The sequence below is a fragment of the Bos indicus x Bos taurus genome, chromosome X, assembly GCF_003369695.1.
Source record: "Bos indicus x Bos taurus breed Angus x Brahman F1 hybrid chromosome X, Bos_hybrid_MaternalHap_v2.0, whole genome shotgun sequence".
In the NCBI taxonomy this organism is placed as follows: Eukaryota; Metazoa; Chordata; class Mammalia; order Artiodactyla; family Bovidae; genus Bos; species Bos indicus x Bos taurus.
The window spans coordinates 133895917-133968005 of NC_040105.1; the positions used below are offsets into that span (position 1 = coordinate 133895917).

Sequence of the window (72089 nt, forward strand, 5' to 3'; positions counted from 1 at the left end):
GGGTTCTAACTGTTGCTTCTTGACCTGCATATGGGTTTCTCAAGAGACAGGTAATATGGTCTGGTATTTCCATCTCTTTCAGAGCTTTCCACAGTTTATTATGATACACACAGTCAAAGGCTTTGGCATAGTAGATGAAAGAGAAGTGGATGTTTTCCTGAAATTCCCTAGCTTTCTGTATGATACAGCGAATGTTGGCAATTTGATCTCTGGTTCCTCTTCCTTTTATAAACTGAGCTTGGACATCTGGAAGTTCTTGGTTTGCATAATGCTGAAGCCTAGCATGCAAGATTTTAAGCATGACCTTACTAGCATGGGAGATGTGTGCAACTGTCCAATAGTTAGTACATTCTTTAGTACTACCCTTCTTGGGAATTGGGATAAGGATTGATCTTTTCCAGTCCTGTGGCCACTGCTAGGCCTTTCAGATTTGCTAACATATTGAATCCAACACCTTGATGGCATCATGCTTTACGGTTTTGAATATTTCCACTGGAATTCCATCACATCCACTAGCTTTATTAACAGCAATGTTTCCTAAGGCCCACTTGAATTTGCTCTCTGGAATGTCGGGCTCTGGGTGGCTGACCACACCATTGAAGTAATCGGGTTCTTTAAGATCTTTTTATTTATACCTGATTTATATTCTCACTAGACTTTCTTTCATATGATAACTTCCCCATTATTTTGTTTTATCTCTCAGTTTATATTTATGTCTTCAATTTTTTTTCAAGATAAGTAGATAGTTTATTTTCAAATTTCTTACATATTACAACTTCATTTCTGTTGTCGTCATTCATTAAAGCAACTTGGTTGGTAGAACTGCTTGTGCTCCAAATTTTATCGGCTCACATTCTCTGAATATTTCTTTGTCTTGCCCAGAATGTTTCAAGAGAATAAATCTGATGACAGCTTGATTCTTATTTTTTTTGGTTTGAACCAATTTGCTTTTCAGGTCTTAATGCATAAACAATTGTTTTGTAAATATTTGAAATATTTTATTTTTCCCATATGTGTCCATATGTGGGCCATTTTCTCTTGAATCCATGGGTGTATGGTGATTGTGGCTTATTGATTGTAAAGTATTTTTGAGCACTGTTGAAGTAATTCTTGTATGAAAACAAATAAATTAGGATGTAGCCTTTAGCCACTGAACGATGATCATTTTTTCTGGGAAGGATTGATGCAAGGTTAGAACCCTATTTTTATCAGTTGCATGTGTGAGTCATCAACTCATTACATGTGCCTAGTGACAAAGGATAGTGAGGAAAAATGTTTATTTTTAGTTTTTATTCATGTAAAGCTCAAACTGGGAGTTTCTTCTCACATTATCTTCATTATTACTACCATATATCATCTCCACTGCATCAGAAAATATTTTCTCTTAGGCATTTTTAGCTTTTGAAGTTTAAAGATTGACTTTGGAAAGAAGGTGCTGTACTGAGGCTCTGTAAATATTTAGAGTTTACTGTTTTAGGTTGAGACTAATTCAGTGATTTGATGTTGCAGGTATGAATCTGTCTGATATCCAGTTAGTGTCTGTCTGTCTTATAATGTGTCAGGGTAGATAAGTAGGCCCATTATAAAGACTGAAACATTAAAAATGTCAATATTAATAAAGTCCAGAAACTGAACATATGTCATTATTATGTGTATTCTATATACCTTAATTTGTATGAGTCTGATAGAAGATGGATGATGGGAACTGGTTGCAAAAATCTACAAGTTAATGAAATTAAACTGTATTGTTTGTGATGGATGAAGTCTCAGTTACCAGGTGTTTAATAATAATATAGATAATGCAAACACTGAAAAGGGATTCTGGTTTAATTATGTATTTTCTGTGTAGCTTTACTAATGAATTTAATTGGTCTCTGGGAGATAGCACAACTGAAATGTCAAAAAGCATTTTTTAGCCTCCCAATCCAAAGTAGAATGGCACTTTAAATAACAATCCTGAGTAATAGTAAAAGAAATAATATTAGAAAGATTTATTGAGATAAATATATGCAATTGTAACTGAAGCATCATATCATATAATTCTGTACATCATCTGTGTATATAAACTATGAGAATTAATTATTTGTATTTACTTTTCTTGATAATTCCCTGTTTTGAGTTTGATATATTAACACTTAAAAAAATATCAGGAGTATGCTGTTTGCTGTCCTCTAAGCCATATGCTTTTTAAACATCCCTATTAATAATTTTTACTTTTTTAAGTTTGATATATGCCAGCTATCTTGGTTGTTTTGGGTTGCTGTAACAAAAATTCTGTGGAAACACTTATTTCTTTTTTTTTTTTTCTTGTTCCTGATTTTATTTTATTTTTTAACTTTACAATATTGTATTGGTTTTGCCATATATCAAAATGAATCCGCCACAGGTATACATGTGTTCCCCATCCTGAACCCTCCTCCTTCCTCCCTCCCCATACCATCCTTCTTATAGTTCCAGGTTAATTGTCTGGTGACGGTTAACTTCCTGGTTCACAGATGGCCGTCTTCTTGCTATATCCTTACATGTTGAAGAGGGAGAACTCTGGTCTTTTCAGTCTCTTATAAGGGAGCACTGTTCCCATTTTTGAGGGTTCCGCCCTCATGACTTAATTACCTCCCAAATGTTCCAGCTCCAAATACAAGCACACTGGGGACTTAGGCTTAAACATATGAATATTGGGTGAAAACAAACATTCAGAGCATAGCACCAGCAAACTAAGGTATTTCATAAATTATGATTGCTATATTATTATTTTCTAAAATTTATACATAAATGTTGGGACAAATGTAGAGGTTTTTCTCTACTTACATGCCAATATTGGAAATTTTATCCATATTTTCACCATGATTTGGGCAATAGAGGATTTTTCCCCTACCTTCTTAAATGTTGTCTGTGCATGAGGCTTGAAGGAATATTGATGCTTTCTGGGTTAGACTTTGTATGAGAGATGATTACTGAAAATCTGACAGACTGATTTTTAAAAATTCAGCAGATACATCAACATGAATCCACCACAGGTGTACATGTGTTCCCCCAAAAAAAATAAATTAAAAAAAAATAAAATAAAATAAATTAAATAAAGAGAGTTGGAACTGGAAAAAAAAAATTCAGCAGATAGAAACACCAAGCAAAAATCAGTGGTATATATATATTTTTTTTATTCATTTTTGGTTGTGCTGGGTCTTCGTTGCTGTGTGGGCTTTTCTCTAGTGGTGAGCTGGAGTTACTATCTAATTGTAGTGAATGAGTTTCTCATTGCAGTGGCTTCTCTTGTTGCGGAGTGGGGACTCTATGGTGTGTGGGCTCAGTAGTTGCAGCTCCTAGGCTCTAGAGCATAGGCTCAGTAGTTGTGGCACACAGGCTTAGCTGCTCAGCAACACGTGGGATCCTCCCGATACAAGGATCGAACCCATATCTCCTTCCTTAGCAGGCAGACTCTCCACCACTGAGCCACCAGGGAAGCCCCAAGTCAGTGATCTTTTACATGCAATAAAATATTGCCACATTTGTGCTATAGAAGGCTTTCCTGGTGGCTCAGCTGGTAAAGAACCTGCCTGCAGTGTGGGAGACCTGGGTTCGATCCCTGGGTTGGGAAGATCCCCTGGAGCAGGGAAAGGCTACCCACTTCAGTATTCTGGCCTGGAGAATTCCATGGACTGTACAGTCCATGGGGTTGCAAAGAGCCAGACACGATTGAGCGACTTTTACTTTCACTTTGAGCTATAGAAAGGACCTGCCTGATATAGAGAACAGACTTGTGGACACAGGCGAGGAAGGAGAGGGTGGGACAAATTCAGAGAGTAGCATTGAAACATATACATTATCATATGTAAAATTAGATAACTAGTGAAAATTTACTGTATGATGCAGAGAGCTCAAACCCAGTGTTTCCTGGTGGGATAGGGTGAGAGGTATGAGGAAGGTTCAAGAGGGATGGGACACACATATACCTATGGCCTGATTCATGCTGATATATGGCAGAAACCAACACAATATTGTAAAGCCATTATCCTCCAATTGCAGAGGAAGGTGAACTTCCAAACTCATTCTATGAGGCCACCATCACCCTAATACCAAAACCTGACAAAGATCCCACAAAAAAAGAAAACTACAGGCCAATATCACTGATGAACATAGATGCAAAAATCCTTAACAAAATTCTAGCAATCAGAATCCAACAACACATTAAAAAGATCATACACCATGACCAAGTGGGCTTTATCCCAGGGATGCTAGGATTCTTCAATATCCGCAAATCAATCAATGTAATACACCACATTAACAAATTGAAAAATAAAAACCATATGATTATCTCAATAGATGCAGAGAAAGCCTTTGACAAAATTCAACATCCAAAAATAAACAAAATTTTTTAAAAGTAAGTGTCTGCCTTACTGAGACACCGATATCTGAGTTGAAAGGGAATGGACAGATCTGCTTTCATGGGATACAAATACATTCCAACACACGTTACTCAGAAATGCAGTTATTAAAACACTGAGCCAATTTTGTATCAGGACAATAGTCCAGTTTTTTACAAAGCAAGTCCACTCATTCTGTGATAGAAAAGGTTGAGAATGAAAATCTGGCTTGGCTAAGACTTGTCTAATGCCGCCTTCCTTAGTATGCACATCACATCCTGCCAGCTGTAGCAGGGAGCAAACAGTTATCACACAAACGAGCATCCTTGAAGCCAGAATAAAAACGCTGCTACTCTCCATCTAAACTAGTTTTATAAACGGAAGATAAAATAAATAGGGACAAGAAAAAAGACAGACGGAGAATGAGGAAAGGGGAGAATGAAATAACCCTTTTCTAAGAAGGCAACAACCAATAGAATCTTTTTTTTTTTTTTTTTTTTACCATTTTCTACTAGAAAAAATAAAATAAGTGTTATCTCAACCACTAAACAGAAGAGCCAATGACTAGGGTTCCAAGCTGTGAAAGGAAGTAGCAACTTATACCAGGTACAAATTCCTTTCTGTCTCCTCTTTAATTTTTCTAAACCATGATTTCTCTATTAAAATCCTAGTACTGACTTCTAGAGATCTGGTGTCTGTCCTCTACCTGTTCCTGAGTGAAAAAGCCCTTGGGGAAACTTCATTACTAATGACCTTCAGGATATTTATTGGAAAGGAGAGGAGGCAGTGCAATAAAAGGAGGCAGTCTCTACTTCTATTTTCTTGAGCAGAGGTCTGTGGAACATTAGAATGCAGCTGACAAAACTGCAGCTGTTGCCTATCTATGAACTCGTGTCCCAAATTAGTAAAAATTAGCTGTTTTGCAATTATAGAAACAGCTGTTCTGCTTATTTAGGAATACTGTTGCAATAGCTTTTATAAAACCTATCACCATATGTTTTGTTCTGTACAATAGGTGAAAGTGGCTGAGGGTACTCAGACATGCTACAACTTAACATATTGTTTTTGTTTTCTGAATACGTTACATGTATTTCATTCACAGTTTTTCAGCACTGAGTTTCTTTAGTGGCAGTTGTTTTTCTTACCAAAAAATCGATGTCTTTCCCTTTTTCTTCTGTATATATTTAACAATGTATGCTTTTTCCATTTCCTGTACCTATTGGGATTTGAATGTGGAAGGCATTCTTGAATTTATTCATTTTACTGTGCTTCATTTATAAAATTCTTAGATAGTGAATAATTTATTAAAATTCTTAATTTGAGAGAGATTTTTTTTTTTTTGAAAAAACCCATCTTTCGGTTTATTGAAGGAGGAAAAGGGGGTAAGATGGGGGGGCAATAAAATGCTTTTGCTTCATTTATAAAGAGCTAGATTTCAGGAGGCCCCTTCTCAAGGAGGGGGGGGGCCACCTCTCCCTCAACTACAAGCAGCAGCAAAGCCAAGCCAAGGAGGGGAGAGGGAAACCAGAGGGGTCAGGGGACCCCAAACACCCCCTCGGACAGAAGGTTTCTCCCCCCACCCTCAATGCATCTACCCCAGGGGACCCATCTGGGATAAGGAAGTGGGTATGTACACAGGTGAGGGAGGCACAGGCCTGGGTAGGGGAGGGAATAATTTATCCGCAGCAGCGGTGGGTGGCAAGGGGTGGAGGGGGGCGGGGGTGGATGGGCAGTAGACTGGTGGCAGTGGTGGCCTAGGGGTCCCGTTCTTTCTTAACCTTGATGTCTCCAGCAAGGATGGTGGCGATCTCTCCCTGCATGAAGGCCCAGGGGACAGAGGAGCCCACTAGCGGGCACTTGTCTCCACTGGGGCAGTAAACCTCTCCAGCAGGGCCCTGAGCCTTGATGAATTCGCGGGAGCAGGGAAAACAAAACTTATGTCCCGGCACTGAGGGGCACTGGACAAAGTGGGTGTCTTCCAGACGCTCCCGGCAGAGAGTGCAGCACAGGGGGGCCCCAGGGGTTGCCCGGGCGCCACTACCACCCCCGCTAACAGCTTCCGCCCCTGCTGTGGGGCTCACTTCTGCCTCACCATTGCGGGCCACTAGACGATGCTGGGCTGGAGGCGGGGCCGTGGAGGAGGCGGCGGGGCTGGCACCCCCGGCGCGCACAGGGCCCCCACTCCCGGCAGGGTCCTTGGGGGAGTGGCCCAGGGCCTCGGCCACGTTCTTCAGGGCAGCAATGGGGGAGGGCACACCAGGGGTATCAGCGGAGAATGGGCCACCGGGTGCCACCCAGTGCTGCTGCTGCTGCTCCTCTGTGGTCATCTTCCCAGCTGCCTCGCCCTCGGGCTCAGGGGAGGCCTTGCGACGGCGTGGAGTGGGAGCCAGATTCCGGGATGGGGCTCGTGGGGGAGGGCCGCAGAGGGCTGCAGGGGCCGGCTCTGGATACTGCTGGGGCAGGGCCTCCGCGGGAGCTGGCTCGCGGAAGCTGCGGACCCCATCCGTTAGCAGCTCCCCCAGCTGGCGCCATTCCCCAGAGCCGTGCCGGCGTTCATATTCGAGGTACTTGAAGCCTGATGAGGCCAGCGCCTTGCCCGGCTCGCGCAGAGCATCATGAAACCTCTGGCGAGCGACGGCCAGGACTCCCGCGTACACGTTGCCAGAACCACAGGGGTATTCGGTGAAGAGCTTCAGCTCGAACTCGTAGCCTGGCGGGCGGGCAGTAGCATCGAAGGCGAACACACGTCCCACCAGCCCATGATCCTTCTTGAAACGGACATTGAAAGGGGCGCAGGCGGACAGCGCCAGCAGTTGTTCCCGGACGGCTTTGGGGCGCCCGTGCCATTCCTCTGCCCGGCCCCTCATAGCCTCGTTCAGTTCTGCAAGACAGTCCGCATTCCTCTGTTGCTTCTCCTTCTCGAAATCGGAGCCGAAAGCTGGACGGGCAGGACTCAAGCCGGGTGCCAGCGTCAGGCCTCGGCTTCCCAGGCCAGACACTGCAGCTGCTAGCAGCCCGGGGGGCACCAAGCCGGGCATGGAGCCAAGCAGGGCCCTTCGCGCCCCCTCCGCCACAGCCTCTTCACGGCCCAGCCCATTGGCCAGGCGGGACCCCAGGGTGTACTCCAGGGCGGGCGAGGGCAGGGGGAGGCGGCCCGACGATGTGGCCCTGTCATAGCGGTCCTGGCGGGAGACAGCGCCGCCTGTCCCTGACGGCTGGGGCTGGGCCTGTGGAGGCCGCAACTGAGGGCCCTGTGCGGCAGCGGCAGCCAGGTCCTTAGTGGCCGGGTGCTTGAGGGCCGGGGGCCCAGGCGAACGGCCCTCGGGGAGCACGTGGCTGTGCTTGAGCTGGCGGGCGGCATCAATGAGCAGCTCGATGCGATCCGCGCCCTCAAAGTTCACGCATCCGCGGCACTAATTTGATAATTTGATATTTGATATTCATTTTTTTCTTAGCTCTCTTCTTATTTCTCATATTTAACTTGATTTGTATACTTAATTTCGCTCAAGCCTTCACTTTCTGTATTAGATTTAGGTTTAGATTTAGTAAATTTAGATTTAGATTTAGTAAATCTGCATTTACTAAAATGGAATCTAAAAAAAAAATGATACAAATGAACTTATTTACAAAACAGGAACAGACTTAGAGAACAAAGAACTTATCATCACCAGAGGGGAATGGTGGCGTAGAGGGATAGATAGGGAGTTTGGGACTGACAAGAAAAGAATTGTAAATTACTATATTGTGCACTTGTAACGTATATGATGTTGTATACTACACATCAATAAAAAAGAAAGTGAAAAAAATTAATAAAGTTATGCTTCCTCTCACAATGAGTGGCTATTTTATGTTAAAATGTCTTTGAATTGAGCTTAATAAGATCCCTGTTTTCAAAAGTGGGATTTCAAACACAGTCATGATAGCTCACCCAAGTACTAATATAAAAAATTTATAGTAATTTAATGCATTATTATGAATGATCCATCTTAAAGAGTCTAACATCATGTTTGCAGTGTAACTGTTTTGATTCATATGACTGTAGAGAGATTTATACCATATATAAAGGAGGGCAATCCATTTAATGTGTGAATAAAATTAAGAATAAAATTCTATGTGAGGGAAATTCTCTAGTGGACCAGTGGGTAGGACTCTTGTGCTTTTACTACCATGGCCCAGGTTAGATCCCTGGTCAGGGAACTAAGATGCTACAAACCACGGGGCACAGCCACACAAAAAATTATGTGTGTTTTGTGATAGGACTATGAAGTGAGGTTTTTGTTTTTATATTTGTCTTTGTAACTCAAGAATGAAAGTCAATATTCATTTTGCTACAAATTTTGTGCATACATAGGGCTTATTTAGATGCATACAACTTTTAAAATACACTTAGGCTATTATCACCAAGAAACCAGTCAGTACAAGCAGTGCAGCATTAGTTTTTTTTTAGTTCATTGTGATCAATTAATGTTTTCAACACAATGATTGCTACATGGAAGCAACCTAGATGTCCATCAGCAGATGAATGGATAAGAAAGCTGTGGTACATATACACAATGGAGTATTACTCAGCCATTAAAAAGAATACATTTGAATCAGTTCTAATGAGATGGATGAAACTGGAGCCTATTATACAGAGTGAAGTAAGCCAGAAGGAAAAACATAAATACAGTATTCTAACGCATATATATGGAATTTAGAAAGATGGTAACAATAACCCTGTGTATGAGACAGCAAAAGAGACACTGATGTATAGAACAGTCTTATGGACTCTGTGGGAGAGGGAGAGGGTGGGAAGATTTGGGAGAATGACATTGTAACATGTAAAATATCATGTAAGGAACGAGTTGCCAGTCCAGGTTCGATCCACGATACTGGATGCTTGGGGCTGGTGCACTGGGACGACCCAGAGGGATGGTATGGGGAGGGAGGAGGGAGGAGGGTTCAGGATGGGGAACACATGTATACCTGTGGTGGATTCATTTTGATATTTGTCAAAACTAATACAATTATGTAAAGTTTAAAAATAAAATAAAAAAAAAAAAAAAAAAAGAAAAAAAAAAATAAAAAAAAATAAAATAGCAGTATCCCCATAGAGGTGGCTTTTACAATTGAATTATGCATGTGCTATAGTCCTTTCTCCCAATAAGAAACAGAGAATTTATAATTTTAAATGTAAAACATAATTTGATAAATAAACATCTCATATTTGGTGTATTTAAAGGAAGCAGCACCTAGCATATGTGTGTAATAGAAAGATATAGCATTCCACGTGACTGTTTTATTGTTCTTGGACTGTTCATTTATTCTTGCACTGTTCATTTATTTATTTTTGAATTATCTGCCTTAATGAAAGATAGTGATGGCTCATATAAAATTGGATGATGGATGTTGTTCATTCACATTGTATTTGGTGCTGGAAGGGCCTTTTATTCTTCTGTTCAAATATGGATTCTGGGGATTCCTGACAATGCAGTCCAAAAACCAATCTCACAGAGAAAAAAAAAAAAATCAGTAGATAGCTTCTGCATCTTTTGTTTTTCACTCAGCCTCTTCTCTTGCCCTTTCCTTTATGCAGGACCTGATTTCATGTCCAGTACAAGAGAATCTCACAATTTGTACAATACCACATATACTGCTCTAATTGCCATTACATTTCTGTCAACTAGTCAGGAAACCTCAGTTGTAACATTTCAGGTAATAAGGATCATTATCTCCCTTTGGACTCCTTTGAACCTTTCTGACTACAAGTCAATTGTTCTATGTTGAGAAAAGTCAGATTGCATAGCATATTAAAGTGCTTTGGTTCTAAAATCAGAAAAACCTAGTTATGAGTATTAACTCTCAAAGATACACAAGTTGCTTACTTTCTGTGAGCTGAGTTTCTTCTACACAAAATGGGAGTAAAAATAGCATTACCTCCTACAGTTGTGGCAATTCAGTGAGCTAATGTACCCACAAAAGCTAAGCTCAAGTGACTTAAAAATAGTTCAGTTCAGTCGCTCAGTCATGTCTGACTCTTTGCGACCCCATGAACTGCAGCACGCCAGACCTCCCTGTCCATCACCAACTCCCGGAGTTCACTCAAACTCATGTGCATCAAGTCGGTGATGCCATCCAGCCATCTGATCCTCTGTTGTCCCCTTCTCCTCCTGCCCCCAATCCCTCCCAGCATCAGGGTCTTTTCCAATGAGTCAACTCTTCACATGAGGTGGCTAAAGTATTGGAGTTTCAGCCTCAGCATCAGTCCTTCCAGTGAACACCCAGGACTGGTCTCCTTTAGGATGGACTGGTTGGATCTCCTTGCAGTGCAAGGTACTCACAAGAGTCTTCTCCAACACCACAGTTCAAAAGCATCAATTCTTCAGCACTCGGCTTTCTACACAGTCCAGCTCTCACATCTGTACATGATCACTGGAAAAACCATAGCCTTGACTATACAGACCTTTGTTGGCAAAGTAATATCTCTGCTTTTTAATATGCTATCTAGATTGGTCATAACTTTCCCTTCAAGGAGTAAGCGTCTTTTAATTTCATGGCTGCAATCACCATCTGCAGTGATTTTGGAGCCCAGAAAAATAAACTCTGACACCATTTCCACTGTTTCCCCATCTATTTGGCATGAAGTGATGAGACCAGATGCCATGATCTTCGTTTTCTGAATGTTGAGCTTTAAGCCAACTTTTTCATTCTCTTCTTTCACTTTCATCAAGAGGCTATTTAGTTCCTCTTCACTTTCTGCCTTAAGGGTGGTGTCATCTGCATATCTGAGATTATTGATATTTCTCCCGGCAATCTTGATTCCAGCTTGTGCTTCTTCCAGCCCAGTGTTTCTCATGATGTACTCTGCATATAAGTTAAATAAGAAGGGTGACAATATACAGCTTTGACGTACTCCTTTTCCTATTTGGAACCAGTCTGTTGTTCCATGTCCAGTTCTAACAGCTCCTTCCCGACCTGCATACATGTTTCTCAAGAGGCAGGTCAGGTGGTCTGGTATTCCCATCTCTTTCAGATTTTTCCAGTTTATTGTGATCCACACAGTCAAAGGCTTTGGCATAGTCAGTAAAGCAGAAATAGATGTTTTTCTGAAATTCTCTTGCTTTTTCCATGATCCAGCAGATGTTGGCAATTTGATCTCTGGTTCCTCTGCCTTTTCTAAAACCAGCTTGAACATCTGGAAGTTCATGGTTCATGTACTGCTGAAGCCTGGCTTGGAGAATTTTGAGCATTACTTTACTAGCGTGTGAGATGAGTGCAATTGTGTGGTAGTTTGAGAATTCTTTGGCATTACCTTTCTTTGGGAATGGAATGAAAACTGACCTTTTCTAGTCCTGTGGCCACTGCTGAGTTTTCCAAATTTGCTGGCATATTGAGTGCAACACTTTCACAGCATCATCTTTCAGGATTTATAATAGCTGAACTGGAATTCCATCACCTCCACTAGCTTTGTTGGTAGTGACGCTTTCTAAGGCCCACTTGACTTCACATTCCAGGATATCTGGCTCTAGGTGAGTGATCACACCATTGTGATTATCTGGGTCATGAAGATCTTTTTTGTATAGTTCTTCTGTGTATTCTTGCCACCTCTTCTTAATATCTTCTGCTTCTTTTAGGTCCATACCATTTCTGTCCTTTATCGAGTCCATCTTTGCATGAAATGTTCCCTAGGTATCTCTAATTTTCTTGAAGAGATCACTAGTCTTTCCCATTCTGTTGTTTTCCTCTTTTTTTTTTTTTTGCATTGATCACTGAGGAAGGCTTTCTTATCTCTCCTTGCTATTCTTTGGAACTCTGCATTCAAATGGGAATATTTTTCCTTTTCTCCTTTGTTTTTCACATCTCTTCTTTTCACAGCTATTTGTAAGGCCTCCTCAACAGCCATTTTGCTTTTTTGCATTTCTTTTTCTTGGGGATGGTCTTGATCCCTGTCTCCTGTACAATGTCATGAACCTTCATCCATAGTTCATCAGGCACTCTATCAGATCTAGTCCCTTAAATCTATTTCTCACGTTCACTGTATAGTCATAACGGATTTGATTTAGGTCATATCTGAATGGTGCAGTGGTTTTCCCCACTTTCTTCAATTTAAGTTTGAATTTGACAATAAGAAGTTCATGATCTGAGCTACAGTCAGCTCCCAGTCTTGTTTTTGCTGACTGTATAGAGCTTCTCCATCTTTGGTTGCAAAGAATATAATCAATCTGGTTTCGGTGTTGACAATGAAAATAGTTACAACCCAATAAATGTTAGCTATTTTTATTATTATTAACTCTCACCTACAAATCCTAATTCTAGCTTTCATATTGTGGCAAAGTTAACAAAATCCTGAATGAAATCATGTATAAACGTGTTGATAAAAATTTGCAATTAAGGTTGGTCTTCAGAGCGTTCATAATGGAGATAATCTAAATTTTCTGCATGCAATCAAAAAGTCATCTACAGGATATATATTTGCATATCTATATACATATGCCCATATATACAAAGGTACTTACAAATACCAGAACGAGAGGATATAATAAAGTGGAAAAGTCAAGAGAATATATTGTTGGGGGACAGAGTGAGGCACTCCACCCATGGCAAAGGTCATGAGGAAGGAGGCTCGACATACGCAAAGGTGGGATCGAGCCTCAGGAGTCCCCCTGGAAATCCTTGAGCATCTACCCCCATAACCAGAGCCTGCCTGCTTTACTACATTGTGCTCCCACCTACACCTCTGACTTTACAGGGGCTGTCCCCCACCACCTCTTTCAGAGAAGGAGTTAACCTAGAGCTCCAGTTAATAAAAACTCGTGGGCGTGACAAGAGTGTTTTAACCTATAAACTCCTCTGAAGTTTCTCTAGCCTGCCTGACAGGCTTGTCTGGCCACATGTGATTGCTCACAGCCTCCCAACCGTGAGAGGCACGAGATGCTTTAAACCCTCTAAAAACAGGTTCTTTAGAGAAGTTAGAAAACTATTAGTATAAGTATAGTGGGCTGATTAGAAATTGTATTGATGAAGGGTTTTTCATTTGTTGAGCCAATGTTTGTTCTAAGTCTCCACATCCCCTGCCCTTACACACATTAATGAATATATAGAAGAAATAAGTATTAACCTTTGATATTAATCACGTTAGACCTTAGGCTAAGTAAATTCTTTCCTTAACTAAAACCCACTACACCCTCACCCTATAGGAATGTAACTTTATTTGGGTGGCGTCTGTTTTGAGAATAATCACCCCTGGAGAAATAAGTGTCCTGGTTGACTGACTGCTGTCACAAGGAGAGGGTCATAAATTGTCAGCAGGCCCCCTGGCCAGAAGATGATGTAACACCCCTAAGACCTCTGTATACATTTGTATGAAGCACCTGACTTTGATAAAAGTCAGGACTGCTGACCCTGCGTGACTTTTGCATAACATCTCAATGTATAAAAGTAGACCATGGAAAATAAAGAATTGGGATCAGTTCCTCGAAATACTGGTCTCCCCATGTCGTTCTCTCTCTCACTCTGGCTGAGTCTCCATCTGGAGCGCGGAACCTGCCATGCTTACTAATTATGCCTGGGCTTCTAAGATCCGACCAGGGAGGCCTCAGTGTCTCCTCTCCTTCGGGAGAACAGAAGAACGCCTGCGGCCTACGTAAGTGGTGCAAACTTCTTGTCTTGAAGTTTTATTGGTCTCCCGCATAAACCAAGCTACTCAGCCTCTTTTCTCCGCTGAATTTTCCTACTGAGCTATCCTCATTCTATTACTCTTTACATCTCTAATTAATATCTAATTGAAGCTATTGTATCCTGATCCTCGCCGACGCTGTCCCCGCTTCAAATACCCTGGATCAGCCGGGGCTGGACCCTGGCAATATACCATCCCGTATCTATGAATTTTAGTCTTCTTTGACATTAATTTATTGAGAAATAGCTAAATATCTGTGAAGTTTTCCTGTACCTTGACTTCATTTGCTTGAAATTTAGGTTCTCTTGGCTACTGATCAATTTGTGCTCTTTATTACTAATTTGATGTATACATTCCAACTGAAGTTTAACTGAATAATAAAGCATATATACTAGTTGCACTTTTAACAGTTGTTTTTAATGAATTGGTCACAGTATGTTAATAATCAGGACAATTGCAGACCTCCAGGTAGGGTGATGGAGGAGCTTTGTGAGATCTGTAAGAAGTTTTTCAATTAATATCATGTAAGTCATTGGAAGGACTGATGCTAAAGCTGAAACTCCAATACTTTGGCCACCTCATGCAAGGAGTTGACTCATTGGTAAAGACTCTGATGCTGGGAGGGATTGAGGGCAGAAGGAGAAGGGGATGACAGAGGATGAGATGGCTGGATGGCATCATGGACTCAATGCACATGGGTTTGAGTGAACTCCGCGAGTTGGTGATGGACAGGGAGGCCTGGCACGCTGCAATTCATGGGATCGCAAAGAATGGGACATGACTGAGAGACTGAACTGAAACAATGGACCAATACACTTATATACATGGTCACATATACCTATTTTATCTGTAGGTGTGCCATCTTAATATGTTAAATTGCTTAAATAACATATAGTAAGGTAGAAGTAATGCTAGTATATTTCTTATCAAACAATTGGAAATATTCAAAAGAAGATCATCAATTTTTTATTTTTATTTTTACTGTTTCAGATGACAAAAATTTTGGAATATTGAGGAATGGTATAAAATAGAGAGATTTAATAGCTTCATGTTTTGGTAACTATGTCTGATAGATGCTCTTCTGTTCTCTGTTTTAATGCCATAAAAAATAGGCAGGAAAGCTGAATTATGACATTTGGGGGACCCATTTTATTCTTTAAAAAACTTGCAATATCAGGTAAAATATTTCGTCCGATAGCTCATGCAAGTTTAGCTAATAAAAGTGTAATGAAGAACTCACTAGGCTGAATGGACTTTCACAGTCTATATTATTGACCAATAGGAAGTAAAATAGTGAAATTAGTTTTATCTTTGAGGAAGCCAAAGTTGAAAACATGGGACATATTTCACTTCCTTGAAAGGAAAAAAGTGATGTAAGAATAAAGAAGAATTTAGATATTGAGAATATTATTGTTTAACTTATATGTTACCTGATTCTTTTGAAAAAATAAATAGATGCAATGGAAGTGCTTATGCATCCTGAAAATGAACAAGTATGATGTTTTTTCAATATTGTTTCATGCACATTTATGAAAAAGGCATTGTATCTCTTGAATGGAAATTGTTTTTTCAGATTTGCTTTTGGAAAGAACTTGAAAGTTCTTCTGGTAGATTTTCTTCCATGACTTAAGTGATCCATTGCTCTACATGCAGTATATATATTGGTTAATTTTCCTAAGCATGTACTGCTTTTCATAATGAAGTCACTCAGTTTATCTACCAAATTCAGTGTAACTTTTTAATCCATTATAATTGTAAAAATTCCAATTAACTTGTAGATAACTTAAAATATTCTCTAAAATTCAATTGCCTAGAATTTTGCAAGATATATTACCTGTATACTGAGGTGATATGTCTTCTAGTAAATAATCATATTGTGGTGCAGAAATTTGGCAATAGAGATTGTCCTGCTAGGTTCCCCATGTTTGAAGAATTATATTCTTTCCTTTACATATATTGGACAATCCCTTTGATGCAGACACAAACTACTTGTGCAGTATAAGGGGAAAGCATAGCCCTCACAAAGTTGAGTATTTTGGACAAATTTATTGAAGCAAATGTTCCCATTTCCATGTTCCACCTCTTCATCATTTAAGTATGAATTAAGTTTAAGTACAAAGTATGTTTGTACTTAAAACATAAAGTAAGTTTGCCCCATATGGGCTGAAAGATTACATTATCTATTTGTTAAACGTGAAGCTGGGCTTAAAATAGGGTACATTGCTGAGAATCATGAATCAACTTCTGACTGGTCTACTTTCTCACACTGAAAATTAACATTCTATTTCACTACTCTAACGGTAATATTTATGTTAATAAAAACAACAACTGGCTTTTCCCCGTGATCACAATTCTTATTCAAGAAGGATTAAAGAAGAGTTCCCTTAATTTTCATATTGCTTGTATCTATTTTGTATAATAGAGGAGAGTCCTATAATACAGCTTAAATAAGACCTAGGAGAGAAATTAATTGGGCTTGCTGAGTACCTTGTAAAACATAGATAGAAATCTAAGACTCAAAGATCCATATCAATGACATATTTCCATGTAGAAGGCTCCAGGTTATAAGTTTTGCCAGTCAAAGAAAGAAATGACATTGGAATAATTTTTAAATGACTAATAAATTTATTAGTAATCATTTCTCAATCACTCGATATAATTATACTATTGTGAAAGTAAATAAGTGTAGGGCTATTTTTCTGCACACCAATCTACATATAGGAAAATCTGAAAAGCATTGATGTTCAAAGAAGAATGCAGTATTCATCACTGGTTTTTAAGTATTTCCACTGTTGATGATAATATACGAACCCTATCATTTGTCTGAGTATTTGAAAATAATTCTGTATATAATGTTATAAAAGTGACAGAGATAGAATTGCTATAGTTTTTGAAAAAGGAAAGTAATGATGCTGGCAAAGACATGGAGAACCTGGAACCTTCATATATTGCCAGTGAATCCTCAATAAGTTCAACACAGAATTTACATATGACTCAGCAGTTTCACTTCTTCTTTCTTATGTTGGAGTCTTAACCACCATTACCTCCAAATGTGATCTTATTTCAAGAAACAGTCTACACAGGTAACCAAGTTAAAAATGAGGCCATTAGGGTGGACCTGAATTCAGTATGACTGGTGCCCTTATGAGAAGGAGAAACATGGACATGGACATGCACATAGGGAAAATGACATGTGAAGATGAAGGCAGAGATAGGAGTGATGCTTCTATAAGCTAAGGAATGCCACAGATTACCAGAAAGCCACCAGAAACTAAAGTAGAGTCATGGAATAGATGTTTCTATTTTTCAAAAGAAAACAACTCTGGTAACATCTTGATCTCTGACTTCTAGCCTTCAAAACTGACAACACATTTTTTTTATTTGCTGGAGCCATACAATTTTTAATACTTTTTTACAGTACAGCAACCCTAGAAAACTCACACAGCACCCAAGAATTTAAAACATATATTCAAACAAAAGCTTGCATGGAATGTTCAGAGCAGCAGTATCTACCATAACCAAAAGGTAGTAAGTGTCAGTAAACCAATGAATGGCTTAAAAAGATGTGGTATATCTACACAATGGAATTTTATTCAGTCATAGAAAGAAATTAAATACTGATACATGCTAGAATATGGATGAACTTTCAAAGTGTTATTATGTTAAGTAAAGGAAGCCAGGCACAAAAGGTCACATGTATGATTCCATTTGTGTGAAATATCCAGAATAAGCAAATCCATAGAGACAGAAAGCAAATTAGTGACCACCAAGGTTGGAGGGAGGAATGAATGCAAAATGTCTGCTTAATGAGTATAGTTTTTGTTTTTGTTTTTTTTTGGGGGGGCGGATAAAATTATTCTGGAATGTGATAATAGTTGCATAACATTGGAAAATACTAAAAGTCACTTGGATTGTACACTTTAATATTGTGAATCTTATGTGAATTTTACCTCAATTAAATAGTGAGAGCTATATTTCAGGCATGGGAATCTGAATTTTATTGTTTTTCTGAGGCAGAAAATAATATAGATATTGCAATTCAAAAATCAAGGTTTTAGCACTGCAATTTAGGGAGACAATCATCCTTTTACTAGTAAACTGAGATAATTTTATATGAAAGTCGTTGAAGAAAAACATTGAATCCCCTAGTGTCATTTTTATTATCATTTTTCTCATCTTAAGAGCAATTATAAAATAGAAGTATGAAAAATTATGTTTATGGGTTTCTCATTTCAGTTGACTTAGTATTATTTATGACTTTTTTGTGAGATGACCTTTGTTTTCTATGTAATATGTATGACAGAATATTTATTTTATAGCTCAGATGAGTCATAAGAAAGTGAACAACAGGAATTTATTACATTTAATTGCTGGGCCCTTAGCTATTCTTGCCTAAAAATCACTCTATTCAAAATCCAAGTTTTGTCAGTGGTATGGATTGTCAGTAAGTTTCTTGAGTTAGTCAACTCCTACTATGTATCTAATTCATGATTGAATTAAGTCATCCCTGAACTAAAGTGTGTGTATGAAAAACTACCACACACTATCACACCTTATTATTCATCTTTAGCTTGAATACTTCCAGTGAAGGGAAACTCATTAGCTCTTGAAAAAAATCCTTATTATTTTTGATAGTTTAGGCTATCAGAAAGTTTTCCCCCTTCAAATTCTATTAATTTGTCATAGTTCTGTTATGTAAGATAATATGGAATGCATGTAATCTTTATTTCATACATAATTAGGAGTGAGAAGCAGTCTGAATGTTTTACTAACTTCTTACCTACTTCATTACTCCATTACATCCTAGAAATATATTCAGAAAGGCTGCACGCCACCCTACTTGCTGCATTTCCCTTCAAGTATTCCTCTATGCCACTTGACAAGGAGATGCCTACCTCCTTCATAGATTTTCTCTGTACTTGCTAAGACATATGCTGCATCCTTACTGTTCCGTGTAAAGTGAGATGTGTACTTTGAGTCCATTTCTATGCAAAAGTCTGAGGAGTTTTCTCAGTTATCTTCAAAATGAATTGGACCCTTTGATAGCAGGGAGGGAGGAATACTAAATTATTCAAAAATTAAATGTGTGATATTACACAACCAGATAAATAATTATAAGAAAAGAATTGGGGCTCGTGAAATTGTTTTTAGTCATTAAATACCAAGCATTGCTTTATAGCATTCTGTTTCAATTATTTAATAAATCTATTGGGAAAATTTTTAAATAGTATATAAAGACTGGATTTGAAATAATATTATTGTATCATGAGTGTAGAGTAGATGGTGATATAAATGATAGAAATGCTGTTTATAGTTTATTGTGACAGCAAATTTCCTAATAGACCTCAGCAACTTCTCAGAGTTGTTCTAGCAATCATTCCGATTTTACAAAACCTTTTCCTAGCGCTTGATGAATTCCAAAATTGGTTTTATCATTGTCATTGTCATTGGCTTGTTGGTTGCTAACTAATATGAGACATATGCATTTGGATTTATATGCTATTGAATCATGGCATTAGAAGAAACCCTAAAATGCCACCTTGTACTTTTGCTTGCTCCTAGACATCAGATAGAACAAAAGTAATCTTCAGAAACAGAGGATTCAAGGAAAAAGATTTAGTGAAAAATCACAAACATACATTGGTTTTGATTTTTAATAGATTCATACATTGTTAACTCTGTTTTATCCACAGGCATTTATCCAATTACATAGAAATTCTCTTCTCCACAGATAATCCAAAGCAAGGACAGTTCATTAATGGTAGCCAAATTTGGTTGTAAAAAAGCAGGAGGTAGTTTTCAATGTAGATTTAATTGACTAAAGTCTCCTTTGTGACAGCTTGATACAAAATTTAATAATATTTCATACACTTTTCTTGTTATTCATTGTTGGCATTTTAATAATGTCTTTTGTTTCCTGTCTCTCCCATGTACCTTTAGACTCAATTAAATGCATTCATCAGCCTATTCACCTTAGGGTTTACTCTTTCAGTTTCATGCTTTTTTAGCTGGGAGCTTATGAACTATCATTTATAATTTTGTTTGTATTCTCTTCACTATGCTGCTGAGCTTTGTTTACAGCTTTCCGTAGTTTCTACACCTACTCAACGCTTCATGCTCTTACTGTTTCTTTTCACCATCTTTATCAGTAATTTACCATAAGTGTCATCACTTTCAAATGAGACATGTATTAGGATAAGTGTAATTTCTATCTTGTTGTTTCTATAGTTACTCAATAATTTTTATCAATAATCACAATAATCAATGCCATAACTATAACTTATAATTTTTGATCATGCTAAAAAATCTACATAGTTCCTCATGTTCTATAAGCTAGTTGATGACTTTAAAAGAAATCAAACTCTGTATCCAAAATTCTTTAAACTTTTTATTTGAAACTAAACATGGGATTTCTTACTCAGCAGAAAGGCATTACAATACTCATTTGTTTCTTTCATTATTCCATTAAAATTTATTTAGTGTCTTCTATAGTTCAGATACTGTACAATACAATAAAGATTTATTGTGAGCAAAACAGACATAGTCCCTGTAATCACACATGTCATCGTTTGCTTGGAAATAAACAAGAAATATATGTGGGATATAATAAATATTAAGATTCAAATATGCTGATGGTAGTATATAGGAGGACTATCTAAGTTTTAGGTTATAGAATGAATTTACAGTCATGAGTGTATAATTTGTATACAGTAGTAGGCTAAAAATTAGCCATGTAAATATGTGTGTATGTGTGGATTTGTGTTGCCTTGCATTTATCAAATTGCTCCTTCTAAACCAAAAAACCATAAACTAAAAACTCACCAGTAATAGCTAAAGCACACTACAGCTAATCCAGAAAGTTTCCAAATTTTCATGAACTGAGTATGATTGTACTATGTAGTTTTGCATCAGTGAAGCTTCATTTTATTGCATTCTATTTGCATTGTTTTCCCCTCTGTACAAACCTTCACTGATTCTAGTAGTAGTAGTATCTTACATTTATATAATGCTTTCAAGAATTTCAGAATATTTTAATATCTCTGATCTCATTTTACTCTTAAAGTAACCTTCGTATATGGTAGATTGTGTTATCTCCATTTGATAAATGAGGAAATAGCAACTCAGGAGACTTACAGGGAGGACCAAATAAATTGATGGTGGAATTGAGATTTGGTTACTCACATGCATTGAGTATTCATGTACCTAGGGTAGCTTTAGATGTATGCTTTCCATAATGTGTAAAGCCCATAACTCTTCCCCTTGGAGAGTTCTTATTAGAAGAGTTAGATTTTTTCCTTTTTTTGAAATGAGAATCTTCCATGACCTGGAGCTCATAGTACTTCTGTGGCCAGAGAGTGAAGATGATCCTTAATCTCATCACAGCTAAGATACAAGTATATTAGCAGCTGCTGATATCCTCATCATTGTACATACGTGCATGATTTTCTGTGTTCTCTTTTTTGATTTGGGCTTCCCAGGTGGCTCAGTGATAAAGAATCTGCCTGCCAATAAAGGAGATGTGGATTTGATCCCTGGGTAGGCAAGATTCCGTGGAGAAGGAAATGGCAACTGACTCCAGTATTCTTCCCTGGGAAATCCCATGGACAGAGGAGCTTGGTGGGCTACAGTCCATGGGGTCGCAAAAGAGTCAGATGCAACTTAGCAACTAAACAACAACAGCAACAATATCCTTTCCTTCATTAAACTATCTGGATCAGGGTTTACAGTCAAACAATAAATGTTACCAAAGCATGAGTATACTACTGATTGATAGAAAGCTAAGGATAGCTTTTTAAAAAAATGAGAACTGACAGTAGAGGACAATGCCCCTTTTAGAAGCTGCAATAAAACAAAGAGGATGAGAAGAAACCCATATCAACAGAGAGAGTTAATGCTTTTACATTTAAGAAGAGACCCCTTCTGTACCCATGTTACTAGCAATACTAAGTTTGTGCTTAAGCAGAAACAGTCTACCAGTGTTAACACCTTGGACTGTGAAGGTAAAGCTGAAGGCCAAGGCAAAGTGAAGGTTAACAAAATTAAATCCTGATGAATCAAATATCTTCTTACTATTTTTAATGCAAATAAAATAAATTAACAATAAATATTAAAATGTTTGTAATAAGAGAAAATTCTGCATCATAAGGTGGAACAACCCCAAATACATAGAATTTGTCAGCATTCAACATGAATGACATACATTTACTATGGTTGATAATTCTAGTTGCCGTGAAGGTCATTTAGTGTGTCTATTCTCAAGAAAATGTAATGCATAACAATTTTGAGGCTACTCCTTTCATTCTTAAGGGAGAATCCTTAGATAATTTATGTTGATTTAATTACCACTTATATGTGCCCTAGAATTGGAATTATCCAGGGTTACCTAACACCAGTGACATATTCCATCACCATTTGTAATTTTAAGTAACAACTTTATAGGAAATTACTCTGCCCAAAAGGAACTTAGATGGGATATGATACAACAGGCTTTCTTTCTTCTGCTACAATGACCTTTCAGCCTATATAAGACTAATGCACTTGTTTCAATTTCTTTAGTATAGAAATAGAAATAGGAAAATTTAATATCAAAATTATGATGGGATGGGGAAAAAAAGAAAGTACGCATTTTTACTTCCCCTTCAGTTCAATGTCATTGTTCAGTCGCTCAGTCATGTCCAACTCTTTGCAATCCCATGGACTGCAGTATGTCAGGCTTCCCTGTCCAAGTTCCCTAAGTTCATAAGGGAAGATATCTAATAATTTATGCTTTCTCAGTGAAAGCCTTTCCCATGAATACTTTCTCCGCTCCAACTGTGGCTCTCCTCCTTTCAGTGTTGTACTCATATCTTCAAAGCATTCTTTTATTCAAGTATTTCAGTCATAAACACTATCCCTATCCTTGAGAAAATCCTGCCCCTTTCCAGAGGCAGAAAAGAATGTCTCTGATCCTGACCAAATCCTACAGTTTGAGGTTTTAATCGTGTCTTACTCTGTTCCAGCTACTGTAACAAAATAACACAGACTGGGTGGCTTATAAACAACAGAAATTCTTTGCTCACAGCTCTAAAGGCTGAAAGTCTGAGGTCAAGGTGCCAGAGTAATTGGGTGAGGGCCTTTTTCCAGGTTCCAGACCTGTCATTGTGTCCTTGCATAGCTGAAGGAGCTAGAGAGCTCAGAGGGTCCCCTTTTATAGAAGCACAAATCCCATTTATAAGGACTCTACTCTCATGACCTAATCACCTCCCAAAGACCCCGCTTCCAAATACCATCATATTGGGCATTAAGATTTCAGTATATAAATTTTGTAGGGACACGGACATCCAAACCATAGCAAGCAGTAATCCCATATTCCTCAGATGGCTTTAGCTGGATGGGAATTAGTAGTTCTTTCTGAGATTCTCAGTGATTATTTTATTTTCAGTACCTCAAGCAGTGAAAATTCTTAGCCGGATAGTTATTTTATTATTTGGCCTATTAAATGTGTGCATCTCCGAAGGTAAACATTTTTTTCTTTCTTTTTGTAAGAAATAGCCCAATCTTATACCATGTTGAAGAAAAAAATATCCTATAAGCAAGATTTTGGTTCTGTCATGAAGTAAATGTCTCTCTTACAGAGCTAGGAAATAACTTTTTTTGCCTGAAGTAATCAGAAAAGTGTCATACAAGTTTCTTTATTTCCTCGGGGAATGCTGCTAGCCTCAACTCAGTGTTTTTCATAAAACTGAGGAGTGGCAAGTAGAGTTCTTGCGATCGTTCTTACCACACATCATCTCTAAAACTCAAGTATCTATAACAATAAAGAAGAATCAGCAAATCTATGTTATGCCTAATTTTACAGATCAGTTCAGTTCAGTTGCTCAGTCGTGTCCTACTCTTTGTGACCCTATGAATCACAACAGACCAGGCCTCCCTGTCCATCACCAACCCCCAGAGTCCACCCAAACCCATGTCCATTGAGTAGGTGATGCCATCCAACATCTCATCCTCTGTCATCCCCTTCTCCTCCCACCCTCAATCTTTCCCAGCATCAGGGTCTTTTCCAATGAGTCAGCTCTTCGCATCAGGTGGCCAAAGTATTGGAGTTTCAGCTTCAGCATCAGTCCTTCCAATGAACACCCAGGACTGATCTCGTTTAGGATGGATTGGTTGGATCTCCTTGCAGTCCAAGGGACTCTCAAGAGTCTTCTCCAACACCACAGTTCAAAAGCATCAACTCTTCGGTGCTCAGCTTTCTTTGTAGCCCAACTCTCACACCCATACATGACCACTGGAAAAGCCATAGCCTTGACCAGACGGACCTTTGTTGGCAAAGTAATGTCTCTGCGATGGCACACGAGCACACATGGCTGCGACAGCGCATGAGCATGGCCGAGAGGAGCTACCCCACGCCTGAGGTCAGGGGTGGCTGCCAGGAAGAGCTACCCCACCTCCAAGGTAAGGAGCAGCAGCTGCAGTTTGCTGGAGCAGCCGTGAAGAGATACCCCACATTGAAGGTAAGAGAAAACCAAGTAAGACGGTAGGCACTGAGAGAGGGCATCAGAGGACAGACAGACTGAAACCACAATCACAGACAACTAGCCAGTCTGATCACATGGACCACAGCCTTGTCTAACTCAATGAAACTAAGCCATGCCATGTGGGGCCACCCAAGAGGGAGGGGTCATGGTGGGGAGGTCTGACAGAATGTGGTCCACTGGAGAAGGGAATGGCAAACCACTTCAATATTCTTGCCTTAGGAACCATTTTACAGATAGACTCACCTAATTAAGTCCTTAGATTAACTCTAAGGACTGTTAGGGCTAGAAAGTTTTTCAAGAGATAATCAAGTCCCAAATTATCTTTAGATATAAAAATGCTGAGGCTTAATGAAGAAGTGACTTGTCCAGTTGTCTCAGCCAGAAAATTTTATATTTCACAAGCATATGCTAAATTGTAAGTCCTGAATTTACTACCAGGAGCCCATTTCATCCAAACTATATTCTCACCTCTGTTAGCTAACTGTAGAAGTGTGCTTAAATTTCTTATTTAATCAGTAAGTTGTGACTGCAACTATTTTGCAACCCCATGGACTATAGTCCGCCAGGTTCCTCTGTCCATGGGATTTCCTAGGCAAGAATACTGGAGTGGGTTGCATTTCCTTCTCCAGGGGATCTTCCCAACCCATTGATCAAAGCTATGTCTCCTGCATTGGCAGGCAGTTTCTTTACCATTGAGCCACCAGGGAAGCCCCAGTGTGCTTAAATAAACAGTTTTAAATGAATGGTCCCACAGCACTACCATAAATTACTTGACACTTAATATTTTATAGCTAAACACACATTTTCCATATTCCACATATACTTAAGGGTAAAAATGTTGAGAAGTTTTCAAGATGGACATTAAGTGAATTAAAGATATACTGATGAGCAATGATTTTAAAAATCATCTAGAGAATGGGAAAATAATGGGAACATTTGAATTTATTACGTATTTTCATTCTATAGAATAGCGATTACCAGAAGAAAGTACAAATTTATTTCTTCCATTGTATGTGATTTAAATTTAGTTTACAGAAATTTATGCTTTAAATCTGACCTATCTGGAAACAAATACAAAATTAACCCATGAATTATATAATTATAATGAGTGCTCATTTAATACCCATGGTGACTGTGATGAAACTTAAAAATATTTAGAAAAAATAGAATTTTTATGTTTAGAATGTGATCTCAGAGCCTTGATCAATGATCAAGATAGAGAATAAAGAGGGAATAAAAGACATTCTATTCTTTAGAACAAAAGAGAACCATATGGCTATATGTTAGGAAGGTAGTCAGTTTGCCAAAGAGCTGTATTATTTGCTGAAGGAAATACCTTTTTAAGTTCATTCTTCACAACTTAAATTAATGGAGTTTATATACAAGAGCTCATAATAAATTCCATTTTGGAAGAGCAATAATTTCATGTGGCCATTTTCTTAGTATTTTTGTTATGGTAAAATATTGTTCTAAAAATATAAGCCAGGCTTAGGTGACTAAAAAGAAAAAAAAGTAGAGTAATCTTGTAAGTAGTAGGACATATCCATTGCAAATTTGAAACTGGACTTTAAAACAAACATTAAAGAAATTCATGAAATTCTAAAAAGATTAAACTCATGCAAAGGTGGTAGCTGTAAAAAATAATTTTAATATACTACCTTATGAATATGTATCTTGCACTACAATCTCTCAGTCTCTCATCCTTTCTGTCTCTGTCTCTCTCCACTCTCCTTTTTTTTCTCTTTTTTGAATATTCACTAGGTTAAACTGGGTTTTTTAAAGGGTTTTGGCATATCTTTTTAATATCTTCACTGCTGCATGTAGGCTTCCTCTAGTTGCAGAGAGCAGCGGCTACTCTCTAGTTGCAATGCATGGGCTTCTTATTGTGGTGGCTTCTCTTGTTACAAGAACACAGATTCTAGGGCACACTGGCTTCAGTAGTTAGTGCACATGGGCTCAGAGGTTGTGGTACACAGGCTTAGTTATCCCGTGGCGTGTAGGATCTTACCAGAAAAGGGATCAAACCAGTGTCCTCTGCATTGCAAGGTGGATTCTTAACCACTGGGCCACCAGGAAAGGCTTTTATATATCTTTTTAAACTTGAAATCATTAGGGAAATTTGGTGTTTTCATGCAGTGCATTTAAACCTCAAAAAAAATATTAGAGCTGCAAATCTATAAAGGAAAAAGAGACAAATATATGCAGTATGTAAAAAAAGTTATAAGAAAATTTGAACTTGGAAGGCATGATAGAAATAGGAAACCAATAAAAAGAAAAAGATTGGTTGATTAGAGTTAGTTCCTGAAGATTAAATGCTGTATTAGAATTATTTCATTTACATCCTTCCAACATGGTTATGTGTGCCCAGAAAAAGTAACATAGTTTGGTTTCCATGTAAGATGTATAAGGCAGAAGGACTACTGCTATCATAATTAACAAATAAGAAAATTCAGATAATCTAAAATATCATTTATTTTCTTGATCTCATCAAAAAGTTGATGACACAGGGCAAACATGGAAAATAGGGCAGAGGTCTGAATTCCAAAGAGACACAAACCTTTCCCAAAAAAAGGGACCCAGGACAGAAAGTCTATCCCCTGAGGGAGAGCAATCCTGCTCAGGGGCTGGAAATGTAGGTTGTAGGTAGAAGAGAGGGCTGACTACAAAGTAGCAGAGAGACCAGCTTGTGATTATGAAAGTGTTCTAAATCTTGACTATGTTAGAGGTTGCATTATTATATGTGCTTGTCAAGATTCATAGAATTGTATCTAAGAAGAGTGAGCTTTAGTACATGTAAATTATACTTCAATAAACTGAGTTTTGATAAAATGTACTAAAATAATTTTAATACTATTATAATATGAGTTGTAAAATGTTATAATAGTATTAATAATTATTTATTATTAAAATAAGAATTAAGAGGCTGAAGAGTGAAGAAAAATAAGAATGAAAAGTGAAAAGCTGGCTTAAACTAAACATTCAGAAAACTAAAGTCATGGCATCCAGTCCCATCACTTCATGGCACATAGACAAGGAAACAATGGAAACAGTGAGAGACTTTATTTGGGGGGCTCAAAAACCACTGCAGATGGTGACTGCAGCCATGAAATTAAAAGACACTTGCTCCTTGGAAGAAAAGCTATGACCAACCTAGACAGCATATTAAAAAGCAGAGACATTATTTTGCCAACAAACGTCCGTCTAGTCAAAGCTATGGTTTTTCCAGTAGTCACGTATGGATGTCAGGGTTGGACTGTAAAGAAAGCTGGGCAGCAAAGAATTGATGCTTTTGAACTATGGTGTTGGAGAAGACTCATAAGAGTTCCTTGGATTGCAAGGAGATCCAACAAGTCAATCCTAAAGGAAGTAAGTTCTGAATATTCATTGGAAGGACTGATGCTAAAGCCGAAATTCCAATATTTTGGCCACCTGACGTGAAGAACTGACTCATTGGAAAAGACCCTGATGCTGGGAAACATTGAAGGCAGGAGGAGAAAGGGATGACAGAGGATGAGATGGTTGGATGGTATCGCCGACTCTATGGACATGAGTTTGAGTAAACTCCAGGAGTTGATGATGGACAGGGAAGCCTGGCATGCTGCAGTCCATGGGGTTGCAAAGAGTTGGACATGACTGAGCAACTGAACTGAACTGAAAGCTCACTCTTTTTAGATATAATTCAATGAATTTTGGCAAACACATATAATAATGCAACTTCTAACAAACTTTGAAGAGGTTTCAGCAAATACCGTGTGTGTGTGTATAAAATGAGTTAATTCTTAGAAATCATAAATTTTAATTTTGTTTTATATAGTAAAGAGATTGGAATATACATTCTTGATTGGGAAATTAGTTCAACTGATGTTTGATAAGCAACTTACATTAACAAAGCTGTTTACCATTTATCAAGTGCTTCCATCTCTCATTAAATACACAACTGGGATATGTTTACAATAGAGGATATTGTATTGTACCAGGATCTTAATTTTAAAAAGTGACTGAATGATGGCATAAGCTAATTCCATTGAAAGAAAAATTTAAAAACAGTTTCCTAAGAAATGACAGACACAGCGGACCATGCAGGAGCACACAAGACTTATCATATGAAGGAGTCAGTAAGTAGAGGAATTGGGATTCTGCCGTATGACTATGACGTGACTCATGATGTGACCTTATGATGTGACTAGGTGGAGACATCTCTTATTGCAGCAGTCCCCATATTTTTTGGCATTGGGGACCGATTTTGTAGAAGACAATTTTCCATGGACTGGTGTGGGAGGGGTGGTTTCGGGGTGATTCAAACACATCCCATTTGTTGTGCACTTTATTTCTGTTGGAGAAGGAATGGGCAACCCACTCCAGTCAGTATTCTTGCCTGGAAAATCCCATGGACAGAGGAGCCTGGCGAGCTATAGTCCATGAAGTCACAAAGAATTGGACATGACTGATTGACTAACACACTTATTTCTATTATCATTACATCAGCTCCACCTCAAAGTGAAGATATTAACAATTTTGGTCATTAAATCTGGCACTGTGACCTAGTGAACTTATGGAGAGGTTGGGAATAATTGATGTCAAATAGCCAATACAGAATTTAGAAACATGTTTAATACAGACAGCTGTTATTTCTACTTAAACTGAGGCTTACACACATTAAACCATTTGCTTAGAAACAGACACAAAACCAAGAGCAGAGCCACTTTTGAGACCTCTTCAACAAGTTTCAAGTTATCCGCCCCAGAGACACACATACAAATCTACATGTAATAAGAACAAGCATTTTGATAACATTAATTTAAAAAATGCAAGTATACTAGGCACTATTTGAGATCCTGGAAATGAAATACTGAAAAAAATCTCATTTTGCATTGCAGGCAATAGCTAAATTGACAATAAAGGACTCAGTTTCAGGGAACATGTAATCTTTACATTACCAACACTATGTTTGCCCCAACCAGTCTAAGAAGCTCAGATAAAAATATTCATTGTTTAAAATGCATCTAGGGACTTCCCTGGCAGTCTAGTGGGTGAAACTCAGTGCTTCCATTATGGGGTGCATGGGTTTGAATACTGGGTGGGGAACTGTGATCTCACATGCCATACAGTCAAATAAATAAAAATAAAATCCATCTATTTCAAAATCATATAGGTATCTTCTTTTTTCTATAAGAAGAGGAAATAACTTTTAGATCATTTATAATAATGACAATGACTAGTTTTTTAGTTTTTATATGCCTGGGCCAACAGGCACGCTTATAAATACTATAGTTATAATACCTCCCTTAATCCTCACAAAAATTCTCTGAGTTATATACTGTTATTTTAGGCTTTTTATAGATGTGAACCAAGAGGGATAAAATATTATTTAAATAGATATAGAGTTGAGATTTGAACCCAGGAACTCTGTATCAGTCCTTATTCTTAACTATTACATTAAATGGCAGTTATAGAATTCTCAAACAATATAAACTTGGGGTCACTGAGAATCAATACAATGAAACTTGAAAAGTAATGTCCCAAGGCAACTTAAATCTATTGTTTATTTTAGAGAAGATGAAGACATTAAGCCCCACAAAAATCTCTCAATGGGATGATAGGTTGAGCACTAACAAATAGTGTGCATGCTTTGAGAGGTAATATGGCTTGGTGGAAAGAAAACAGGGCTTTGGGTAACATAAATTGTATTCCAGGTTCTCATTTATTAGGTCTATGGTTTTACAAGCTACTCTAGTCAAGTGGGCCTTAGGAAGCATCACAACGAACAAAGCTAGTGGAGGTGATGGAATTGCAGTTGAGCTATTTCAAATCCTGAAAGATGATGCTGTGAAAGTGCTACACTTAATATGTCAGCAAATTTGGAACACTCAGCAGTGGCCACAGGACTGGAAAAAGTCAGTTTTCATTCCAATCCCAAAGAAAGGCAATGCCAAAGAATGCTCAAACTACCGCGCAATTGCACTCATCTCACACGCTAGTAAAGTAATGCTGACAATTCTCCAAGCCAGGCTTCAGCAATATGTGAACCGTGAACTTCCAGGTGTTCAAGCTGGTTTTAGAAAAGACAGAGGAACCAGAGATCAAATTGCCAACATCCACTGGATCATCGAAAAAAGCAAGAAAGTTCCAGAAAAACATCTATTTCTGCTTTATTGACTATACCAAAGCCTTTGACTGTGTGGGTCACAGTAAACTGTGGAAAATTCTGAAAGAGATGGGAATACCAGACCACCTGACCTGCCTCTTGAGAAACCTGTATGCAGGTCAGGAAGCAACAGTTAGAACTGGACATGGAACAACAGACTGGTTCCAAATAGGAAAAGGAGTACATCAAGGCTGTTTATTGTCACCCTGCTTATTTAACTTATATGCAGAGTACATCATGAGAAACGCTGGCCTGGAAGAAGCACAAGCTGAAATCAAGATTGCCAGGAGAAATATCAATAACCTCAGATATGCAGATGACACCACCCTTATGGCAGAAAGTGAAGAAGAACTAAAGAGCCTCTTGATGAAAGTGAAAGAGGAGAGTGAAAAAGTTGGCTTAAAACTCAACATTCAGAAATCTAAGATCATGGCATTTGGTCACGTCACTTCATGGCAAATAGATGGGGAAACTGAGGGAACAGTGGCTGACTTTACTTTTTGGGGCTCCAAAATCACTGCAGATGGTGACTGCAGCCATGAAATTTAAAGACACTTACTCCTTGAAAGCAAAGTTATGACCAACCTAGACAGCACATTAAAAAGCAGAGACATTACTTTGCCAACAAAGGTCCATCTAGTCAAGGCTATGGTTTTCCAGTGGTCATGTATTGGTGTGAGAGTTGGACTACAAAGAAAGCTGAGCGCCAAAGAATTGATGCTTTTGAACTGTGGTGTTGGAGAAGACTCTTGAGAGTCCCTTGGACTGCAAGGAGATCCAACCAGTCCATCCTAAACGAGATCAGTCCTGGGTGTTCATTGGAAGGACTGGTGTTGAGGCTGAAACTCCAATACTTTGGCCACCTGATGTGAAGAGCTGACTCACTGGAAAAGACCCTGATGCTGGGAAAGATTGAGGGCAGGAGGAGAAGGGGATGACAGAGGATGAGATGTTGGATGGCATCACCGACTCAATGGACATAGGTTTGGGTGGTCTCCAAGAGTTGGTGATGGAGAGGAAGGCCTGGCGTGCTGCGTTTCATGGGGTCACAAAGAGTTGGACACGACTGAGCAACTGAAATGAATTGAACAGATGTCTGAGAGAGTTATATCCTCTGCTTTGCTCTTTTTTCTCAAGATTGCTTTGGCATTTGGGTTCTTTGTGGTTCGAAATAAATTTTAGTATTATTTGTCCTAGTTTTGTAAAAAATGTTCTGAATATTTTGATAAGAATTACATTAAATCTGTAGATTGCTTGGGTAGTATGGCCATGTTGCTGCTACTGCTGCTAAGTCGTTTCAGTCATGTCCAACTCTGTGCGACCCCAGAGATGGCAGCCCACCAGGCTCCCCCGTTCCTGGGATTCTCCAGGCAAGAACACTGCAGTGGGTTGCCATTTCCTTCTCCAGTATGGCCATATTAATACTATTACTTCTTCCAGTCTAAGAGCATGAGATATATTTTCCCTTATCACTTTTAGTTTCCTTCATCAATGTTTTATAGTTTTCAGTATATGGTTTTTTCACCTCGGTTAAGTTTATTCTTAGAGTCTTTTTTGGATGCATGTATAAATAAGATTTTTTTTACTTCCTCTTCCTGATATTTCATTACTAGTTCAGAGAAATGCAAAAGGTTTCTCTAAATTAATCTTGTATTGTGCAGCCTTGATGAATTTATTTATTCATTCTCATATTTTCTGGCTTCTTCATGGCTTCTAGATGGCCACCTTTTTGCTGTGTTCTCACATGCTCTTTTCTCATTGTGTGTGTGTGTGTGTGTGTGTGTGTATGTGTGTGCACATGTATGCACTGGAATTGTAAGAGAAAAGGAGAAAGGAGAGGAGAGGAGAAGAGACAGGGAGACACACACACACACACACACAGAGGAAGCTAGGTCTTTGATGTTTCTTCTTATAAGGACACTAATCCTCTCATGAGTGTCCCAGACTTATGATCTTGTCTAATCTTACCTAACATTACCTCCCTAAATTCCCATCTCCAAATACCAAAAATTGTGAGTTAATGATTCAAAATATGAATTTTGAAGGGAAATATTCCACCCATAAAAAACCAAAAGCCAAAATCTTTTCATCACTTTTTTCTTACTTGTGTGTTAAAACATAGAGCTTTTGACATAAATATTTCAGTTGATGAACTATGACAGGATATTTTGAAGCTTGAATTATTTTAAATATATTTTTATTTACATATTTTACTTTGTGTATTGACTTCTAAAATAATTTTATTAGAATGAATCATCACTTTGAAAATCAGGATGACTCTTCAGCAGAAAACTACTTAAATGCTGTGTCTGTAGAGATCTTGGAGCTCAAAATACATCAATATGGATTTTAAATCTATATGAAAACAGAATATATGGCTTTAAAAAACGTATTTATTTGGCTGTAGTTGTGGCATGTGGGATCTTTGTTGCATCACACAGGATCTTTTGTTGTGGTACACAGACTCTCTAGTCATGGCACATCAGCTCTGGAGCATATGGGTGCAGTGGTTGTGGCACAAGAGCTCTGCAGCATGTGGGATCCGAGTTCCCCCACCAGGGATCAAACCCACATCCCCTGCACTGCAAGACAGATTCCCAACCACTGGAGCACCAGGGAAGTCCCATCTGTGTCTTAATCATTTGTTTTCCAGAGTTACAGGGTATCTACATTCCTGTTTGTATTTACTTTGGTGAGTATATATCAAGCATAAACAGATATGTAGAATATGCCTATAGATGACCTCCATTTCCCCACATATTTAATGTAATATCTGGTTGTTTACTCTCTTTACTAGAGACTTTACATTTTCAGAGTCATTGTTGCTTGATTATTTTTCTCATCATGGAAAACTGATACATGATTTTTACTTGTTCTTCCTAAAAGTTAATTGATCTATAATACTGATATGGAGACTGACAACTGATCATAGAAATAATGGTCATTGGTCAAAATAACAAACAAATAACCTAGAAACCCAATTTTAGCAGAAACACCATTTAAAACTTTGTGGATTTTTAAATAGCTCTTAAAATAAACTATAAACACATTAATTTGAATTTGAAAACCAGTTTCTTTCCAGAAAATATATAATTTTTCTCTTGAATCACTTTTCAACATCAGAAAGCCACTCGATGTATACCAGGTGTATATTAGGATTGATTGGCTTGAAAAGTAGTTAGTTTGGTACTTTTAAATAGATGCAGTTATTTATAGAAGATGAACTTCCACTTTCCTTGTGTTATGAAAGAAGCTGAAGTGCCATTGAAAACCACTTGATGGCCTTTGATAGAAACCATCATAGGAGCAAAGCTGAGGGAAGTTGGCCTGTGACCAGTGTCTGAGCCAGTTTTGCTGCTGTTAGGAAATATCTCTTGGAAGCCAGTGATCGTAGATGCAGATGCGGTTCATTGGAAACAATCCACGGCATACTTTGATCAGTGGTTTTAAATGGTTGCTGATTTCAAAGTGCCTCCTCTCCTAAAAAAAAAAAAAAAAAAAAAGAGATTGGTTGGCACTAAAGAGCAAGGCTACAGCTCATCCAAGAGAAGACCAAAGGGATCCACACTGAAAAGCTGCTGATGGGAGAAGATCCCTAAAAGACCTTGATCCATATTCAATCTTTTTTTTTTTTTTTAGATGTCCATCAAAATATCAGATTCTCAGAATTTCAACTATAGAATGTATGATTACAATTGGAGAGAGATGGCCAGATTTCCTAAAATAAATGAATAAATAAAAAATATACCTAAAAATAAATGAATAAATAAAAGCGGAGCAGAGGAAGATGAAAAATTGCTGAGTAGACGAGGTCAGTCAGTGCTTATTTGAATTCAGGACTGAATTATATCTCATATCATTAATGTATATTCTAGGATTAGTGACATCTCATTGAGAAAGGATATCACTCTTTTTATATACAAATGTCATGAATAAATAATACAAAAGTTTACAAAGTAAGAAAATGTTCTGTGAATTTTGCTTGTGTGGCTAATAGAGATTGCAGATATGGTAAATGAGAGACTTAGAAAAAATGTTTACTTTTAAGCTACCCATATGGTTTTGCTTCTTTTAATCGATATAGATACATGAGATGGCTGATCCACGTTAAGTAGGCCACCTGGAACTGCTGAACAGTTTTACTTGCTTTTCTTTCCTTTTTCTGAACAAAGTAAATCAATAAAAATGAGCATAAAATCAGAGAAGATAGCTTCATTACCATAGTATCCAAGTTTAGAACCCAAGGAAATAGAAATACATTTTTATCTGTGTGTGTTTGTATATACATACAGTTGTCCCTTGGTATCTGTCAGGGATTCTTTCAGGACTCCCCGAGGATACCAAAATCCATGATTACTCGAGTCTCTTGCATAAAATGGTGAAGTATTTGCATATAACCTAGACACATTCTCCTGTATACATTAAATCATCTCTAAATTACTTATAATACCTAATACAATGTAAATGCTATGTAAGTATTTGTAAATACAATGTAAATGCTATGTAAATATTTGCCAGTGTACTGCAACTGAAATTTTTGTTTTTTGGAATTTTCTGGAATTTTTAAGAAGTATTTTGATCCACAGTTGATTGGATCCATGATTGTGGAACCTGTAGATAGAGCCAACTGCATGCATATATTTGTACATATATAAATGTATATATACATCATTAAATATATACATTTATATTTCCAATGTTGGAGAAAATAAATATTAAGCATTCAATTTGAGTCATAAGTGACAGCAATATGAAGCTCCTTTCAATTCCTAAAAGAGTTTTAAAATATACACTTCATAGCTATATTAACCTTATATAAGGAAGAAGGGAATTAATGGGGATGAGTTGGCAAAGGAGATGAGGAAAGTGGCAGCTGTACAATTTTAATATTTTTCAAAGTATGAAGAGGTAAATGTCACCTCATTTACTAATATCCATTTATTTATTCAGAAATATTTATTGAGTACTTAAGATATGCTGTTTACTGGTCTGGGCATTGATGACACAACAACAAACAAATGGAGAATTTCCTCATTTTCATGAAGCTTAAATTTTATGAAGATAAATAAATACTGAATATTTTAATATATGTGAGATAATGACGAAGAAAGATAAGGCAGGAAAAAGGAAACAGATTGCCAATGGAAGGTATGGGAATTGGGAGTGCAAGTTTTGAGAGAGTAAATAGGAAGTCCTTTCTGAAAAGGTGACATTTGAGAAGCTACTTGAAGTGAGAGAGCAAATCCTAAAGCAATGTGAGAAAAAGTGACATAGGCAAAGAATGCATTATGTGCAATGGCCCTGAAGAGCTGGCTAGGTATATTCAAGGGATTTCAAGGAGGCTAGTGACTGGTGTCAAGTGAACAATAGAAAGAATGGTAAAAGATCAGGTAATACAGGTAGTGGAAGAGCAGACTATGTAGGACACTAAACACAAAAACATAAACTTTGTGTTTTGTTCTGAGTAAATTTGTAATGCATTGGGGATTCTGTGTAAAATAGCAATATGATATGTATTTCATAGAAGCAACTTTGGCTGCTGTGTGGAGAATGGTAAATAGATGGGATAGACTTTGTTCTTTTTTATTTTTCAAGATGGTTTTGCCTATAAAGGACCTTGAAATTTCCAGTGAATTTAAGATTAGATTCTCTGTTGCTGCAAAAAGTTCAGCTGGAATTTATATAGGAATTTAAATAAAATTTTAGATTGCTTTCAGCTGTATTGAAATATTTTTAAAAATATTTATTTATTTGCCTGCTTCAGGTCTTAGTGGTAGCATGTGGGCTCATATTTTTAGTTCTGGCATGTGAACTCCATTCATACTGTTTTACCTTTTCATACTGTTCATGGGGTTCTCAAGGCAAGAATACTAAAGTGGTTTGCCATTCCATTCTCCAGTGGACCACATTCTGTCTGAAAAGGCAAAATGATAGGATACTTAAAGAGGAACTCCCCAGGTCAGTATGGGCCCAACATGCTCCTGGAGATCAGTGGAGAAATAACTCCAGAAAGAATGAAGGGATGGAGCCAAAGCAAAAACAATACCCAGTTGTGGATGTGATTGGTGATAGAAGCAAGGTCCGATGCTGTAAAGAGAAATATTGCATAGGAACATGGAATGTCAGGTCCATGAATCAAGGCAAATTGGAAGTGGTCAAACAAGAGATGGCAAGAGTGAATGTTGACATTCTAGGAATCAGCAAACTAAAATGGACTGGAATGGGTGAATTTAACTCAGATGACCATTATATCTACTACAGCAGGGAGGAATCCCTCAGAAGAAATGGAGTAGCCATCATGGTCAATAAAAGAGTCTGAAATGCAGTACTTGGAGGCAATCTCAAAAAAGACAGAATGATCTCTGCTCGTTTCGAAGGCAAACCATTCAATATCACAGTAATCTAAGTCTATGCCACAACAGTAACACTGAAGAAGCTGAAGTGGAACAGTTCTATGAAGACCTACAAGACCTTTTAGAACTAACACCCAAAAAAGATGTCCTTTTCATTATAGGGGAATGGAATGCAAAAGTGGGAAGTCAAGAAACACCTGGAGTAACAGGCAAATTTGGCCTTGGAATACGGAATGAAGTAGGGCAAAGACGAATAGTTTTGCCAAGAAAATGCACTAGTCATAGCAAACACCCTCTTCCAACAATGCAAGAGAACACTCTACATATGGACATCACCAGATGGTCAACACCGAAATCATATTGATTACATTCTTTGCAGCCAAAGATGGAGAAGCTCTATACAGTCAGCAAAAACAAGACCGGGAGCTGACTGTGGCTCAGATCATGAACTCATTATTGCCAAATTCAGACTTAAAATTGAGGAAAGTAGGGAAAACCACTAGACCATTCAGGTATGACCTAAATCAAATCCCTTATGATTATACAGTGGAAGTGAGAAATAGATTTAAGGGACTAGATCTGATAGATAGAGTGCCTGATGAACTATGGACGGAGGTTCGTGACATTGTACAGGAGATGGATCAAAACCATTCCCATAGAAAAGAAATGCAAAAAAACAAAATGGCTGTCTGAGGAGGCCTTACAAATAGCTGTGAAAAGAAGAGAAGCAAAAAGCAAAGGAGAAAAGGAAAGATATAAGCATCTGAATGCAGAGTTCCAAAGAATAGCAAGAAGAGATAAGAAAGCCTTCCTCAGCGATCAATGCAAAGAAATAGAGGAAAACAACAGAATGGGAAAGACTAGAGATCTCTTCAAGAAAATTCAAGATACCAAGGGAACATTTCATGCAAAGATGGGCTCGATAAAGGACAGAAATGGTACAGACCTAACAGAAGCAGAAGATATTAAGAAGAGGTGGCAGGAATACACAGAAGAACTATACAAAAAATATCTTCACGACCAAGATAATCACGATGGTGTGATCACTCACCTAGAGCCAGACATCCTGTAATGTGAAGTCAAGTGGGCCTTAGAAAGCATCACTACGAACAAAGCTCATGGAGGTGATGGATTTCCAGTTGAGCTATTTCAAATCCTGAAAGATGATGCTGTGAAAGTGTTGCACTCAATATGCCAGCAAATTTGGAAAACTCAGCAGTGGCCACAGGACTGGAAAAGGTCAGTTTTCATTCCAATCCCAAAGAAAGGCAGTGCCAAAGAATGTTCAAACTACCGCACAATTGCACTCATCTCACACGCTAGTAAAGTAATGCTGAAAATTCTCCAAGCCAGGCTTCGGCTATACATGAACTGTAAACTTCCAGGTGTTCAAGCTGGTTTTAGAAAAGACAGAGGAACCAGAAATAAAATTTCCAACATCCAATGGATCATCGAAGAAGCAAGAGAATTTCAGAAAAACATCTATTTCTGCTTTATTGAATATGCCAAAGCCTTTGACTGTGTGGATCACAATAAACTGTGGAAAATTCTGAAGGAGATGGGAACACCAGACCACCTGATCTGCCTCTTGAGAAATTAGTATGCAGGTCAGGAAGCAACAGTTAGAACTGGACATGGAACAACAGATTGGTTCCAAATAGGAATAGAAGTACATCAAGGCTGTATATTGTCACCCTTCTTATTTAACTTATATGCAGAGTACATCATGAGAAACACTGGGCTGGAAGAAGCACAAGCTGGAATCAAGATTGCCAGGAGAAATATCAATAACCTCAGATATGCAGATCACACCACCCTTATGGCAGAAAGGGAAGAGGAACTAAAAAGCCTCCTGAAAAAGCTGAAAGAGGAGAATGAACAAGTTGGCTTAAAACTCAACATTCAGAAAACGAAGATCATGGCATCTGGTCCCATCACTTCATGGGAAATAGATAGGGAAACAGTGGAAACAGTGTCAGGCTTTATTTTGGGGGAGCTCCAAAATCACTGCAGATGGTGACCGCAGCCATGAAATTTAAAGACACTTACTCCTTGGAAGCCAAGTTATGACCAACCTAGACAGCACATTAAAAAGCAGAGACATTACTTTGCCAACAAAGGTCTGTCTGGTCAAGGGTATGGTTTTTCCAGTGGTCATGTATGGATGTGAGATTTGGACTGTGAAGAAAGCTGAGTGCTGAAGAGTCAATGCTTTTGAACTGTGGTGTTGGAGAAGATTCTTGAGAGTCCCTTGGACTTCAAGGAGATCCAACCAGTCCATTCTGAAGGAGATCAGCCCTGGGATTTCTTTGGAAGGAATGATGCTAAAGCTGAAACTCCAGTACTTTGGCCACCTCATGCGACGTGTTGATTCATTGGAAAAGACTCTGATGCTGGGAGGGATTGGGGGCAGGAGGAGAAGGGGACGACAGAGGATGAGATGGCTGGATGGCATCACTGACTCGATGGGCATGAGTCTGAGTGAACTCCAGGAGTTGGTGATGGACAGGGAGGCCTGGCATGCTGTGATTCATGGGGTCGCAAAGAGCCGGACATGACTGAGCGACTGAACTGAACTGAACTGTGAACTCCTAGTTGCAGCATGCAGGATCTAATTCTCTGTCCAGGGGTTGAACCTGGACCTCCTGCACTGGGAGCACAGCATCTTGGCTACTGGGCCACCAGGGAAGTCCCTTTATTGACATCTTAATAATATTAAATCTCCCAGTCCATGAACATATAATATGTTTATATTTATTTAGGACTTTGTAGTGGAAAATTCTTACACTTAAACTTTTTAAAGTATCTTTTAAAAAAGATATGATTATAAATAGATTTAAAAGTTTTTTTTTTCTTTCTGATTATTCATTGGTATTGTGTACAAATATAACTGATTTGTGTATATTCTTCCTGTATCCCATAGCTTTGTTGAAATTGTTTATTTTATCTACTACATTGTGTGTGATCTTTAGTTTTCTATATATATGATCATTACTTCTATAAACAGACAGTTTAATTATTTATTTTTGATCTGAATCTTATTTTTCATGTTATTACTTTATGGCTTTGGCTAGAACTTCGAGTAAAATGTTGAACAGAAGTGGCAAAAGTGGACACTGCCCTTTTTTCTGACCTTAGGGGGAAATATTTCAGTCTTTCTCCATTGAATATGATGTTAGCTGTTTTTTATAGATGCCCTTTGTGAGGTTAAAAATGTATCCTTCTATTCACAATGTTTTAAGTGTTTTTTTGCAATTTAAATGTGTAGGATCTTGTCAAATGCATTTTTTTTCCTAATTTTATTTTATTTTTAAACTTTACATAATTGTATTAGTTTTGCCAAATATCAAAAGGTATACATGTGTTCCCCATCCCGAACCCTCCTCCCTCCTCCCTCCTCCCTCCCCATACCATCCCCCTGGGCCGTCCCAGTGCACCAGCCCCAAGCCTCCAGCATCGTGCATCGAACCTGGACTTTTGTGTGTCTTTTGAGATGATTTTTAAATTTGTTCTGTTAATACAGTATATTATATTGATTTTGCTTTGTATGTTGAACCACACTTGCATTTCTTGGTTAATCCCAATTGTTCATGGTGTTAAGTCTTTTTCATATCCTTAATTTGGTTTGCTAGCATTTTCTTGAGGATTTTGCAATTCAACAGGATATTGGTCTTTGGTTTCCTTTTCCTATGATGGTATCAGGCAATTAGTGGCCCGGTAGAATGAATTAGGAAATATCCTGCTCGCCTCTATTTTGTGAAAGAGTTTCCAAAGGCTGTTTTTTTTTTTTTCCTTCAAACATTTGGTAGAATTAACCAGTGAAGTTGTATGGAACTGAACTAAAAAATTAACAATGTGCTTTAGAGTGAAAAACACAGAGTAAGACATTTTTCTTATTTAAAATGATACATTTTAATAAAAATGATAAATTCTGTACAATTATTAACATTTTTTACATAATACCTCTAGAATTTGGGGTTGCCTGTCCTTTACAGAGATAATGAAGTGGCATGAAATACAATTATTGACTGTAACAGAATATCACCCAATGTCTGATAAATTTTCTTTTTGCTCTCATTTTAGGGGTATTTCATATATACTGAGAAGTTGTATACAATTTTAGAGGACTAAAAGAAATGAAATAAATACCAACTCACAAAGCTGGCATTCAATATGATTTTGCTAAAAGGTTGATTTGTGACTGAACCCAGGTTCAGCTGCTTGCCACTCAAATGTCAGTAGAAAAGAAAGGTGCTTTAATCAGAAACCAGCAATCTGGGGAGAAGGTGGACTCATGTGCAAAGACCAATTTCAAAGATTCTGCTCAGCCTTGACAGTTTGTGAAATGAAAAGTGGAAGGAAGACTCTCAGTGAATCATCAAGGCAGGAGGTTGAGTTCTGCATCCTTCTCCATTGTGTGCAGATTGACTGATTCTCTCTTCAGATGTTATCTTGTCTCCATGATTTGCCTTGTAGGATTCCTTAGTGGGGCTATTGCAGTCACTAGACAGCTAGTCATTTAAAAAAAATTTATTTATTTTTGATTGGTTGATGATTGGTTTGCAATATGGTTTTGATGTCTGTCATACATCAACATGACTTAACCCTAGGTGTACATATGTCCCCTCCAACACAGGAAACTCAAACTGGGGCTCTCTAATAATCTAGAGGGCTGGGAATGGGCAGGAGGTGGGAGGCAGATTCAAGAGCTAATCATTTTTAAACTGCTTAATTCTCTATTCTTTCATTTTATCTAGGAAAAGAATCAACAGGTTAGACAACACATGGCATGTATTCAGGAGAGCGTAAGTCCAGAGTTAGTTTCAATGGCTTAGTGATCTCATTCGTATAATTAGGCTCTTTTAAGGTTAGAGGGGAACAGAAATGGACAAACCAAGGCACTTTTGGATATGCCAATAAGCTATCCAAAAAATACTCAGCATAACCTCAATTTTTCTGAAATTTCCATTTATCATGGTCTTCAATCTTATACTCACTAATCAATCAGCAACATCATTCTAGCCAGCCTACATTATTTCTACTTAAACACAAGTAATTCATGCATTTTTGCATAGAAACACATTAATTTGGTAATATACCTCTAAATGACTCAAAAAAAAAAAAAATAGAGAATAGCAGTGACTGTCCCTATTCAACTAGCTTCTAAATTCTGTTAGATCTTAATAAATCTGTGAATTAATGAAAAGGTATGCTAATAAATCTGTGAAATATTAAAGCCAGACATGCAAATCTTTGTTCCTGGCCCTGAAGTCATAGAAAGACAAATAATAGCTGCAGAGGGCATTAAACCATGTTTAAGAGGAAGCTGCTATTTGAGGCATGCAACAAAAGATTTACACTTACCACTTCATAATTCCTGTTCAAAACCTAATTCAAAGAGTGGAGTAAAAAGTAAATCAAAGGAATTTAAGTTTATTGCTTAATGTAAGTATTACTGTAACCAAAAGGAGGGGGCAGGCTGTTCTCTGATCAAAAGCCAATAAAGAGACAAGATTGATAGAAAGGAAAGTTTGCTTTACTTCAAATGCCAGCATGGTGGGCAGGGGAGGGGGGACTCCTATCCAAAGGCTGACTTCTCCCGCACTAACAATCTGTGGACAAGAGTTTTATAGATGGAGGGAGGGGGGTTAAGGGGTACATGCAGAAACAGTACAGTCATCTCTGACAGTCAACTTGAAATTGGTCATGTGGTGGTATGACCAACATCATCTCGATTGCTTAAGGTAGAGTTAATCTCTAGTTCGAGGGGTGGTTTGTTGCTATATCTTTGAGGCCAGTTCTCAGGACTGTGGCTACTTTTGTCATGGCTACAGTCTGGTCTTCATGTAGTTAACTTCTTCCAACTGCTGAAGATTTCAGTATCTATAAGACAGCTCAGGATATGGCTCAGAATATTATCTATAGTCCTTGAGAAGGAACTAAAGTCCTTGACTATGCTTACTGACTAAACTATTATTTGGTCTCCTTTGTTTTCCTTTGTTTCTGCATTTTCTCTGTTCTCTTATTAAAACCATTCTTTGGCTAAAGTTTTTCCACAAACAAAAGTCAGGCTGAGGATATGGTCGAGGGGTGGGCGGGCAAGGACCATAGTGTCTTGCTCTGTTTCATTAACACACTCAATTTTTTCTTCCACCGTCTATCTTTTTCCTTTCCTAACCTCTAATATAGAGGAGTGGATATAAATGTATGATGTTTTCCTTAAACTTCCCCTTTGTACCTAGCTCCATTCTGTGTTCAAACACTATGCCACAATTGCTAGAATAAACCACTTTGACTTGGTCCAACCAACCCTTAACAAAATTTGTAAACCAGGAGGTTTATTTTCATTGTCTTGTCAACTTGCTTTCTATCCTTGACTTCTCATTCAATTCTTAATTTTTTTGTCATCATGTCACCTGATTGTACCTTAAAGCTAACGAATAAAAGTTTCTGCCAATATCTGTTTGCTGTAGATAAAGCTGGAAAGTTTAAGCATTTTTGCTGCTTAAAAGTAATTTTCTATGTCTCATAAGGTATTTCACTTCAAATTAGATAAAAAATTATATGTCAGTTTCTGTGTTAAGATGTTATTTGTGATAGTAACTGAGACATATTGGCAGTTTATCAAAGAAAACACCTTTCACCAGGGGTTCTTATTTAGGGTTCACAGATCTCTTATAAAATTCAGAATGTTCATAAACTTGGGTGGTGGGAACAAATAAAATCTCCATTTTCTCTGCAAAGGCACTGATAAATAGCATTTTCTTCTATTGTAAAAATTGACAACAGTCTAACACATTATTAGGACTGGGATTGCCTCAGTGACAGAAAGATGAATATTGTTCACGTTCATTGAAGTTGTTACAGATAAATGCCACTGATGTTCATCACTTATTAAAAATTCTTATACAATAAGTCCCCTACAATAAAAATCTTCAAGTTGCGAACTTTCAGATGTGAATGTATGTTTGCATGTTCAGCTATGTAACTTTGTTCACGTGTCTGGCATACATTGTTATGTACATGCATGCTCTACAAGTGGTTGGGATTTTGTGTACTGTATTATACAGCATGGATACTGTGCAAAGAAGGAGCAGGCTAATGAAAAAATGATGAAACTGGAGGCCCACAGAAAGGATGAAGAGAGAGAAGAGGAAGAAGTAACTGAAGAATGAAAGAGAATCATGACACAGAAAATGGCAAGGGGCTTTTCTTTATCTGAGGAGACACTGTTAATTTTTGAGGTACAGGACCCAAATGTAGAATGGTTAATGAAGGTTGCAGCAGCCGTTCAGAATGCAGCCCAGTGCTACCATGTCACCTATGATGAGCAAAATGAACAACTGCCCAGTTATCATTTGTATTTTCAAGACGGTAGATAGAATTAAATACAGCCAAGAACCAGAATCTAGGCCATGAAAATCAGGTGCCAGAGAAATTGGAACTTGGCTTCTGTCTACTATTGCTGACAATCAGTTAGCTATATCATTTCCCATCTCTTCTCTGGCCTCCATTCAAAAACCCTTCTTGCCTGTTCACAAGATGCCAGCCACTGTATGCCAGCTGTTATATTATCAGTTTAGTTCAGTCGTAAAGTCGTATCCACCTCTTTGCGACCCCATGGACGGTGGCATGCCAGGCTTCCCTGTCCATCAGCAACTCCCAGACCTTGCTCAAACTCAGGTCTATCGGGTCGGTGATGCCATCCGACCATCTCATCCTCTGTCATCCCCTTCTCCTCCAGCCGTCGATCTTTCCCAGCATCAGGGCCTTTTCCAGGGAGTCAGTTCTTCGCATCAGGTGGCCAGAGTGTTGGAGTTTCAGCTTCAGCATCAGGCCTTCCAATGAATGTTCAGAACTTACTTCGTGTAGGACTGACTGGATGGATCTCCTTGCAGTCCAAGGACCTCTCACGAGTCTTCTCCAACACTCAACTGTTCACAAGCATCCATTCTTTGCTGCCCAGCTTTTCTTTACAGTCCAACCCTGACATCCGTACGTGGCTACTGGAGCAACCGCAGCTTTGACTAGACAAAGCAGTACTGTCCCTGCTTTCTAACACGCTCTCTAGGTTGGTCATAGCTTCTCTTCCACGGGGCAAGTGTCTTTTAATTTCATGGCTGCAGTCACCATCTGCAGTGGTTTCGGGGCCCAAGCAAATAAAGTCTCTCACTGTTTCCATTGTTGCCACATCTGTTTGCCACGAAGTGATGGGGACCGGGTGCCGTGATCTTAGTTTTCTGAGTGTTGAATTTTAAGCCAACTGTTTCACGCTCTTCTTTGACCTTCATCAGGGAGGCTCTTTGGTTCCTCCTCCCTTTCTGCCTTAAGGGCGGTGTCGTCTGCATATCTGAGGTTATTGGTATTTCTCCCGGCAGTCTTGATTCCAGCTTGTGCTTCATCCAGCCTGGCATTTCGCAAGATGTACTCTGCCTTTAAGTTAAATAAGGAGGGTGACAGTATACAGCCGTGACTTAATCCTTTCCCAATTTGGAACCAGTCCATTGTTCCACGTCCAGTTCAAACTTGCTGCTTGACCTGCATACAGATTTCTCAGGAGGCAGGGCAGGTGGTCTGGTATTCCCATCTCTTTCACAATTGTCCACAGTCTGTTGTGATCCACACAGTCAAAGGATGTAGTTACACTGTACTACTCTACTCTCCAAGGTACTGTAAAATTAAGAGTTTGCTTTGTATGCATTGCGTGAAAATTATTATACGCCGATTACGGTACAGAACTGTACAGCTTGATTGTGTTAGTAGGGTATCTAGGCTAACTCTGTTGTCCTTATGAACAAGTTGGACTTACGAAATCACCCTTGGAATGGAACTCACTCTCGTATGTAGGGGGCTGACTTTAGTAGATTCACTGTTACAGGTTTTCAAGCAAGTTAGTTGCTATGTATGCATTATCATTATGTCACACCTTGGAATATTTTGATAAGGATGTCAATAAATATCTTCCATTGCCATTCCATGTATTTTATTTATGCATTTGTACATTCTTGCCCTCGCACTCTCTCTCTCTCTCTCTCTCTCTCTGTCTCTCTCTCTCTCTCTCACACACACACGCACACGCGCACGCGCACACGCACACACACACACACACACACACACACACACATACACACTCAAGCATGGGCGCATGCACTCAAACAAATGCGCTCTCGGGTAGAAGTCTAACACAGGCACAGTGACTCCTCTCTGGTCCCCGGGAAAGCTTCCTGTGGTCGCCCGGGGACCTTCTGTGTCCTGAGGCCCGCTCCCACCCTGCCTGGCCTCAGGGCTGCACCGCCGGGCCTTTTACTCCAAGGCTGGTTAGCAATCACCTCCGAGAGAAAGTCTCCCCCGCACCGAGCCCAGGCAGCTTCCGACCGACCGAGGCTTATTCAGGCAGCCTGGTGAGCCAGGAGAGCTCCCTGAGGGTCGGCCGAGGTGGGCCTGGCCCACCACAGGTGCGTCATGGCCGTTTCCCCGACTTGGATCCTGGCGTCTCCAGGGTGACCACCCAGCAAAGTGCCTGGTGGGGGACACAGTGCATCTTGGACATTTACAGGGTTTTGTCCCCAGCTCCCAGCCAGGTTTGTGGGTGGGGTTTCCAGGCGCAGAGCTGCCACGTACGCGTAGGGCCCCGCCCCCGCGCTCAGCGCCTGCAGCCGCGTGCCACGCGGGCTGACGTGCATTGACGTGCGTGACGTGCGTAACCCACGTAACACGTAACCCGGGGACGTATGTTTCCCAGCAGCTGCGGTCGGACCCTCGTGGCAGCTGGGGCGGCAAAAGCCGGATCCTTCCGTCCACAGGGGCCTCACCTCCAGGGTCTCCCAGCCGTACAGTGGCTCAGAGGTACTTAAATGTTTCTTTTGTTAGTTTCGCCACGCTTCTCTTGGGGTCCGCTGGCCCCCCCGCTCCTGGGAAAGCTGGGGGGAGGAGTAGAGGCCGGCTCTAGTTGTCTGCGCCTGAGGCTGGCCGTGTGGGCTTGGAGTTGGGCACGGCGTTGGTTTTAGCATCTCCTCAAGTCACCGCTTGTTTACCGTGGCGGTCGGGTTTTCAAAACTCCATATCTGAAACGGTATTTAGAAACCAGGAGCAACGACGTGACCGCAAAACTTTCTCCCGAATTCGTGCGCGGCCTCTGTAAGGTAGCGCTTTCAGGAGAGCTGAGCTTGTGGTAGGCTGGTGTTTGGAAAGTTGTTCTCTTAGGCGTGCCAGTGGAGTGGCTGTCTTCAAAAGCTTCCCGGGCGAGGTCTTCGCCCAGACGCGTTGGGACCTCCCTGGCCCCGTGCGCTGGCCCGGCCGCCATGCTACAGAGGGTCGCCACGTCCCTGCGCATGTGCGCATGGCGAAGGCAGCCAACGCAGGGACAGCCCAGATAATAAAACCCACAGGGAGCAAAGAGAAGCGTTCCAGTGGAAATCCCTGTGCTTGCTGGGTACCCCATGTGGTCCCCGATATAATAATTAGGAGCAGGCGTGTCAGCAGATAAGTAGTTGCCCCCTGCTTACAAAACCACTACTCACGGATGTTGCTAAAAAGGAAAGTTGCCTTTAGTCACAAACCCGGCAATCTGGGGAGGTGGCGGGCACATCCTCCCTCCCCCCAAAAACCACCTCTGAAACTTGTCTGCTCACCGTGGAAGTTTTTAAAGAGAAACCGGGAAGTGATCTCCGTCCATCGTTGGAACTAGGGGATCAGAGTTGTCACCACCCCTCTCTGCAGGCTTGTCAGCTCCTGGTGATGTTCTGGACATTGTCTGGGTCACACAGTTTGGTCGCATAATTTGTTTAGGTTAGTGAAGGGGAAGCTAGGGAAGCGATCTGGTCATCTGTTCATTTCTACTTCTTTATGGAAAGAACCAACACGGTAGACAAGGTATTGGGTGAATCATGCTCAGTCGTGTCCCCCTCTTTGCGACCCCATGGACGGTGGCATGCCAGGCTTCCCTGTCCATCAGCAACTCCCAGACCTTGCTCAAACTCAGGTCTATCGGGTCGGTGATGCCATCCGACCATCTCATCCTCTGTCATCCCCTTCTCCTCCAGCCGTCGATCTTTCCCAGCATCAGGGCCTTTTCCAGGGAGTCAGTTCTTCGCATCAGGTGGCCAGAGTGTTGGAGTTTCAGCTTCAGCATCAGGCCTTCCAATGAATGTTCAGAACTTACTTCGTGTAGGACTGACTGGATGGATCTCCTTGCAGTCCAAGGACCTCTCACGAGTCTTCTCCAACACTCAACTGTTCACAAGCATCCATTCTTTGCTGCCCAGCTTTTCTTTACAGTCCAACCCTGACATCCGTACGTGGCTACTGGAGCAACCGCAGCTTTGACTAGACAAAGCAGTACTGTCCCTGCTTTCTAACACGCTCTCTAGGTTGGTCATAGCTTCTCTTCCACGGGGCAAGTGTCTTTTAATTTCATGGCTGCAGTCACCATCTGCAGTGGTTTCGGGGCCCAAGCAAATAAAGTCTCTCACTGTTTCCATTGTTGCCACATCTGTTTGCCACGAAGTGATGGGGACCGGGTGCCGTGATCTTAGTTTTCTGAGTGTTGAATTTTAAGCCAACTGTTTCACGCTCTTCTTTGACCTTCATCAGGGAGGCTCTTTGGTTCCTCCTCCCTTTCTGCCTTAAGGGCGGTGTCGTCTGCATATCTGAGGTTATTGGTATTTCTCCCGGCAGTCTTGATTCCAGCTTGTGCTTCATCCAGCCTGGCATTTCGCAAGATGTACTCTGCCTTTAAGTTAAATAAGGAGGGTGACAGTATACAGCCGTGACTTAATCCTTTCCCAATTTGGAACCAGTCCATTGTTCCACGTCCAGTTCAAACTTGCTGCTTGACCTGCATACAGATTTCTCAGGAGGCAGGGCAGGTGGTCTGGTATTCCCATCTCTTTCACAATTGTCCACAGTCTGTTGTGATCCACACAGTCAAAGGATGTAGTTACACTGTACTACTCTACTCTCCAAGGTACTGTAAAATTAAGAGTTTGCTTTGTATGCATTGCGTGAAAATTATTATACGCCGATTACGGTACAGAACTGTACAGCTTGATTGTGTTAGTAGGGTATCTAGGCTAACTCTGTTGTCCTTATGAACAAGTTGGACTTACGAAATCACCCTTGGAATGGAACTCACTCTCGTATGTAGGGGGCTGACTTTAGTAGATTCACTGTTACAGGTTTTCAAGCAAGTTAGTTGCTATGTATGCATTATCATTATGTCACACCTTGGAATATTTTGATAAGGATGTCAATAAATATCTTCCATTGCCATTCCATGTATTTTATTTATGCATTTGTACATTCTTGCCCTCGCACTCTCTCTCTCTCTCTCTCTCTCTCTGTCTCTCTCTCTCTCTCTCACACACACACGCACACGCGCACGCGCACACGCACACACACACACACACACACACACACACACATACACACTCAAGCATGGGCGCATGCACTCAAACAAATGCGCTCTCGGGTAGAAGTCTAACACAGGCACAGTGACTCCTCTCTGGTCCCCGGGAAAGCTTCCTGTGGTCGCCCGGGGACCTTCTGTGTCCTGAGGCCCGCTCCCACCCTGCCTGGCCTCAGGGCTGCACCGCCGGGCCTTTTACTCCAAGGCTGGTTAGCAATCACCTCCGAGAGAAAGTCTCCCCCGCACCGAGCCCAGGCAGCTTCCGACCGACCGAGGCTTATTCAGGCAGCCTGGTGAGCCAGGAGAGCTCCCTGAGGGTCGGCCGAGGTGGGCCTGGCCCACCACAGGTGCGTCATGGCCGTTTCCCCGACTTGGATCCTGGCGTCTCCAGGGTGACCACCCAGCAAAGTGCCTGGTGGGGGACACAGTGCATCTTGGACATTTACAGGGTTTTGTCCCCAGCTCCCAGCCAGGTTTGTGGGTGGGGTTTCCAGGCGCAGAGCTGCCACGTACGCGTAGGGCCCCGCCCCCGCGCTCAGCGCCTGCAGCCGCGTGCCACGCGGGCTGACGTGCATTGACGTGCGTGACGTGCGTAACCCACGTAACACGTAACCCGGGGACGTATGTTTCCCAGCAGCTGCGGTCGGACCCTCGTGGCAGCTGGGGCGGCAAAAGCCGGATCCTTCCGTCCACAGGGGCCTCACCTCCAGGGTCTCCCAGCCGTACAGTGGCTCAGAGGTACTTAAATGTTTCTTTTGTTAGTTTCGCCACGCTTCTCTTGGGGTCCGCTGGCCCCCCCGCTCCTGGGAAAGCTGGGGGGAGGAGTAGAGGCCGGCTCTAGTTGTCTGCGCCTGAGGCTGGCCGTGTGGGCTTGGAGTTGGGCACGGCGTTGGTTTTAGCATCTCCTCAAGTCACCGCTTGTTTACCGTGGCGGTCGGGTTTTCAAAACTCCATATCTGAAACGGTATTTAGAAACCAGGAGCAACGACGTGACCGCAAAACTTTCTCCCGAATTCGTGCGCGGCCTCTGTAAGGTAGCGCTTTCAGGAGAGCTGAGCTTGTGGTAGGCTGGTGTTTGGAAAGTTGTTCTCTTAGGCGTGCCAGTGGAGTGGCTGTCTTCAAAAGCTTCCCGGGCGAGGTCTTCGCCCAGACGCGTTGGGACCTCCCTGGCCCCGTGCGCTGGCCCGGCCGCCATGCTACAGAGGGTCGCCACGTCCCTGCGCATGTGCGCATGGCGAAGGCAGCCAACGCAGGGACAGCCCAGATAATAAAACCCACAGGGAGCAAAGAGAAGCGTTCCAGTGGAAATCCCTGTGCTTGCTGGGTACCCCATGTGGTCCCCGATATAATAATTAGGAGCAGGCGTGTCAGCAGATAAGTAGTTGCCCCCTGCTTACAAAACCACTACTCACGGATGTTGCTAAAAAGGAAAGTTGCCTTTAGTCACAAACCCGGCAATCTGGGGAGGTGGCGGGCACATCCTCCCTCCCCCCAAAAACCACCTCTGAAACTTGTCTGCTCACCGTGGAAGTTTTTAAAGAGAAACCGGGAAGTGATCTCCGTCCATCGTTGGAACTAGGGGATCAGAGTTGTCACCACCCCTCTCTGCAGGCTTGTCAGCTCCTGGTGATGTTCTGGACATTGTCTGGGTCACACAGTTTGGTCGCATAATTTGTTTAGGTTAGTGAAGGGGAAGCTAGGGAAGCGATCTGGTCATCTGTTCATTTCTACTTCTTTATGGAAAGAACCAACACGGTAGACAAGGTATTGGGTGAATCATGCTCAGTCGTGTCCACCTCTTTGCGACCCCATGGACGGTGGCATGCCAGGCTTCCCTGTCCATCAGCAACTCCCAGACCTTGCTCAAACTCAGGTCTATCGGGTCGGTGATGCCATCCGACCATCTCATCCTCTGTCATCCCCTTCTCCTCCAGCCGTCGATCTTTCCCAGCATCAGGGCCTTTTCCAGGGAGTCAGTTCTTCGCATCAGGTGGCCAGAGTGTTGGAGTTTCAGCTTCAGCATCAGGCCTTCCAATGAATGTTCAGAACTTACTTCGTGTAGGACTGACTGGATGGATCTCCTTGCAGTCCAAGGACCTCTCACGAGTCTTCTCCAACACTCAACTGTTCACAAGCATCCATTCTTTGCTGCCCAGCTTTTCTTTACAGTCCAACCCTGACATCCGTACGTGGCTACTGGAGCAACCGCAGCTTTGACTAGACAAAGCAGTACTGTCCCTGCTTTCTAACACGCTCTCTAGGTTGGTCATAGCTTCTCTTCCACGGGGCAAGTGTCTTTTAATTTCATGGCTGCAGTCACCATCTGCAGTGGTTTCGGGGCCCAAGCAAATAAAGTCTCTCACTGTTTCCATTGTTGCCACATCTGTTTGCCACGAAGTGATGGGGACCGGGTGCCGTGATCTTAGTTTTCTGAGTGTTGAATTTTAAGCCAACTGTTTCACGCTCTTCTTTGACCTTCATCAGGGAGGCTCTTTGGTTCCTCCTCCCTTTCTGCCTTAAGGGCGGTGTCGTCTGCATATCTGAGGTTATTGGTATTTCTCCCGGCAGTCTTGATTCCAGCTTGTGCTTCATCCAGCCTGGCATTTCGCAAGATGTACTCTGCCTTTAAGTTAAATAAGGAGGGTGACAGTATACAGCCGTGACTTAATCCTTTCCCAATTTGGAACCAGTCCATTGTTCCACGTCCAGTTCAAACTTGCTGCTTGACCTGCATACAGATTTCTCAGGAGGCAGGGCAGGTGGTCTGGTATTCCCATCTCTTTCACAATTGTCCACAGTCTGTTGTGATCCACACAGTCAAAGGATGTAGTTACACTGTACTACTCTACTCTCCAAGGTACTGTAAAATTAAGAGTTTGCTTTGTATGCATTGCGTGAAAATTATTATACGCCGATTACGGTACAGAACTGTACAGCTTGATTGTGTTAGTAGGGTATCTAGGCTAACTCTGTTGTCCTTATGAACAAGTTGGACTTACGAAATCACCCTTGGAATGGAACTCACTCTCGTATGTAGGGGGCTGACTTTAGTAGATTCACTGTTACAGGTTTTCAAGCAAGTTAGTTGCTATGTATGCATTATCATTATGTCACACCTTGGAATATTTTGATAAGGATGTCAATAAATATCTTCCATTGCCATTCCATGTATTTTATTTATGCATTTGTACATTCTTGCCCTCGCACTCTCTCTCTCTCTCTCTGTCTCTCTCTCTCTCTCTCACACACACACGCGCACGCGCACGCGCACACGCACACACACACACACACACACACACACACACACACACACACACATACACACTCAAGCATGGGCGCATGCACTCAAACAAATGCGCTCTCGGGTAGAAGTCTAACACAGGCACAGTGACTCCTCTCTGGTCCCCGGGAAAGCTTCCTGTGGTCGCCCGGGGACCTTCTGTGTCCTGAGGCCCACTCCCACCCTGCCTGGCCTCAGGGCTGCACCGCCGGGCCTTTTACTCCAAGGCTGGTTAGCAATCACCTCCGAGAGAAAGTCTCCCCCGCACCGAGCCCAGGCAGCTTCCGACCGACCGAGGCTTATTCAGGCAGCCTGGTGAGCCAGGAGAGCTCCCTGAGGGTCGGCCGAGGTGGGCCTGGCCCACCACAGGTGCGTCATGGCCGTTTCCCCGACTTGGATCCTGGCGTCTCCAGGGTGACCACCCAGCAAAGTGCCTGGTGGGGGACACAGTGCATCTTGGACATTTACAGGGTTTTGTCCCCAGCTCCCAGCCAGGTTTGTGGGTGGGGTTTCCAGGCGCAGAGCTGCCACGTACGCGTAGGGCCCCGCCCCCGCGCTCAGCGCCTGCAGCCGCGTGCCACGCGGGCTGACGTGCATTGACGTGCGTGACGTGCGTAACCCACGTAACACGTAACCCGGGGACGTATGTTTCCCAGCAGCTGCGGTCGGACCCTCGTGGCAGCTGGGGCGGCAAAAGCCGGATCCTTCCGTCCACAGGGGCCTCACCTCCAGGGTCTCCCAGCCGTACAGTGGCTCAGAGGTACTTAAATGTTTCTTTTGTTAGTTTCGCCACGCTTCTCTTGGGGTCCGCTGGCCCCCCCGCTCCTGGGAAAGCTGGGGGGAGGAGTAGAGGCCGGCTCTAGTTGTCTGCGCCTGAGGCTGGCCGTGTGGGCTTGGAGTTGGGCACGGCGTTGGTTTTAGCATCTCCTCAAGTCACCGCTTGTTTACCGTGGCGGTCGGGTTTTCAAAACTCCATATCTGAAACGGTATTTAGAAACCAGGAGCAACGACGTGACCGCAAAACTTTCTCCCGAATTCGTGCGCGGCCTCTGTAAGGTAGCGCTTTCAGGAGAGCTGAGCTTGTGGTAGGCTGGTGTTTGGAAAGTTGTTCTCTTAGGCGTGCCAGTGGAGTGGCTGTCTTCAAAAGCTTCCCGGGCGAGGTCTTCGCCCAGACGCGTTGGGACCTCCCTGGCCCCGTGCGCTGGCCCGGCCGCCATGCTACAGAGGGTCGCCACGTCCCTGCGCATGTGCGCATGGCGAAGGCAGCCAACGCAGGGACAGCCCAGATAATAAAACCCACAGGGAGCAAAGAGAAGCGTTCCAGTGGAAATCCCTGTGCTTGCTGGGTACCCCATGTGGTCCCCGATATAATAATTAGGAGCAGGCGTGTCAGCAGATAAGTAGTTGCCCCCTGCTTACAAAACCACTACTCACGGATGTTGCTAAAAAGGAAAGTTGCCTTTAGTCACAAACCCGGCAATCTGGGGAGGTGGCGGGCACATCCTCCCTCCCCCCAAAAACCACCTCTGAAACTTGTCTGCTCACCGTGGAAGTTTTTAAAGAGAAACCGGGAAGTGATCTCCGTCCATCGTTGGAACTAGGGGATCAGAGTTGTCACCACCCCTCTCTGCAGGCTTGTCAGCTCCTGGTGATGTTCTGGACATTGTCTGGGTCACACAGTTTGGTCGCATAATTTGTTTAGGTTAGTGAAGGGGAAGCTAGGGAAGCGATCTGGTCATCTGTTCATTTCTACTTCTTTATGGAAAGAACCAACACGGTAGACAAGGTATTGGGTGAATCATGCTCAGTCGTGTCCCCCTCTTTGCGACCCCATGGACGGTGGCATGCCAGGCTTCCCTGTCCATCAGCAACTCCCAGACCTTGCTCAAACTCAGGTCTATCGGGTCGGTGATGCCATCCGACCATCTCATCCTCTGTCATCCCCTTCTCCTCCAGCCGTCGATCTTTCCCAGCATCAGGGCCTTTTCCAGGGAGTCAGTTCTTCGCATCAGGTGGCCAGAGTGTTGGAGTTTCAGCTTCAGCATCAGGCCTTCCAATGAATGTTCAGAACTTACTTCGTGTAGGACTGACTGGATGGATCTCCTTGCAGTCCAAGGACCTCTCACGAGTCTTCTCCAACACTCAACTGTTCACAAGCATCCATTCTTTGCTGCCCAGCTTTTCTTTACAGTCCAACCCTGACATCCGTACGTGGCTACTGGAGCAACCGCAGCTTTGACTAGACAAAGCAGTACTGTCCCTGCTTTCTAACACGCTCTCTAGGTTGGTCATAGCTTCTCTTCCACGGGGCAAGTGTCTTTTAATTTCATGGCTGCAGTCACCATCTGCAGTGGTTTCGGGGCCCAAGCAAATAAAGTCTCTCACTGTTTCCATTGTTGCCACATCTGTTTGCCACGAAGTGATGGGGACCGGGTGCCGTGATCTTAGTTTTCTGAGTGTTGAATTTTAAGCCAACTGTTTCACGCTCTTCTTTGACCTTCATCAGGGAGGCTCTTTGGTTCCTCCTCCCTTTCTGCCTTAAGGGCGGTGTCGTCTGCATATCTGAGGTTATTGGTATTTCTCCCGGCAGTCTTGATTCCAGCTTGTGCTTCATCCAGCCTGGCATTTCGCAAGATGTACTCTGCCTTTAAGTTAAATAAGGAGGGTGACAGTATACAGCCGTGACTTAATCCTTTCCCAATTTGGAACCAGTCCATTGTTCCACGTCCAGTTCAAACTTGCTGCTTGACCTGCATACAGATTTCTCAGGAGGCAGGGCAGGTGGTCTGGTATTCCCATCTCTTTCACAATTGTCCACAGTCTGTTGTGATCCACACAGTCAAAGGATGTAGTTACACTGTACTACTCTACTCTCCAAGGTACTGTAAAATTAAGAGTTTGCTTTGTATGCATTGCGTGAAAATTATTATACGCCGATTACGGTACAGAACTGTACAGCTTGATTGTGTTAGTAGGGTATCTAGGCTAACTCTGTTGTCCTTATGAACAAGTTGGACTTACGAAATCACCCTTGGAATGGAACTCACTCTCGTATGTAGGGGGCTGACTTTAGTAGATTCACTGTTACAGGTTTTCAAGCAAGTTAGTTGCTATGTATGCATTATCATTATGTCACACCTTGGAATATTTTGATAAGGATGTCAATAAATATCTTCCATTGCCATTCCATGTATTTTATTTATGCATTTGTACATTCTTGCCCTCGCACTCTCTCTATCTCTCTCTCTCTCTCTGTCTCTCTCTCTCTCTCTCACACACACACGCACACGCGCACGCGCACACGCACACACACACACACACACACACACATACACACTCAAGCATGGGCGCATGCACTCAAACAAATGCGCTCTCGGGTAGAAGTCTAACACAGGCACAGTGACTCCTCTCTGGTCCCCGGGAAAGCTTCCTGTGGTCGCCCGGGGACCTTCTGTGTCCTGAGGCCCACTCCCACCCTGCCTGGCCTCAGGGCTGCACCGCCGGGCCTTTTACTCCAAGGCTGGTTAGCAATCACCTCCGAGAGAAAGTCTCCCCCGCACCGAGCCCAGGCAGCTTCCGACCGACCGAGGCTTATTCAGGCAGCCTGGTGAGCCAGGAGAGCTCCCTGAGGGTCGGCCGAGGTGGGCCTGGCCCACCACAGGTGCGTCATGGCCGTTTCCCCGACTTGGATCCTGGCGTCTCCAGGGTGACCACCCAGCAAAGTGCCTGGTGGGGGACACAGTGCATCTTGGACATTTACAGGGTTTTGTCCCCAGCTCCCAGCCAGGTTTGTGGGTGGGGTTTCCAGGCGCAGAGCTGCCACGTACGCGTAGGGCCCCGCCCCCGCGCTCAGCGCCTGCAGCCGCGTGCCACGCGGGCTGACGTGCATTGACGTGCGTGACGTGCGTAACCCACGTAACACGTAACCCGGGGACGTATGTTTCCCAGCAGCTGCGGTCGGACCCTCGTGGCAGCTGGGGCGGCAAAAGCCGGATCCTTCCGTCCACAGGGGCCTCACCTCCAGGGTCTCCCAGCCGTACAGTGGCTCAGAGGTACTTAAATGTTTCTTTTGTTAGTTTCGCCACGCTTCTCTTGGGGTCCGCTGGCCCCCCCGCTCCTGGGAAAGCTGGGGGGAGGAGTAGAGGCCGGCTCTAGTTGTCTGCGCCTGAGGCTGGCCGTGTGGGCTTGGAGTTGGGCACGGCGTTGGTTTTAGCATCTCCTCAAGTCACCGCTTGTTTACCGTGGCGGTCGGGTTTTCAAAACTCCATATCTGAAACGGTATTTAGAAACCAGGAGCAACGACGTGACCGCAAAACTTTCTCCCGAATTCGTGCGCGGCCTCTGTAAGGTAGCGCTTTCAGGAGAGCTGAGCTTGTGGTAGGCTGGTGTTTGGAAAGTTGTTCTCTTAGGCGTGCCAGTGGAGTGGCTGTCTTCAAAAGCTTCCCGGGCGAGGTCTTCGCCCAGACGCGTTGGGACCTCCCTGGCCCCGTGCGCTGGCCCGGCCGCCATGCTACAGAGGGTCGCCACGTCCCTGCGCATGTGCGCATGGCGAAGGCAGCCAACGCAGGGACAGCCCAGATAATAAAACCCACAGGGAGCAAAGAGAAGCGTTCCAGTGGAAATCCCTGTGCTTGCTGGGTACCCCATGTGGTCCCCGATATAATAATTAGGAGCAGGCGTGTCAGCAGATAAGTAGTTGCCCCCTGCTTACAAAACCACTACTCACGGATGTTGCTAAAAAGGAAAGTTGCCTTTAGTCACAAACCCGGCAATCTGGGGAGGTGGCGGGCACATCCTCCCTCCCCCCAAAAACCACCTCTGAAACTTGTCTGCTCACCGTGGAAGTTTTTAAAGAGAAACCGGGAAGTGATCTCCGTCCATCGTTGGAACTAGGGGATCAGAGTTGTCACCACCCCTCTCTGCAGGCTTGTCAGCTCCTGGTGATGTTCTGGACATTGTCTGGGTCACACAGTTTGGTCGCATAATTTGTTTAGGTTAGTGAAGGGGAAGCTAGGGAAGCGATCTGGTCATCTGTTCATTTCTACTTCTTTATGGAAAGAACCAACACGGTAGACAAGGTATTGGGTGAATCATGCTCAGTCGTGTCCCCCTCTTTGCGACCCCATGGACGGTGGCATGCCAGGCTTCCCTGTCCATCAGCAACTCCCAGACCTTGCTCAAACTCAGGTCTATCGGGTCGGTGATGCCATCCGACCATCTCATCCTCTGTCATCCCCTTCTCCTCCAGCCGTCGATCTTTCCCAGCATCAGGGCCTTTTCCAGGGAGTCAGTTCTTCGCATCAGGTGGCCAGAGTGTTGGAGTTTCAGCTTCAGCATCAGGCCTTCCAATGAATGTTCAGAACTTACTTCGTGTAGGACTGACTGGATGGATCTCCTTGCAGTCCAAGGACCTCTCACGAGTCTTCTCCAACACTCAACTGTTCACAAGCATCCATTCTTTGCTGCCCAGCTTTTCTTTACAGTCCAACCCTGACATCCGTACGTGGCTACTGGAGCAACCGCAGCTTTGACTAGACAAAGCAGTACTGTCCCTGCTTTCTAACACGCTCTCTAGGTTGGTCATAGCTTCTCTTCCACGGGGCAAGTGTCTTTTAATTTCATGGCTGCAGTCACCATCTGCAGTGGTTTCGGGGCCCAAGCAAATAAAGTCTCTCACTGTTTCCATTGTTGCCACATCTGTTTGCCACGAAGTGATGGGGACCGGGTGCCGTGATCTTAGTTTTCTGAGTGTTGAATTTTAAGCCAACTGTTTCACACTCTTCTTTGACCTTCATCAGGGAGGCTCTTTGGTTCCTCCTCCCTTTCTGCCTTAAGGGCGGTGTCGTCTGCATATCTGAGGTTATTGGTATTTCTCCCGGCAGTCTTGATTCCAGCTTGTGCTTCATCCAGCCTGGCATTTCGCAAGATGTACTCTGCCTTTAAGTTAAATAAGGAGGGTGACAGTATACAGCCGTGACTTAATCCTTTCCCAATTTGGAACCAGTCCATTGTTCCACGTCCAGTTCAAACTTGCTGCTTGACCTGCATACAGATTTCTCAGGAGGCAGGGCAGGTGGTCTGGTATTCCCATCTCTTTCACAATTGTCCACAGTCTGTTGTGATCCACACAGTCAAAGGATGTAGTTACACTGTACTACTCTACTCTCCAAGGTACTGTAAAATTAAGAGTTTGCTTTGTATGCATTGCGTGAAAATTATTATACGCCGATTACGGTACAGAACTGTACAGCTTGATTGTGTTAGTAGGGTATCTAGGCTAACTCTGTTGTCCTTATGAACAAGTTGGACTTACGAAATCACCCTTGGAATGGAACTCACTCTCGTATGTAGGGGGCTGACTTTAGTAGATTCACTGTTACAGGTTTTCAAGCAAGTTAGTTGCTATGTATGCATTATCATTATGTCACACCTTGGAATATTTTGATAAGGATGTCAATAAATATCTTCCATTGCCATTCCATGTATTTTATTTATGCATTTGTACATTCTTGCCCTCGCACTCTCTCTCTCTCTCTCTCTGTCTCTCTCTCTCTCTCTCACACACACACGCGCACGCGCACGCGCACACGCACACACACACACACACACACACACACACACACACACATACACACTCAAGCATGGGCGCATGCACTCAAACAAATGCGCTCTCGGGTAGAAGTCTAACACAGGCACAGTGACTCCTCTCTGGTCCCCGGGAAAGCTTCCTGTGGTCGCCCGGGGACCTTCTGTGTCCTGAGGCCCGCTCCCACCCTGCCTGGCCTCAGGGCTGCACCGCCGGGCCTTTTACTCCAAGGCTGGTTAGCAATCACCTCCGAGAGAAAGTCTCCCCCGCACCGAGCCCAGGCAGCTTCCGACCGACCGAGGCTTATTCAGGCAGCCTGGTGAGCCAGGAGAGCTCCCTGAGGGTCGGCCGAGGTGGGCCTGGCCCACCACAGGTGCGTCATGGCCGTTTCCCCGACTTGGATCCTGGCGTCTCCAGGGTGACCACCCAGCAAAGTGCCTGGTGGGGGACACAGTGCATCTTGGACATTTACAGGGTTTTGTCCCCAGCTCCCAGCCAGGTTTGTGGGTGGGGTTTCCAGGCGCAGAGCTGCCACGTACGCGTAGGGCCCCGCCCCCGCGCTCAGCGCCTGCAGCCGCGTGCCACGCGGGCTGACGTGCATTGACGTGCGTGACGTGCGTAACCCACGTAACACGTAACCCGGGGACGTATGTTTCCCAGCAGCTGCGGTCGGACCCTCGTGGCAGCTGGGGCGGCAAAAGCCGGATCCTTCCGTCCACAGGGGCCTCACCTCCAGGGTCTCCCAGCCGTACAGTGGCTCAGAGGTACTTAAATGTTTCTTTTGTTAGTTTCGCCACGCTTCTCTTGGGGTCCGCTGGCCCCCCCGCTCCTGGGAAAGCTGGGGGGAGGAGTAGAGGCCGGCTCTAGTTGTCTGCGCCTGAGGCTGGCCGTGTGGGCTTGGAGTTGGGCACGGCGTTGGTTTTAGCATCTCCTCAAGTCACCGCTTGTTTACCGTGGCGGTCGGGTTTTCAAAACTCCATATCTGAAACGGTATTTAGAAACCAGGAGCAACGACGTGACCGCAAAACTTTCTCCCGAATTCGTGCGCGGCCTCTGTAAGGTAGCGCTTTCAGGAGAGCTGAGCTTGTGGTAGGCTGGTGTTTGGAAAGTTGTTCTCTTAGGCGTGCCAGTGGAGTGGCTGTCTTCAAAAGCTTCCCGGGCGAGGTCTTCGCCCAGACGCGTTGGGACCTCCCTGGCCCCGTGCGCTGGCCCGGCCGCCATGCTACAGAGGGTCGCCACGTCCCTGCGCATGTGCGCATGGCGAAGGCAGCCAACGCAGGGACAGCCCAGATAATAAAACCCACAGGGAGCAAAGAGAAGCGTTCCAGTGGAAATCCCTGTGCTTGCTGGGTACCCCATGTGGTCCCCGATATAATAATTAGGAGCAGGCGTGTCAGCAGATAAGTAGTTGCCCCCTGCTTACAAAACCACTACTCACGGATGTTGCTAAAAAGGAAAGTTGCCTTTAGTCACAAACCCGGCAATCTGGGGAGGTGGCGGGCACATCCTCCCTCCCCCCAAAAACCACCTCTGAAACTTGTCTGCTCACCGTGGAAGTTTTTAAAGAGAAACCGGGAAGTGATCTCCGTCCATCGTTGGAACTAGGGGATCAGAGTTGTCACCACCCCTCTCTGCAGGCTTGTCAGCTCCTGGTGATGTTCTGGACATTGTCTGGGTCACACAGTTTGGTCGCATAATTTGTTTAGGTTAGTGAAGGGGAAGCTAGGGAAGCGATCTGGTCATCTGTTCATTTCTACTTCTTTATGGAAAGAACCAACACGGTAGACAAGGTATTGGGTGAATCATGCTCAGTCGTGTCCCCCTCTTTGCGACCCCATGGACGGTGGCATGCCAGGCTTCCCTGTCCATCAGCAACTCCCAGACCTTGCTCAAACTCAGGTCTATCGGGTCGGTGATGCCATCCGACCATCTCATCCTCTGTCATCCCCTTCTCCTCCAGCCGTCGATCTTTCCCAGCATCAGGGCCTTTTCCAGGGAGTCAGTTCTTCGCATCAGGTGGCCAGAGTGTTGGAGTTTCAGCTTCAGCATCAGGCCTTCCAATGAATGTTCAGAACTTACTTCGTGTAGGACTGACTGGATGGATCTCCTTGCAGTCCAAGGACCTCTCACGAGTCTTCTCCAACACTCAACTGTTCACAAGCATCCATTCTTTGCTGCCCAGCTTTTCTTTACAGTCCAACCCTGACATCCGTACGTGGCTACTGGAGCAACCGCAGCTTTGACTAGACAAAGCAGTACTGTCCCTGCTTTCTAACACGCTCTCTAGGTTGGTCATAGCTTCTCTTCCACGGGGCAAGTGTCTTTTAATTTCATGGCTGCAGTCACCATCTGCAGTGGTTTCGGGGCCCAAGCAAATAAAGTCTCTCACTGTTTCCATTGTTGCCACATCTGTTTGCCACGAAGTGATGGGGACCGGGTGCCGTGATCTTAGTTTTCTGAGTGTTGAATTTTAAGCCAACTGTTTCACGCTCTTCTTTGACCTTCATCAGGGAGGCTCTTTGGTTCCTCCTCCCTTTCTGCCTTAAGGGCGGTGTCGTCTGCATATCTGAGGTTATTGGTATTTCTCCCGGCAGTCTTGATTCCAGCTTGTGCTTCATCCAGCCTGGCATTTCGCAAGATGTACTCTGCCTTTAAGTTAAATAAGGAGGGTGACAGTATACAGCCGTGACTTAATCCTTTCCCAATTTGGAACCAGTCCATTGTTCCACGTCCAGTTCAAACTTGCTGCTTGACCTGCATACAGATTTCTCAGGAGGCAGGGCAGGTGGTCTGGTATTCCCATCTCTTTCACAATTGTCCACAGTCTGTTGTGATCCACACAGTCAAAGGATGTAGTTACACTGTACTACTCTACTCTCCAAGGTACTGTAAAATTAAGAGTTTGCTTTGTATGCATTGCGTGAAAATTATTATACGCCGATTACGGTACAGAACTGTACAGCTTGATTGTGTTAGTAGGGTATCTAGGCTAACTCTGTTGTCCTTATGAACAAGTTGGACTTACGAAATCACCCTTGGAATGGAACTCACTCTCGTATGTAGGGGGCTGACTTTAGTAGATTCACTGTTACAGGTTTTCAAGCAAGTTAGTTGCTATGTATGCATTATCATTATGTCACACCTTGGAATATTTTGATAAGGATGTCAATAAATATCTTCCATTGCCATTCCATGTATTTTATTTATGCATTTGTACATTCTTGCCCTCGCACTCTCTCTCTCTCTCTCTCTCTCTGTCTCTCTCTCTCTCTCTCACACACACACGCGCACGCGCACGCGCACACGCACACACACACACACACACACACACACACACATACACACTCAAGCATGGGCGCATGCACTCAAACAAATGCGCTCTCGGGTAGAAGTCTAACACAGGCACAGTGACTCCTCTCTGGTCCCCGGGAAAGCTTCCTGTGGTCGCCCGGGGACCTTCTGTGTCCTGAGGCCCGCTCCCACCCTGCCTGGCCTCAGGGCTGCACCGCCGGGCCTTTTACTCCAAGGCTGGTTAGCAATCACCTCCGAGAGAAAGTCTCCCCCGCACCGAGCCCAGGCAGCTTCCGACCGACCGAGGCTTATTCAGGCAGCCTGGTGAGCCAGGAGAGCTCCCTGAGGGTCGGCCGAGGTGGGCCTGGCCCACCACAGGTGCGTCATGGCCGTTTCCCCGACTTGGATCCTGGCGTCTCCAGGGTGACCACCCAGCAAAGTGCCTGGTGGGGGACACAGTGCATCTTGGACATTTACAGGGTTTTGTCCCCAGCTCCCAGCCAGGTTTGTGGGTGGGGTTTCCAGGCGCAGAGCTGCCACGTACGCGTAGGGCCCCGCCCCCGCGCTCAGCGCCTGCAGCCGCGTGCCACGCGGGCTGACGTGCATTGACGTGCGTGACGTGCGTAACCCACGTAACACGTAACCCGGGGACGTATGTTTCCCAGCAGCTGCGGTCGGACCCTCGTGGCAGCTGGGGCGGCAAAAGCCGGATCCTTCCGTCCACAGGGGCCTCACCTCCAGGGTCTCCCAGCCGTACAGTGGCTCAGAGGTACTTAAATGTTTCTTTTGTTAGTTTCGCCACGCTTCTCTTGGGGTCCGCTGGCCCCCCCGCTCCTGGGAAAGCTGGGGGGAGGAGTAGAGGCCGGCTCTAGTTGTCTGCGCCTGAGGCTGGCCGTGTGGGCTTGGAGTTGGGCACGGCGTTGGTTTTAGCATCTCCTCAAGTCACCGCTTGTTTACCGTGGCGGTCGGGTTTTCAAAACTCCATATCTGAAACGGTATTTAGAAACCAGGAGCAACGACGTGACCGCAAAACTTTCTCCCGAATTCGTGCGCGGCCTCTGTAAGGTAGCGCTTTCAGGAGAGCTGAGCTTGTGGTAGGCTGGTGTTTGGAAAGTTGTTCTCTTAGGCGTGCCAGTGGAGTGGCTGTCTTCAAAAGCTTCCCGGGCGAGGTCTTCGCCCAGACGCGTTGGGACCTCCCTGGCCCCGTGCGCTGGCCCGGCCGCCATGCTACAGAGGGTCGCCACGTCCCTGCGCATGTGCGCATGGCGAAGGCAGCCAACGCAGGGACAGCCCAGATAATAAAACCCACAGGGAGCAAAGAGAAGCGTTCCAGTGGAAATCCCTGTGCTTGCTGGGTACCCCATGTGGTCCCCGATATAATAATTAGGAGCAGGCGTGTCAGCAGATAAGTAGTTGCCCCCTGCTTACAAAACCACTACTCACGGATGTTGCTAAAAAGGAAAGTTGCCTTTAGTCACAAACCCGGCAATCTGGGGAGGTGGCGGGCACATCCTCCCTCCCCCCAAAAACCACCTCTGAAACTTGTCTGCTCACCGTGGAAGTTTTTAAAGAGAAACCGGGAAGTGATCTCCGTCCATCGTTGGAACTAGGGGATCAGAGTTGTCACCACCCCTCTCTGCAGGCTTGTCAGCTCCTGGTGATGTTCTGGACATTGTCTGGGTCACACAGTTTGGTCGCATAATTTGTTTAGGTTAGTGAAGGGGAAGCTAGGGAAGCGATCTGGTCATCTGTTCATTTCTACTTCTTTATGGAAAGAACCAACACGGTAGACAAGGTATTGGGTGAATCATGCTCAGTCGTGTCCCCCTCTTTGCGACCCCATGGATTGTAGTTTGCCAAACTCCTGTTTCCAGTGGGTTTCCCTGGCAAGCATACTGGATTGGGTTGACGTTTCCTTCTCCAGGGATCTTGTCCCCCCAGGAATCCAACCCATGTCTCTTCTGTGTCCTTTAGTGGCATCTGAATTCCTTATTACTGCAGTCACTTGGAAGCCTCTTTTGTGTGATTGAAGATTACAATGATTGTCTTGGGCAGGATTTGAGTACAGCATTGGGGTGGCTGTTTTAAATTGTTGTTAAAATACATCTTTTCTAAAGTGATTAAAAAGAGGAAGCTTCCTGCTGAAGGCAGTTTCCTGCAAAGATTTGCTAACATTACTATCACAGTGAAGAGTGTGTGTGTATTGGCTGGGCTTAGAAACCACCACTCTTTACAAGTTTTTTTTAAATAAATTTTCCTTCCTTGGGAAGTTGAGGTACATGTGAGGGAGGAGTGGCCATTTATCTGGAAGCTCGTAGACTGGTTCTTGCATAGTGGGGAAAGAAATAAAAGCCTGAACACCTCCTCAGCTGAGCTCTGTAAAGCCGGGGAGGGAAATTACAAGAATCGCCAATATGGTGCTCACATACACATGCACTCGCATGGTTGTGGGCCAGCGAAATATTTTCTACATGAATTCTCATTTATTAACACTTCAAAGAATGTCTCTGATGTGATCTATCAATGAGAAATAACATCCCTTATCCGCCTAGACACACAAAATTCAACACATTTTTGGCTGTGTGAGGTTGTGTTTAAGACGTGAAGAAGAGTTTATGTCAGTAGACATTTCTTCAGATCTTTGCTTTTTAGCTTAATTCAGGTGATCATTGCGGTGTGTTCATTCCCTGAATTCTCAAATGACACTTTCAAATTTACTTAGCATAGGCAGGTTAATGTGAATTGTTCCCGCACAAAGGAGGAACATAGCATAAACCAAACAGGCTGTATCATTTATTATCAGCACCTTTTCAAGGCTGAAGTGCTGCCTATAAAAAGTATTATTCTTAGAAGGGATCCATGGCTTTCACCAGATTCCAGTGCCCAAGAAAGGGTTAAGATCTCTGATTCCAGTGCCCAAGAAAGGGTTAAGGTCTCTGGTTAAATCGAAGTAGTACATCTCTTTGCGCATGCTCAGTACCTCAGTTTTATTGGATTTTATATCTCAATGAACTGTAGCCGGCCAGGCTCCTCTGCCTATGGAATTTTCCAGGCAAGAATACTGGAGTGTGTTGCCATTTCTTTCTCCAGGGGATCTTCCCTTCCCAGGGTTCAAACTTGCATTGGCAGATAGATTTGTTATCACTAGTACCACCTGGGAAGCCTTAGTACATCTCTTTGGTGATATTTCAAATGTCATAGAGAATACAAAGAAGGGACAATGCATGGCAGAGACTTCCTTTACTTATTCTGTCCACGTGAAATGCACATTAGATTCACCAAGTGTCCTTCTATAAAAAAGACTGATATATGAGTGCTACGTCATAGATTTTGATTGAATTGGTCTGAGATTCAACTTGAACATGAGAGTTTTACAATAATGTCTAGGAAATTCTAAAGAGCAGTGAATACTGATAAAAATTAATCTAAAGGAAACACTGATGCACAAATATTGGACCAGCAAATGGTTCTTTATTGTAGGTGGGAGATATTTGTGTGTTAAACACACACACAAGCAAATATATATATATATATATATATATATATATATATATATATGTATGTATGTATTTGAAAGAGTATGGTTGTAAGTCTTAATAAGAGCAGCTTAAGATTTTGATTGTAAACAATAAAAGTAAAATGCATAACTTTTTACTTAACCTTAAGATACTCTTAAACTTCAGAGGTTTTGCATGCGGTAAAATAAAATTTTAAGGTAATGTTTTCCAAGATATCTTTGGGGTTAGCCGGATCACTCACTGATTTTTAGCGTATTAAAAAGCAGAGACATTACTTTGCCAACAAAGGTCCGTTTAGGCAAGGGTATGGTTTCTCCAATGGTCATGTATGGATGTGAGAGTTGGACTATAAAGAAAGCTGAGGACCGAAGAATTGATGCTTTTGAACTGTGGTGTTGGAGGAGACTCTTGAGAGTCCCTTGGACTGCAAGGAAATCCAACCAGTCAGTCCTAAAGGAAATCAGTCCTGAATGTTCATTGGAAGGACTGATGTTGAAGCTGAAGCTCCAATACTTTGGCCGCCTGATGAGAAGAGCTGACTCATTGGAAAAGACCTTGATGCTGGGAAGGATTGAGGGCAGGAGGAGAAAGGGATGACAGAGGATGAGATGGTTGGATGGCATCATGGACTCAATGGACAGGGGTTTGGGTAGACTCCAGGAGTTGGTGATGGACAGGGAGGCCTGGCATGTTGCAGTTCATGGGGTTGCAAGAGTCAGACACTACTGAGTGATTGAACTGAAGTGACTTAATTTTAACAGTAAAATATCTAATTTAAATTAGTTTTATATTGTGGTTTAGTTGATTTAAAATTCCGTGTTAATTTCTGATGTACAGCAAAGTGACTGTTATACATCCTTTTTCATACTCTTCCATTATAGTTTATCACATGATACTGAATATATTTCCCTGTGCTGTACAGTAGGACTTCCTTGTTTATCTACTGTATATATAATTGTTTGCATCTACTAATCTGAAACTCCACATCCATCCCCTGCCCTTTCCTCCTTGGCAACCACAAAGGAAGAACATAACATAGACCAAACACAGTATGTATCATTGATTATCAAGAGCTTCTATGTGAATCTGTTTGTGTTTCGTAAATAAATTCATTTGTGTCATATTTTCAATTCCACATATAAGTGATATCATGTGGTATTTGTCTTACTCTTTCTGACTTAGTATGGTAATTTCTAGTTCCATCCGTGTTGCTGAAAATGCCATTTATTTCATTCTTTTCTGTGTTCGGGTAATATTCCATTGTGTATGTATACCGTATCTTTTTTATCCACTCATCTGTTGCTGGACATCTAGGTTGTTTCCATGTCTTGGCTATTATAAATAGTGCTGCTATGAACATAGTGGTGCATGTATCTCTGTGAATTACAGTTTTGTCCCAATATATGCCCAGGAGTGGGATTGCTAGATCATATCACAACTCTATAATATCTCTCTTTAAAAGATAAAATAACTAAGTGACTATGGCACCCAGTTGAATTTTATTTTAATGGGAGTATGGTCAGCTCTTTACAACTTGATTATAGTCCGTTTAATTTGACAGGTTCCTATGGGGAGTAAGTATCCATAATGGGTATAAATATAAATAGATGGACAGGTAGATAAATAGATAATAGGATCCAATTGTAATTGTTATACATCAGAGGAATACTCAAGGGTGAATTTTAAAAATGTGAAGGCTAAGAACATTAAAAAGAGTAGAAGGCACTGACAAGGAGAAACGAATATTGAATAAGCATGCATGTGTTCAGTGCTACATGCTCTTCCTTAATTTAGTTGTAAAATCCATTAAGGCTTGTTGAGAAATACTTGTCAAGTGCTTTGAAGTCTTTGGCAGCTGCCATTATGTAAATGCAAGGGAGGATTTTGACTTAGAAAAGATGCTATAAATTCCATACTCAGGATACATTTTACCAAATCATGTTCAGCTCAGGGTTAAAAATAAATTAACAAATAAGGATTTTAATATAAATATTTTTATTCTCTAAAATTTAAGTAAGAGAAGTCTCATCTCTATTCATAATAAATAATTTACACCTGCATTATATATGCCACCCATACTTTCTGCCACTCTGACACTTCTTTGTAATGGAAGTTTTCACTCACTTATTCCAGACAGACTTTTATGGAGGTACAGAGGTACAAAGTACAGGAGCAGATGCAGCATGCTTTTACTATAGAGTCATTTGGCCTCCAAAGTATCTAAAAGGGATATATCTTGCTGGTAAGACAATCCATACAAGGAAGAATATTGTCAAATCTGAGCTGCTGCACCACTGTGCTTTTTTGTAATCTGGGATTAACAAAATTGAGAAAAATGGATAATTAAAAGTTACAAAATGCAATTCTAAACATTTAAAACAAATTTTGTAAACATAGATATTGAAGTGAAATTTGGTAAACTAGAAGAAGTAACTACCAAAAATGTACAGCAAACTGTATTCTGAATAGTACAAAATCATGGAAATATTTATTTAAATAACAAAATAGTAGAAACTTAAATCCCAGGTTGTCATATAAGTTTTGATCCAAAAATGAGAAGTAAATTTGACAGTAGAAATTGCTAATCATTGAATGTTATGTATCTGAAAATTTTTGTATAAATCTGTTGTTTACACATTCAGACATCCTTGGAATTCTATTATAGTCTCAATATTTAGGTATATATGTATATCCCTTGGTAAAAATATGAATTCAACCAGGTTAACTTTATAAAAAATTAATGATTTTTCAAATTATCATCCTACATTTAATAGTTTCTTATATTTTATTATAACAATGTAAAAGGAATAAAAGTAGTTATTAAATTTGAGATTTTAAGCTCGGAAAACACCATATTACTATGTGACTGAGTATTGTTTAAAGTAGATGATACTTTAATACACCCAATAGAAGTTAAAAAGTAAGTGTTGGGTGAAAGTCGTATTTCTGTGAAAACTTCACAAGCACTTGGGCATCAAAGAAAACATTCTTTTCTAATTTGTCTTCATATATTCTCTTTGGACAAAAAGGCTACTTTGAAGGGATAAAACAAGAAATGCATTTTTGGTAGTAGACTCATAACAAACAACAATCATAGGAGGGAGATACAGCAGATCAAAGAAGAAGAATGGTTCATTCAGAATATATGAAATGGAATGGAATGGAATAAAGCTGTCCCAAGTTGAGGATTTGCTCACAAACCTTAGTGTTGGCTCTATAATAAACAGATCCTGTTTTCATCTTAATATGTTGACTCATTAAATTGTCTTACACAAAGTTTCTTGAAGTTTTACTTCTATATAATTCTGTTTCTGTGATCTTACCTATAGTTTACAGACAGAATTAACTTAATAACTTAGTAGTTTAAAGACAATTAACTTTATAACTTAGTAATTACCCAGATAATTCTATTGACTTCTAGTTTTGAAAATTTGGTTGTGCCATATATTTCCAATTACAAATAGAATCAAACTAGGTGATTTAATTGCAATAATCCCAGGAAGTTAAAAAATACACAGTGAATTTCCTTAATCTTCACTGCACTGTGCACCACTCTTCCCATAAGTATGCTGGTTTAAGTTTCTCATTTTGTGATATTTTGTTATACCAGTAATAGAAAACTAATACAGCAAATCCCAAATCCCAGTGGCAAGGCAAAAAGACCTTGCCACTTCTTCCATCACCCTCTTCAAGTTCTAAGGTACTATAAAAACAAATACAGCACTATTTATTAATGAGACTGCCTTTCCCCCATTGTTATTCTTGCCTCCTTTGTTGCAGAATAATTGACCATAAACATGTGGGTCTATTTTTAGGCTGTCTGTTCTTTTCCATTGATCTGTGTCTGTTTTTGTGCCAGTGCCATACTGTTTTGATTAATATTAGTTCAGTTCAGTCGCTCAGTCATATCCGACTCTTTGTGACCCAATGAATTGCAGCACGCCAGGCCTCCCTGTCCATCACCAACTCCCGGAGTTCACTCAGACTCACGTCCATAGAGTAAGTGATGCCATCCAGCCATCTCATCTTCTGTCGTCCCCTTCTCCTCTTGCCCCCAATCCCTCCCAGCATCAGAGTCTTTTCCAATGAGTCAACTCTTCGCATGAGGTGGCCAAAGTACTGGAGTTTCAGCTTTAGCATCATTCCTTCCAAAGAACACCCAGGACTGATCTCCTTTAGGATGGACTGGTTGGATCTCCTTGCAGTCCAAGAGTCTTCTCCAACACCACAGTTCAAAAGCATCAATTCTTCGGTGCTCAGCTTTCTTCACAGTCCAACTCTCACATCTATACGTGACCACTGGAAAAACCATAGCCTTGACTAGACGGACCTTTATTGGCAAAGTAATGTCCCTGCTTTTGAATATGCTGTCTAGGTTGGTCATAACTTTCCTTCCAAGGAGTAAGCGTCTTTTAATTTCATGGCTGGAATCACCATCTGCAGTGATTTGATTTTGGAGACCAAAAAATAAAGTCTGACACGGTTTCCACTGTTTCCCCATCTATTTCCCATGAAGTGATGGGACCAGATATCATGATCTTCATTTTCTGAATGTTGAGCTTTAAGCCAACGTTTTCACTCTCCTCTTTGACTTTCATCAAGAGGCTTTTTAGGTCCTCTTCACTTTCTGCCATAAGGGTAGTGTCATCTGCATATCTGAGGTTATTGATATTTCTCCCGGCAATCTTGATTCCAGCTTGTGCTTCTTCCAGCCCAGCGTTTCTCATGATGTACTCTGCAAAGAAGTTAAATAAGCAGGGTGACAATATACAGCCTTGACATACTCCTTTTCCTATTTGGAACTAGTCTGTTGTTCCATGTCCAGTTCTAACTGTTGCTTCCTCACCTGCATATAGGTTTCTCAAGAGGCAGGTCTGGTATTCCCATCTCTTTCAGAATTCTCCACAGTTTATTGTGATTCACACAGTCAAAGGCTTTGGCATAGTCAATAAAGCAGAAATGGATGTTTTTCTGGAACTCCCTTGCTTTTTCCATGATCCAGCAGATGTTGGCAATTTGGTCTCTGGTTCCTCTGCCTTTTCTAAAACCAGCTTAAACATCTGGAAGTTCACGGTTCACATATTGCTGAAGCCTGCCTTGGAGAATTTTGAGCATTAGTTTACTAGGGTGTGAGATGAGTGCAATTGTGCAGTAGTTTGAACATTCTTTGGCATTGTCTTTCTTTGGGATTGGAATGAAAACTCACCTTTTCCAGTCCTGTGGCCAATGCTGAGTTTTCCAAATTTATTGAGTGTAGCACTTTCACAGCATTATCTTTCAGGATTTGAAATAGCTCAACTAGTATTCCATCACCTCAACTAGCTTTGTTCATAGTCATTCTTTCTAAGGCCCACTTGACTTCATATTCCAGAATGTCTGGCTCTAGGTGAGTGATGACACCATGGTGATTATCTTGGTCGTGAAAGTCTTTTTGTACAGTTCTTCTGTGTATTCTTTCCACATGTTTTTAATATCTTCTGCTTCTGTTAGGTCCATACCATTTCTGTCCTTTACGGAGCCCATCTTTGCATGAAATGTTGCCTTCGTATCTCTAATTTTTTGAAGAGATCTCTAGTCTTTCCCATTCTGTTGTTTTCCTCTGTTTCTTTGCATTGATCGCTGAAGAAGGCTTTCTTATCTCTTCTTGCTATAGCTTCCTAGTATAGAACAAAATCAGGGTGCGTGATACTTTGAACTTTGTTCTTCTTTCTTAGAATTGCTTTGGCTGTTTGAGGTCTTTTGTGGTTCTATTCATATTTTAAGATTATTCTAGTTTTGTGAAAAAATGCTATTGGAATTTTGATGGGGATTGAATTGAATCTGTAGATTGCTTTAGGTAGTTTGGGCCCTTTAACAATATTGATTCTTCAAATCCAGTATATCTTCGTTTGCATTGTCTTTAATTTCTTTCGTAAATGTCTTAGAGTTTTCAGAATGCAGGTCTTTCACATTCTTGGTTAAATTTACTCCTGGTTAT

The 72089-nt window shown here is 42.0% G+C and overlaps 1 protein-coding gene across 1 annotated transcript; it reads right to left on the reverse strand.

Annotated features, from left to right (window-relative positions):
* Positions 1 to 5695: 5695 nt before the first annotated feature.
* LOC113888192 (interferon regulatory factor 2-binding protein 1-like) lies at positions 5696 to 47364 on the reverse strand. Its single transcript, XM_027535478.1, has 3 exons — positions 47066 to 47364; positions 46586 to 46799; positions 5696 to 7774 (listed from the first exon to the last, which is right to left on the reverse strand). The coding sequence occupies exons 1-3, from the start codon at positions 47362 to 47364 to the stop codon at positions 6116 to 6118; spliced, it is 2172 nt and encodes a 723-aa protein (XP_027391279.1). The 3' UTR covers positions 5696 to 6115.
* Between the last annotated feature and the right edge of the window lie 24725 nt (positions 47365 to 72089).

Excerpts from the sequence above, each read along its gene's own strand:
- LOC113888192 (XM_027535478.1), bottom strand. The coding sequence starts at position 47,364 with ATGCGCAGGGACGTGGCGACCCTCTGTAGCATGGCGGCCGGGCCAGCG. Across the intron at positions 46,800-47,065 it reads TTGAAAACCCGACCGCCACG|CTGCCACGAGGGTCCGACCG; the intron begins GTAAACAAGCGG and ends TTGCCGCCCCAG. Across the intron at positions 7,775-46,585 it reads GGAGCTGGGGACAAAACCCT|TGCCGCGGATGCGTGAACTT; the intron begins GTAAATGTCCAA and ends TTATCAAATTAG.